The following is a 61,272-nucleotide window of genomic DNA, read 5'->3' on the forward strand; positions in this document are numbered from 1 at the left end:
TCCCTCCGGATCCGATTCCATCTGCAATCTAATCGATCTCCTGACCAACGCTTAGACTCCACGGCAGTGGCTAGTATGATAGGAATGATGCAGCAAACCTACCCATCGTTTACAGAGAGACCATGACTGCTGCGGTAATAGGTGTGTCTCCAGGAGACACACCACATGAGGAGAGTAGCGTTGTAAGAAAGAGAACGCCAGATTGCGCTTAAGCAGATATCCCAATCTCTGGACATTCCACACCAGCATTTTAAAACATCAGAAAAGTGCATATCTGCAGGAGAGAGGGCCATAATCAGGGAGTTGGATCCGAGGGGCGCCATCCCCACAACCCATACCCACACACCATGCAAATATTCAACCCACAATAAGCAAATGCCAAGTGACACATCCATATTGCTAAGAACAAGAACATCCTAAAGAAAATCGTAATTTGCGATATATCCCACAGCAGATAGTGCTGAAGTTCTGCACTTAGTTCAAATGAGGCAGCAAAAAATTAAAGGAAAAAAGAAAATAAAAGGGCACCACAGGAATCAAAGTCCCCAGTATAGCGAAAATCCCCCCTCCCCAAAGAAAAAAAGAAAAATCCCCACCTACCCTAACCCCAACTAGTAGGTTTGGATCCTGAAAAGATATAAAGTACAAGAGAGCACCGACGCAGGCTCTTACTAACTGCATATTTGGAAGCCCAGATCATGGATCTAAATAAGCAGCTTGAAATACTTAGGGACATTGCAGACATGGAGAGAGGCTTAGACCTCACTGTGCAGGTACTGACTGGGGTCAGTGAAATGGAGGTGGGAGGAGAAGGGCAAGATCAGGAATATCAGGTGAGCAGTTGGGTTAATGTAGGAAGAAGGGGTAGAGGGAAAAGTGCCAGGGAGGCTAGTCCTGAGCTGGCATGCCCTAGTAAATATGCCTGTTTGGCTGATATTAGGGATGAAAGCCCAGGGACAGCAACACAGCAGTAGGCGTTTCTCCTAGCAACCAGGAGGATGACCGCTGCAGGAAGGATGGGAAAAGGAGTACAGCATAGGTCAGGCAGATGCTGGTGGTAGGGGACTCTATTATTAGGCGGACAGACAAGGTCATCTGTCGTCGAGACCGTGAATGCCAGGGTGTTGTCTGCCGGGGGCTCGGGTTCGGCATATTGCGGATCGGATTGCTGGGTGGGGCTGGAGAAGACCCGGCGTTCATGGTACACATTGGCACCAATGACAAAGTCAGTGGGAGATGGAAAGTCCTTAAAAACAATTTTAGGGAACTAGGTGAGAAGCTCAAGTCCAGGACCTCCAAGGTAGTGTTTTCAGAATTACTACCAATGGCACAAGCGTCACAAGAGAGACACGGGAGCTTAGGGAGTTAAATAAGTGGCTCAGAAGCTGGTGCAGGAAGGAAGGGTTTGGGTTCATGGAGAACTGGGCCGACTTCTCGGTCGGTTACAGGCTCTACAGTAGGGACGGGCTGCACCTTAAGGGTCCATTCACATGTCCGTTGTTTGTTTCCTGATCTGTTCCGTTTTTTGCTGAACAGATCTGGACCCATTCATTTTCAATGGGTCCTGAAAAAAAACGGACAGCACAATGTCAGATTTTTTTTCAGGACCCATTGAAAATGAATGGGTCCAGATCTGTTCAGCAAAAAACGGAACAGATCAGGAAGGAAACAACGGACGTGTGAATGGACCCTAATGGGGAGGTTGAAACTTCCCTGGAGAAAAAATGGATAGATGGCTGGAGGAGATTTTAAACTAGGATCTGGTGGGGGGTGGACTACATACTAATAAGGGGGTAGATGGAGAGTGGGTTATAGGAGGGGACAGTGGGGATTTAGTGGGGGCTGGGGTTAGCAAGGAAAATAGGGAGAAGACTGGGCATAACTATACATTTATGAAAAATAGAACTGCTGGTAACAAGAACCTGTTACATACAAAAATTAACCAAGGTAACCTAAAAAATCTGGGATATTCACATTACAGGTAATAGTAATTTAAAATGTATTTTCACAAATGCCTGAAGTCTAGCTGTAAAAATGGGGGAGCTGGAGGCTATGGTACTAGAAGAAGACACAGATGTAGTTGGTGTGGCTGAGACATGGTTGGACTCTTCGCATGACTGGGCTGTTAATATTGAGGGTTTTACACTATTTAGGAAACATAGGGTCAATAGAAAAGGAGGTGGCGTGTGCCTGTATGTGAGGGGTGATCTGAAGACAAGTGTGAAAAAGGCAATTGTGGGTGAGGATGTGGAAACCTTATGGGTGGAAGTTCAAAGGGATATAAACACTGAAAAAATAATACTTGGTGTAATCTATAGATTACAGAAGAGATAGAAACGCAAATGTATAACCAAATAGAGCGGGTGGCACAGGCTGGTATAGTGGTCATAATGGGAGATTTTTAACTTCCCAGATATTGACTGGGGCAGTGGAGTGCCTAGGTATGGGGGGGCGGGGGACCGCCCCGGGGGCAGGCTGTCAGCTATACTTTTACATACGGAAAAGGCCACAGGGGCTGTTATGCTATTATACTGTAAGCTATTGTATACTGTGGGGTGCTGTACAGAGTGAGGTGCTATACTGCTCTACTGTATAGTGTGGGGTGCTATATATTGTGGGGTTCTATACTGCTCTACTGTATACTGTGGCAGCGCTCCAGTCTAAAAAAAATATCAAGGAGCCATTGGCTCCCAACCTAAAAATTACATTTTTAGTCGTCAAATTTAAAATGCATATAATTATGGTATAATAAAAATAAAAAAAAAGACATGTCTTGCCTAGGGTTGTCATGATACCCAAATTTTGATTACATTTCAATACCATAAAAAAGTACTGCGATACTTGATACCATGCGAAAAAAATAAAACACCAAAAAAGCCGCGTGCATTCTGCATTTTATGGAACCTCTGGACCATAATAGAACAGTGCGATCCTAATTTTTGTCGGGACAAGGTGACTAAAAAAAGCCAAATTGCACGTTTTCTTTTTCCTGTTAGGGCGTTCACTGGAAAAAAATTTAAATATTTTAATAGTTCACACTTTTTCGGGCGTGGCGATATGTAATATGTTTATTTTTTATTGTTTATATATTTTACATGCAAAATTGGGAAAGGGGGCGATTTTAAACTTTTATTATTTTGGTGTTTTTTTTTTTTTTTACTTTTTATTTACTAACTATTAGCCCCCTTAGGGGCTAGAACTTGGGATATTTTCTTTCCTTATCCTAGTCACCCTAATAGAGCTCTATTAGGGTGAACAGGACTTCACACTCTCCCTGCTGCCCTGTGCTTTGTGCACACAGCAGGGAGCTTACCATGGCAGCCAGGGCTTCAGTAGCGTCCTGGCTGCCATGGTAACCGATCGGAGCCCCAGGATTACACTGCTGGGGCTCCGATCAGAAGCTGCCACTGCCACCAATGAGGAGGAGGGAAGGGGACCCTGTGGCCACTGCCACCAATGATTAGGTTGGGGTTAATTGCGGCGGATCGTAGCGCGCAGTCATAGAGGCTGGGTGCCGGGTATGGGATATGGCCGGCACCCACAGCCTGCTTTTGTATTCAGGCATAAACTATATTCATTGGTGGCGCAGTGGCTACAGCCCCTCACCTCCTCCTCCCTGATATCAGTAAATTGGTGGCAGCAGCAGCACAGGGGGAGGGACTGTTTCCTTCTCCGCTGTGCTGTTGAGGAGAACATGGCACGCACTGACAGCAGCGCGTCCATGTCAGTTCAACTCGTGTGTTAAAAAAGCAGAGCAGCGGAGGGTCTAGGCGCAAATGGCGACAAGACTACAAAGTCTTGTCACCATTTTGCAATTCTAAGTTGCATTGGCGACCATTTTGGTCGCCACCTGGAGCCCTGTGAGGGGTGCTATACTGTATACCATGGGATGTTATATTATGTATTGCATACTGTGGGGCACTATACTTTATATTTAATACTGTGGGGTACTGTATACTATAGGGTGCTTTAATGCATACTGTGAGGTATTACACTTCTACTATACTGTAGCGTATAGTATGCTATACACTATGAGGGGCTGGGGGGTGTTATACGATAGACATCAATTCAACAAATCTGACCTAGATAAATGAAGGGTATTAGATTCTCCTAAATAAAAACTGCACCCCCCCCCCCCACGGCTGATAGCCCCCAATTTACATTTATCCTATAATCTGTAATAATAATTCCACTCTATTTCATTAAAAGTCCTCCGACCACTAAACACCGGCGAGCTATCGTAGTGTATTATTCTGTGTTCACTCTTGCACCAGGGATGTGGTTCTGTGCACTGTCACCATCTGTCCCTCTATTGCTTCCTTTTCATTGATTCATCGCATTGATTATATGGTTTAATGTCAGCACTGGTAATAGCAGTCCTCTAAAATCACTTTATACACTGCCCCCATAATGTTTGCCAGATCCCTGGTATCCTCAGGGGTAATGGGCAACGACACTAATATACCTGGCATAGTTTTCTTTAATATTTACCAGAAAAAAAATAAACATGGGGCACAACGCGAAAGAGGGGACGGTCGGGGCAAATGGACAGAGGAGGCCCAAGATGGGTAAACACCCCCCAGCCTATGATATACTTAATCCGCCCCTGCATGCGTGCTCTGATAAGCCTATCTCGCCGCCGCTCACCTTCCAGGCGGGAAAAGCTCCCATCTTTCTTGTAGCCGTTTGCTCCAGTGCTCCTGAGAAAGAAAACGGCTGTGCTGTGCGGCCTGTGCTTTCTAGTGACGTGACCACCTCACCAGTGTTGTGTGTGTCAATGTGTGTCTGCAGATACACTGCCGCCGAGCTGAGCCTGCAAAAAGCACTGTGGTGTGTGGCAGTTAGTAGTGGTGCAGACAGTCACAGTGGCACAACAGTGCAGGCAAGAGGCAGCAGACTAGACAGACTAGAGAGGTATTTTTTCAGTTAAGGGCCTTGCTGCTATTTATTTTCAATGGGGGAGGGGTGTTGAGGAGTCGCAAGGCTGCTGCCAGCCAGTGCCAGGGCAGAAATTTATAAGGAGCCCAAATATGGATGGGAAAGGACCAGGCTTATTAACCTGTAGGATTCCAGTGCCGTACTGATACGGCGCTGCAGGACGTGACTTAAGTCCCAGCGCTGTACAGGTATGGTGGGCTGATCGGGCAGGTGCAGGAGCTGTGCTGGTCCGATCAGTGGCACGGGTCCGGCTCTCAGGGCAGGGTGCACCGGCATCAGTGAAAACTCCAGCCCGCTCTATAAAAATACAACATGATCCGCCCGTCAAGTAAACCTGTATAATAAAAAAAAAAGCTGTGCAAAAACTGCAGTTTTTTCTTCACCTTCCCTCACAAAATGTGTAATACCAAGCTTACATTGTATTTTCATGGTGACATTCCCCTTAAATTTTCATTTACCAGCAATTTTCAACGTACTAGCGATAAAAAAATGTTATTTCAAACAAAATAAATATTTCAGTATATTTAAATGTAAAAATAAAGTTTCTTATGGTTTCGGCAGGGGGAAGGGGGGTGCCAGAGAAAGTACCCTCCCCGGGTGCCAAATACCCTAGGCACGCCACTGAACTGGGGTTATGGTTCTGCCTCAACCGCAAAGGGGAGAAAATTCCTAAACTTGCTGCAGGACCACTTTATGGGCCAGTTTGTAGAAGCTCCCACTAGGGGTGATGCTCTGTTGGATCTGGTAATTTCTAATGATGCGGAGCTTGTTGGTAATGTTACTGTTCGAGAAACACTGGGTAATAGTGACCACAATATAATGATATTCCCCCTAAGCTATAAGAGGCAAACTCTGTCAGGCAGAGCAAAGACACTGAATTTTAAAAAGGCACATTTCGCTGGGTTGAGGGCAGAATTTTAGGGCAAAGACTGGGAGCAGCTACTGTCACATAATAATACGGAGAATAAATGGGAGAGCTTTAAATCCACATTGAGTAATTGCACTAAAAAATTATCCCTTTAGGTAACAAGTATAAACGGCTAAAATTAAACCCCCAATGGCTTACAGCTACTGTAAAAAGGGCAATAAAAGACAGAAATAATTTAAATACAAATCTGAGGGGTCAGCTGTAGCCTATGAAGATTACAAAGGGCTTAATAAAATCTGTAAAAAGGAGATAAAATGAGCAAAAATACAAAACGAACAGCAGGTGGCAAAAGAGAGCAAAAATAAATCCCAAAAAATTTAATTATATCAATTTAAAAAACTAGGTCTGAGCAGGTAGGTCCACTAAATAATGGTAAAGAGGGGGGGGGGGTCACTGAAGATAAGGAAAAGGCACAGTTCCTAAATAGATTTTTTAACTCTATATATACAAAAGAAGAGAAAGAAGCTAATATCTGTGGTGCCGGGGCTGTTAGTACATCCAGTAATATACTCAATTGGCTAACTGTAGATATGGTCCAAGAGAAGTTAAATAGGGTAAATGTGAACAAGGCTCCAGGTCCAGATGGATTACACCCAAGAGTTCTTAAAGAGCTCAGTTCAGTCATTGCTGTGCCCCTGTTTATATTTTTTAAGAATTCTCTAGGTACTGGTACAATGCCAAGTGATTGGCGCAAGGCAAACGTTGTGCCCATATTCAAAAAAGGATCAAGGTCCTCCACAGGTAATTATAGATCAGTTAGTTTAACTTCTGTTGTGGGAAAAATGTTTGAAGGACTCTTAAGGGACTATATACAGGAGTATGTGACTGTAAATAATATTATAAGTGATAACCAGCATGGGTTTACCAAGGACAGAAGTTGTCAGACTAACCTGATTTGTTTTTATGAGGAGGTGAGTAGTAGCCTGGACAGAGGGGTGGCAGTGGGTGTAGTGTTTCTGGATTTAGCAAAGGCTTTTGATACTGTCCCTCATAGACGCTTAATAAGTAAAGTAAGGTCTATTGGCTTGGAAAGTATAGTTTGTAATTGGATTGAAAACTGGCTGAAGGACCGTGTCCAAAGAGTTGTGGTCAATGATTCCTATTCAGAATGATCCTGGGTTATAAGTGGTGTACCCCAAGGTTCAGTGCTGGGCCCTTTTATTATTTAATTTATTTATTTATTAATGATATTGAGGACGGGATTAATAGCACCATATCTATTTTTTCAGATGACACTAAGCTATGTAGAACTGTACAGTGTATAGAAGATGTCCATATACTACAAGCTGACTTGAGTGATCGGGCATCAACTTGGCAAATGAGGTTCAATGTGGACAAATATAAAGTTCTGCATCTTGGTAGTAATAATCTCTAGGTGATGTAGCACTGGGAGAGTCACTTATAGAGAAGGATTTGGGTGTGCTTGTGGATGGTAGATTAAATTACAGCATACAATGTCAATCAGTTGCTTCTAAGGCCACCAGGATATTGTCATGCATTAAACGAGGCATGGACTCGCAAGGCAGGGATGTAATATTACCACTTTACAAAGCTTTGGTGCGGCCTCATCTAGAATATGCAGTTCAGTTCTGTTTTTTTTTTTTAAAAACTAGCTTCCTAGCTGTCTTACATTTAGACCTTTTTCTGCACATGCAACAGGCGTAGAAAATGGTAAATGAGATGGGCTTCTCGGCTCGTCCCCTTCCCAGTCTACTTTTTTAGACCTGGCGTGAGCGGGGAGAAGTCGCAGCTTCAGCTTAATAAATGATCCCACATGTTTTTAGATGAAATACATCACTTCTAGTTTTTTTGCCCTAGCTGTTATTTTATTTATTTTTTTAAATATTTTTTTCAGGCTTATTTGTTGACTTAATGTTTTCATTACACTGTAACAATGTTTGCTTTGTTTCACCCTACAGAGCAGCAGAGCTGTAATATTTCTACATCCTCGCCAGTCACATGCTGGTAAATTTCTGTTTCACTCATGTCAATAGTATTATCTTACAAGCTGATAAAATTGCCATCTGGTTGGTGCAGTTACTTGGCTAGGTGTATATTTCCTGTGTGTCAGAAGCGTCCAAGAAGGGACCCTGTAAGCACCAAAATGGGAGCTGGGGAATCTGAGATGAGTGTCCATTTTTCTATTTTAATTTATGTCATTCTGAGCAAAAATTTTCTCCTGACAACCCCTTTAAATTTACAGAATGGCCAGGACCACCAGGTTGAGAGCTGTTCTTTCTTAGATGCATTTTTGGAGATCTATACTGTAAAACTTCAATTAATTTATTTGCATTGAGTTGTGTGTTACAGCGTCATCTGGTGGTCATTATCTGTAACCACATAGCAGTCTGTAACCATAGACAAATGCCTCAAACAACATCAGTAATCTCCTGTCCAATAAGCATATCACATCTGTGGAGGGTGTGCATCGTTCAGACTGGTCTGCTAGGACTTTTTTTTACACGGGTCCCTTGAAATCATAACCAAATGCTTCCAGTCTCTAGGTAAGTTTTCCAGTATCTGTATGAAATATATCACCGGAAAAAAATAGTATTTTCCTCAAATTAATAAAATTAACATTTATTACAAGTATTCTGGTGCATGTTCCAGCAGGCATAGTAGGTGAAGCAAACCTCGTTTCGCGTCATTAGCTGTAGCCACACAGCCATAAAAGAGAAACGGTAACCACAGACACAACTGCCACAATAAAAAAAAAAAACACCAACTACAAAGCAAAGCAAATCACATTTCTGTCTGATATGGTTCGCAACATATATATTAAAATATTACAAAAACAGACCCTTTCTTACCATTGTTTGAAGATCAGTTGATGTCAATGAAAGTAAACAACTTTATGACAAAAGTACGTCCGGCTCAGGGAAGTGCATCACTACATCCTCCTACGTAGCAGACTACGGTGTGCCTAATGGATGGCATGTAGCTTACCTTTGGCTATGTGATAGCAGGTTAGTCTGCTAAGGAAGACTCTTACCTTCCGACATTTCTAACCATATGGCTGAAGTATCAGGTCTCCTCTAGGTACATTCTATAGAGGCACATACTCCTTGCATGGGGTAATAAACCTACATGTGTTCCTATCTGCACTTCCAGACATTAACATCAGCCATGTTAGTGCCCACAATAAAACACTCTTTAATCAGTTTGCAATGAATCAATAGCGCCACGCACTTTACATACTATTGCTTTACCAAATTATATCTTATAAATAAAGTATCACACATTCACAGCAGTCAATTTGCCTTCTGCAGGTCAACTGTAATTCACACTTGTAATTCCTTGCGCTCTGACCTTTGTCCTGTGATAAAAAACACTCCTGGTTCATTAAAAGAAAAGGAAAAAAAAAGAAGAAGATGAAGAGTCCTTGAGAGAAGTTCAGCTTATCCAATCCTCAGCTCATTTTCTAGTCCATAGATCTTGGCTTTCAAGTTCCGCAATTCTCCTTGGATTTTGTGGGTTCGCTTGTTTCCCTGCCGTACCGCACCGAGGATAGCGAGATCCTGGTCTGGTCCGATGTTCAGAGTGACCTGAAGAGCGAGATTTTAAAGTTTGCTTCCTCAAGAGTAGCACAGAATGGATTTTTAAAGGGACCCTGCACCCCTGTAGTACGGTGGCCGTCCTCAGTGAGTACATCAACTAGCACATCCAACAACATGCAAGGTTTATTTTTTTATGATTTCCCTATTGAACTACATATAGCTGTGTTGTCCACACTGAAACCATTGGGGTGGGGGTGATTTGCCCAGTTTATCACCACTGCACATCTTGGCTCACTAATATCAAATTATGCTTCAGATTCTGGTGAGAGAATGATTAGGCAAAACTCTGCACTCATGAGAGGGATCAAAAGGGCAGGTTATCTGACCATGAGTGGTAATTGGGAGGAGCTCTTGGGTGACTAGGAAGCAGCTGATATGGATGGCAGCTGTCACCCAGCCATTTCCCTTTCCAAGAAATCAAAGGTAGATCTCTGCATACCAACAGTACCTACACACAACATTTTATTTCGACTAGCATTTAACTTACCTTAAAGAGCTGCTTCTCTACGTCCCGCAGCTTCTGTCTGAGCAGCTTGATGTCTGTCTTGAAGCCTTCTACCTCCATGTTACGCCTTTTTTCCAGAGCCTCGTATCTCTGAGTCATGAGCTGCAGCCGTTTGGCCACTTTATCTGAACGTTCCTGGAACAACAAGGTGTGATTAAAAACCTGGACGAGAACATGTATGGGGAAAGGGTCATTTTGCACCCTGCCAAAGACAAATGAGCTGCAATGTGTCTACAGTTGGACCTCATGCCCTCATTTGGGATCACATGAATGCAGGTTAATATTAGCCCATTAAACAATGGGTGCGGGAACCGTGCTATATGTCAGTGATCTATGTCAGTCGTTCAAATGGAATCCTATAAGGATGGGGAACTGAAATCGCATCCAGCTTTCAGAAGCAACAGTCACAGGTACGTATTTCTCATACAGGGAAACTGTTATACGCCTCCTGCTGGTCCTCAGATCCCGTCATGAGCCACCAACTGCTGATTCCAACACCGGGTCAAGATACCTTCATAAAGGAACAGAAAAGATTGTGCAATACCCTCGATATCTTAAAGGTAACAGGGTTTTATTGTACTCACAAACTTAAGATGGTTAGCATGCACATAGACTGTAGCTTTATGGTGAGGTTACACTTAAATTTATTTCGTAATCTCATGCATTACTGGGGCATTGTAAGTATAGTTTACATGGATAATCTCAGCAGAAATGCCTGAGTGGCTGACACTCCCTTACCAGAACTGGAAGCGTGACGAAGAATAAGTCTCATGTTTCAAGGCAGTTGTTCTGCAACTCCCTATAAATGTACCTAGGGTGAGACCTAAGCCCAATTGAAGGCATCCACACAAGCCCCAATACACCCTACAAGAGGGCACTGGCCCGGCGCCGACAGGACATGATACCCTTGAATAGAAAATGCCTAAATGTGTTAGCTAGAAATTGTCCTAATAATTTCCCCACTAAGTCTTTTTGTGCCATTTGGAGCAATAGGTCAGCAGACCCGTCATGATAACAGCCCTTAAATAATATACCACATTCTGATGACATATCTTTTGGAATTATACAAGCTTTAAAAAGGGGCTGTGTCACTTCAGTAAATTACATTTATCATATAAAGTTAATACAAGGCACTTACTAATGTATTGCGATTGTCTATATTGCCTCCTTTGCTGACTGGATTAATTTTTCCATCACATTATACACTGATCATATCCAGGAGTACAATCCAGCAGGCTGGCCAAGCTTGCACAGCTCTCTGGTGGCAGGGACTGCGAAAGTGCACATAGGTCGGTGCTAGGGCTGCAGTAAATGATTATTTTAGTAATCGCGTATTCTATTGATTATTTTTACGATTAAAGGGGTTGTCCAGGTTCAGAGCTGAACCTGGACAGCCCTCCATTTTCACCCCAGCAGCCCCCCTGACATGAGCATCGGAGCAGTTCATGCTCCGATGCTCTCCTTTGCCCTGCGCTAAATCGCGCAGGGCAAAGGCATTTTTCAGAGTTCCGGTGACGTACCGGGCTCTCCATGGGGCTGACAGGAACCCCGGTGACGTCACCGGCACTGATGGGCGGGATTTGGCTCTGCCCTAGCCAGTAAAACGGCTAGGGCAGAGCTAAAGCCCGCCCCTCAGAGCCGGTGACGTCACCGAACACACTGCTGGGCGGAAGTTACCGCCCGGCAGTGTGTTATTGAAAACACAAGAGCCTGTGCCCTGCGCGATCTAGCGCAGGGCACAGGAGCGCATCGGAGCATGAGATGCTCCGATGCCAGGCTCAGGAGGGCTGCCGGGGTGAAAATAAGGGTATGTCCGGGTTCAGCTCTGAACCTGGACAACCCCTTTAATAGAGTACTCTAATAAGAAAAATCTTTTTGAAATAACGTATTTCTTTATAAAAACAATATTTTTATTTTTCACAGTGGTATAGCACATAATTGCACACACATGAGGCTTCTTTCACAGCTGCGATATACATTCTGTCAGAAGAACAGCCAGAATGTACCATCGGGTATAGCTGGATACTGCAGCGATAGACTGTAATGGGGTCTGGCCTTGTTACAGCATGCAAGCTGGGTTTTGGCCGGACCAAAAAAATAAATAATAATAATAAAAAAAAAAAAACTTTGCTCGATACCCGTCATGTATGCCGGAACATGGCCAGATGGCCTTGGAGCACATTATAGTCAATGAGAGCATATAGCTGGTTGTATCCGGCTATACCCAATACGGTATACTCCAGCAGGCTGTTTCCCTGCCAGAATGTGTATCCAAGTCATGTTGTGAACTTCGGCAGTTTGTTCTGGTGGAAGAAATGACTGCCAAAGTTCACTGGCTGCATAGCTGGATGCCCATTAACTGTAATGGGGATTCGGACAAAAAAATGCTGCACAGTGACATAGCATTTTGATAAGACCCCCTCCCAAGTCAGTCAGCCTGCACCTCAAATCAGTCCCCCCATGCTGCAAGCCCGCAATCAGACCCTCCCTTGCTGCAAATCAGAGCCAGACCCCCATGCCATCCATTGCGATGTCCCCCACTCTCCAGAGCCATCAGATCAGCCCCTCCATGCCATGTCCCCCAGTGCCCCCATGATGGCACTGCCATCAGCCCCTCCATGCCATTCAGATTGCCAAGATGTCCCTCTTCCCCAATGCCTCCATGCCGCCCACCATGTCCCCCCACTCCCATCAGATCAGCCCCTCCGTGTCAAATCACAGGTGCCCCCTGCCGCTAACTATATACTTACCTTTCCTGGCAGTGCGGCGTGCGCTGACACATGGAGTCCGCAGGAGACCCCTCTTCATTCCAGCATGCACTGGGAGGGACCTGAAGTCACACACATCGTCAGCCAGCGCGCTGACCATGTGTGCACCCAAGGCCCTGGCCAGTGCAGCGCGGTGCCAAGTCGGGAGGCCACGGAGCGGTAAAGTGAGAAGCTTCACTTCACTCACGCTCCGTGGTCACGTAATTTAAACAAATCCTCGATGCAGGGAAACTGCATCGAGGATTTTTTTGCCTCGATTACATCGATGAATCGTTACAGCCCTAGTCGGTGCTCTTTCCTATAGTGTGCAAGCACGGCCAATGATGGACTGCAGGGCGGTTGTAACCATAGAAATGAACAGTGTATAATGTGATGGAAAAATGAATCAAGCCAGCAAAGGAGGCAATATGGATAAAAACAATACATTAGTAAAGGGGTTGTCCAGTTTCTTATAATGATGATCTATCCTCCGGATAGGTCATCAATATCAGATTAGTGGTGGTCTGACTCCCGGCACCCATTCAGCTCTTTGAAGTGAAAGCAGCGCGCCTTCTGTTCACTGTTTACCTGCTTGCCGTTGACATTGCAGCAGTGAGTAGGTGTAATTAGTATGGCGTCCCCATTCACTTCAATGTGGAGAAGCAGGTGGTGTGTAAAGGAGAAGCAATTATTACACAGTTCTGGGTCATAGGGGACAGGTCATCAATATAGGAAACTGGCAAACCTAAGTGTCTTGTAATTACTCTGTCTACATGATAAATGCCATTTGCTGAAGTGAGACAACCCCTTTAAGATGATATCCAAGCTGAAGGAAATCTGCTTTTGTGTGATATGTAAACTATAAAGGTTAGGAAAAACTCCTTAAGCAAACTCCGCTATTGTATGAATAGCTAGCGTATCAAGAAGTGAGAGAGCGCATTGTCATCTTGCACTCTCCCAGGAAATAAAGCACTAAAGGTTTAGAAGAAGTTAATGGGAACACAACAGCGTCAAGATGCTTCTTGGTTACCATCAGAGCTATACATCGTAGTGCCAGTCCGTATACAGTCCCCTGGCTGCATGACGTGCCAATCAGGCAGCCTAGATAAGGGTCCAGGCAATTTGCCTTTAACTTATAGGGACATTTCCATCAACATTTTTATTACATCATTTCTGAAGTCACTCCATGCATTTTACTTCTCGCCCTGGCTCTTTAAGGTTCTCTTTTTTGGACATCTAGCATGGCAAACAGGCACCCTTAACCGGTAGGATACCAGCGCCGTACATGTATGATCAGCATGTTCGGCAGTCACTGATAGCCTGACCCCTGCTGTATGCGCCGGCACTAACCCTTGCACTGCCACGGTCAGCCCTGACCGTGGCATGTGCGGTATCCTGCCGGGTGCGGGGTGGCCATCGGTTCCCAGCGCTGCTGTGACGGGGACCCGATGCCTTCCTTAGGCATCGTGGCTGCCTTCTGTGACAGCCTGTGAGATCCAGCCCCCTGGATCTCACAGGCAGGAAGCTGTAAGTGCATTACACAGTGTGTAATACGCTTACAGCCAGTGCATTACAATACAGAAGTATTGTAATGCATTGTAAAGGGGATCAGACCCCAAAAGTTGAAGTCCCAGAGTGGGACAAAAAAAAGGTGAAAAAAAATAAATAAATTTAAGTTTCAAGTAAAAAAAAAAAACATATAATGTCCTTTTCCCCAAATAAATAATAATATATATATATATTTTTTTAATTCGGAAAAAAAAAAGAAAAGTAGCCATATTAGTTTTCGCCGCATCTGTATCGACCAGATCTATAAAAAATATCACATGATCCACCCTGTCAGGTTAATGCCGTAAAAAAAATTAAAACAGTGTCACAAAAGCAATTTTCTGGTCACATTGCCTCACAAAAAGTGAAATACCAAGTGATCAAAAAGTTTTATGTACCCCAAAATGGTACCAGTCATCTCATCCCACAAAAAATGAGCCCCTACCTAAGACAATCGCCCCAAAAGATTAATAAATAGGGCTCTCAGAAAATAGGAACACAAAAGCAAGATTTTATTCTGTTCAAAAATGATTTCACTGTGTAAAACTTAACTAAAATTATAGACATATTGGGTATAGCCGTGTCCGTAACAACCTGCTCTATAAAAATATCACATTATGTGCCCCCTCAGGTGAATGCTGTAAAATAAATTTAAAAACCTATGCCAAAACAGCCATTTTTTTTCACCTTGACTTACAAAAAGTTTAATACGAAGTGATCAAAAAGTCTTATGTACCCTAAAATGGTACAAATCAAACTGTCACCTCATCCTGCAAAAAATGAGCCCCTACATAAGACAATCACTTAAAAAATAAAAACCAATGGCACCCATAAACCAATCCATCAAAATCTGCACTGCAAAAGCCATATGGCGCTCCCTGCCATGAGCCCCCACAACAGTTTACCACCACTTTTGGGGTGTTGCCATATTAAGGAGAAAATGGGTAAAAAATTATGGGGTGCTTTTTCTCCTGTTACCCCTTGTGGAAATGAAAAATTTGGGGCTAAAGCAACATTTTATTGGAAGAAATGAAACTTTTCATTTTTATAGCCAAGTGTTTCCAAATTCCATAAAACGCTTAGGCTTCAAAGTGCTCAGTACCTCCCTTAATATATTCTTTAACGGGTGTAGTTTCCAAAATGGGGTCACTTTTTGAGGGTTTCCACTGTAGGGGTAAGTCAGGGTCTCTTCAAATACAAAATGGTGCCCTAAAAACCATTCTAGCGAAATCTGCCTCCAAAATCCATATGGCGCTCCTTTCCTTCTGACCAGTGCCATGTATCCATAGAGCAGTTTACCGCCACATATCAGGTATTTCTGTAAACTGCAGAATCAGTGTAATATATATTGTTTATGTTGCTGTTAACCCTTGCTGTGTTGCAAGAAAAAATGTATTAACATGAAATTTCACTTCCATTTTCCTTTAATTCTTGTGGAACACCTCAAGGGTAAACAAAGTTTGTGACATAAGTTTTTAATAATTTGAGGAGTGTAGTTTCTAAAATGAGGTCATTTATGGGTGGTTTGCATTACATAAGCCCCTCAAAATCACGTTTTGGTGCTTAAAAAATGGTTTTGGAAATTTTGGCTAAAATTTTTAAAAATAACTTCTAAACTAAGCCTTCTAATGTTCTAATTTACAAAATTTTACCAACATAAGGCAAAATATATGGAGAATGTTGATTTGATAACTATTTTATGAGGTTTAGGAGGTAGCTGTTTGAGAAGGCAGCGGCGCTCCAGCAGCGCCGCAGCCTTCTCAAATAGCTGAACGGCGGGTGTCCGACCCCCGCCGGTCAGATGCTGATAATCTATCCAAGAGGATAGATCAGTTAAAACAAACTGTAGAACCCCTTTAAGGCGAAAAGTGACTCGGTACTGAAGGGGTTAAAGAAGCACTCCCACAAAATTTTTTACTCTCTGACCTGTTAGATACAGTCACAACAGTTTATGTAATGTATTTGTGAGTTATCCCCTCCCTTCTGATCCTCAGCTGTGCCCTGTGAGCAGCACTCTGACTCTCCAAATAACACAGCATCTTATATGTGGACAGGAAGCCAGTTTCTCTATGTATTCCTATGGGATCCTCAATGTCCCTCTCATAGGAATGGATAGAGAAGTAACTGACTTCCTGTCCTGTGTTAGTTAGAGATCAGAGTGTTGATCACTTGACACAGCTGAGGATCAGAGGGGAGGTTATAACTGATATATACAGTCACTGGTAAGAAGATTACCTTCCCTACAGTTTACATCATGTACCTTTCAAACGCGTTGGGGAATAAACATTTTTGTGGGAGGGCTACTTTGAAGGAAATGTAATGAAATCTGCAGGCAGAATGTTACAGAGCAGAGCACACTGATATATAGTATTATGGGTAAAGGTTCAGAGATCACTGAATATACAGAGAAGGCCATCAGCACATGTTGGCAACTGAGCTAAAAAAAAATGCTTAATCTTTTCCCATAAAACTATATATCCTCCTGCCCTATAACATGCTGCCTTCATGGCGACACGTTCTCTAACTTTTTCTGTCAGATCACCACTGCAGCCAGAGAGTGCATCCCTGTAGTCACTCAATAAGAGCATCATACATTACACTAATTGGTTGCTCAATTATACAGGCTATTTATCAAGAACAAGCGTTTTGGTGAAACATAATGCGGTCTAATAGGGCCCAAACAGCAACCTAACTCTACACCTATTATTATCGTGAGGATTATCTTTCGGATAACTTTTTCCTCTCACAGCAGCACAAGACTGACAATGGATTACCTATTTAAATAGTAGGTCTTTAGTTATAGAGAAAACAATATTTTAGAAGGAGAATCAACAAAAACTCTTAAATAAATGAACACTAAGTTTAAAAAAAAAATACCCCTGTCTAATGGAAGTGTCCCTTTAAAGGGAACCTGTCACCAGGATTTTGGGTATAGAGCTGAGGACATGGGTTGCTAGATGGCTGCTAGCACATCCGCAATATCCAGTTCCCATAGCTCCGTATGCTTTTATTGTGTAAAAAAACTGATTTGATACATATGCATATTAACCTGAGATGAGTCCTGTCCCTTATCCTCTCACATACAGGACTCATCTCAGGTTAATTTGCATATGTATCAGTTCTTTTTATTTACACAATAAAAGCACACAGAGCTATGGGGACTGGGTATTGCAGATGTGCTAGCGGCCATCTAACAACCCATGTCCTCAGCTCTATACACAAAATCCCGGTGACAGGTTCCCTTTAAAGTGAATCTGTCAGCAGGAAATTCACTGATACACCAGGCACAATGTCTTGTAAGGCTAGCTCAGCTGAATGTAATGATACTTTTCACTTACCGATCCACTGCCAAGTGTAAAGCATTCTAGAGAAAAAGTGCACCCTTACATCTCTACCTTTCTCTGCAAGCTCCTCTCCTTCTTGACTAACAGGGCCAGTCAATATGACTATGCAGGATCCTGGTCCTGTCAGTCACGAAGGAGATGGATGGGCTGAGGGGTAGCAGGAGGGGCAAGAGTGCACACAGTAGCTTGGGCCTGGTGCATTTAACTGCTCATTTGCATATGGATTAATCAATATGATCAGAATAAATCAATGGATCGTTAAGTGAAAGGTATCATCACATTCAGATGAGCTGACCCTAGAAGACATTGTGTCTGGTTTAATGGGAACCTGTCACTGTGTAATGCAGCACAATCTGCAAGCAGCATGTTATAGAGCAGGAGGAGCTGAGCAAATTGATATATAGTTTTGTGGGGAAAGAATCAATGAAACTTGTATTTTATACATTTATATCTCTGCTTTTTCTAACTTAAAGGGGTTGTCCTACGAAAAATATTCTACAATTTTCAAACCAGCACCTGGATCTAAATATTTTTGTAATTGCATGTAATTAAAAATTTAGCATTGCCACTGAGTTATTCAATAAAATGTATCTGTGTAGCGGCACCTTCTGTTTGTTCTTTTTCTTATTTCTTTCTCCTGCTCTCTGAGAAGGCCGCACATGCTCAGTTTCATCCTACAACTGCCTTCTGAGCTGTGATAGGGAGACTATAGACACGCCCCCTTAGCTGCAGCAGAAAAGACACTCCCGTTGAGCTAAGGTAGTGATATCAAATGGTCGCATACAAGAGGTAAATGTGACACGTTTCGGCTATTAGAAGCCTTTGTCAAACATGTTTGACAAAGGCTTCTAATAGCCGAAACGCGTCACATTTACCTCTTGTATGTGACCATTAAATTCATTTGATATCACTACCATAGCGAGTGCCGGTCCTTACTATACAATTATCTGTGGATCTTCTTCCCTGGACGCGCGCACCGCACCGCTGCAAGCAGAAGTGCTGCTCGTATCTTCTCTTGGACTCCCGTTGAGCTGTCAGCTTGATATAAATGTAGCAGAACAATGAATGGGGAGATCTCTGGATCCATGTGAGGTACAGGGCTGGTTCTAGCTTTGTTAGAAGGAGGGTGGCATGTAATATATGATGTACGATTTAATTTTTTACATTAGTCATGGGATAACCTCTTTAAGGCCACCCCTGACAATGACACAAAGCTGTGTATATACAATTATATAGAGAATGCCATCAATCATTCCCTGTGTACTGAGAGCTGTTCATGGAGATGGTCTGTTAGAAAAAGTTTTTTGACTCTCCCCACATAACTATGCATCAATTCATTCAGACGGGGACAGTGGTATAGGCAGCAATTTTTATTAATGGGTAAATATGGGAAAGGGTGGCACAACGGACACAGAAATAATGGTTGGTGCTCTGATCGATATGACACCTCCAATCACGTGCAGAAAAACGAGATTTTTGTGAAACTCACCTGTAAAATCTCTTTCTCGCGTGGTTCATTGGGGGACACAGGACCGTGGGTATAGCTTGCTGCTGCCACTAGGAGGCGACACTAGGCTGAAAAGTGATAACTCCTCCCCTGCAGGCTATACCCCCTCCAGCCTGGAGAGAGCATATCAGTTTGTGCCCAAGCAATAGGAGTAGGAGAAAATAACCATACGGTAAACAACCAACAACTGACCAATGCCAGTCGGATCAAACCAGAACTGGGGCCATAGTGGCTCCACAACCGCCAACAATCACGGCAAACAGAAATCACTGGGTGGGAGCTGTGTCCCCCAATGAACCACGCGAGAAAGAGATTTTACAGGTGAGTTTCACAAAAATCTCGTTTTCTCGCTGGTATCATTGGGGGACACAGGACCGTGGGACGTCCTAAAGCAGTCCACGGGGAGGGAAAAAAATCACATGCCCCTGGAGAAAAAACGTCCTTGAGGATGCGTAACTCACTGTCGCCTGCAAGAATTTGCTGCCTGGAACAGTATCCGCCGGTGCCTAGGAAGGCACCCGGTAAGACTTGACGAACGTGTGCCCGGAAGACCAAGACACTGCCTTCCACTCTGGAAGCTACTGCACGAGGAGATGGACCCGAGAATCGCCGACCGCTGGTCGGGTGGGCCAAGACTCAGCTGGGCGTTGCCCACCCGAGGGCGGAATGCCCGAGCAACTGTTGAACGGATCTATCCGGAAAACATCCTTTGGAGGCCGTCAGCCTTGACAAGGACCCCAGGATAAGAATTGGTAGAAGTCCTTAGGGCTGTAGGCGCCAGACAAGGACAAGCAAACCCAGAGGCCAAATCACATGGCTGATTGAGAGCTCGGTCCGTGTACTACGAGGGAGAAAGAAGAGAAACCCATGTCCGTGAGGCGTGGAAAGGCGACCACCTTCTGCGAAAAAAGAGGACCTTGGACGGAACACCGCCCTATGTTCATACTTAAAGAAAAAAAGTACGTACAAGAAGGCGTAACAATTCAGAGAAAAAAATAATAAACAATGCCACCAAACAGCTGGCTCCTGGCCGCAGCTGTGGAAGCAGAACTAAAAAGCCAAGTCCTTAGGATTCACCTCTGGTCCAGAGAACAGCCCCTAGGGAGCGGAATATTGGTAGACCAACGCCCTCATAGCCAGAGAGGCTGGTGGTGAGATCTCTAGTAAGAGAAGCTGCCTGAGAATCACTAGGAAACAAACGCCTGAGCCAGGCGTGCCCCACTGCCGGCCAAAGTATCAATACCACATGGGAAAAGTAAGTAAAATAAAAGCCAATGTGAGCACCGCCAGTGATGGGAGCCCCGTCACTGACCATATTTCAACAAAACAGTAACGCTGCCTGGAAGGGCAGACGAGTGGAACAAAGATGAGAGAAATACTCTTGCCGGGTGAAGTTCGACCACAACGTCCAACGCCTTCACCATACCCGAGGAACCCTGGGCCCGAAAAAAAAAATAAAATAAATAGGGATGGGCTCCCAGAGTCGTACAACCCATGGCTACTGGTCAGCTAGACAGGAGGATAAGGAGATCAGTTATCCACCACGAGGGGAGACCGGAAAGGAAACGTGTGATCCGTACCAGGAACGAAACTCCTACTAACAGGGGACGTCGTAACATACACCCGCTCAACCCGTCTTGGGAAGACTCTCAGTCCACCCCCGGAATGAGCAGTGAAAGAACAACCACCATTGACTTGAGGTGATATCACTGACATCTGAAGAGAGGTAGCACCACTGGCGACACAGTATGACTACTAGATCCAGGTCCCGCTTAGAACGGCAATCTAGAGCAGACGAGTGCCGTAGGGACTGATCTACCCAGTAGAACGCACTCAAAAGGTAGGTGCCGATCAGCCATTGTAATTACACCATCGCCACACCCGAGCCTACGACAGAAGGACAATAGCCAACAATAATGAAGAAAGACCGGCACTCACTATAGCCTTCAACAAAAGATGATGTCTTTTTTGGTCACATACAATACTCTGACGCGTTACGGCTCACATCAAGAGCCTTTCTCAAACATATGGATATGGATTGGATGTGGCAGAAGGACAACAGTTGTCAGAGCCACGTACCCTTATTGGTAGAAAACCAGAAAGAGGCCAGAACTAAAGCCCATTCCCATGTGAGACGGGGGCTCCACAGCGTCTAGTGGAGATGCGACACACCGCCAGAAGGGGAGGCCCTACCAGGGAAGCCCCAAGAGTAATGCACACGCCATACTCCAGCCGAGGAGTAGACCACACCGTAGAGGTCACTGATTCTCATGGTAGAGGAATCCGCTGCCTGACGAAAGAACTGTGCAGAAGGAGCCTTCGCATGTAGCGGAGACTCAAACACCCCTCGTGCGGTAGGGGCTACCGTATGCTCCGCCAGCGTGGACATGAGGGGACGGCCTGAGAACATCCAGGAGAAGTTCTGGTATCAAGCTGGCCCAGTCAGTAGAGCCAACCCTAACCCCTCCACCTGACAAGGGCGCTGAACAGGAGCAACTGCCGAATTAGTACCAGGGTAGAACCCCTACCTGAGGGGGGGCTGTCTCGCTACAGCGATTAGGAGCATCTGGCCCTAGCGTGAAGACTACCCTGCGAAGGAGAAGCCGTTGTAGTAGCCACTGCAGATTGCCAGCATAACGCCCTCATCTAGATAAGGATGAGTGGTGGACTCAGCATCCGGAGTCGGTGGAATACTCTGCTTGCTGGATCTTGATCACAGTACTCTGTGCAGTGTGACTGACCTGAACGGTGGAGGCTCATGGGGATGGGGAGTCTCTAGGACACATAAGAGTGGGTGACTCCCCTGAGAGCACAAAGGCCACATTCTTGTGTCTCCAAAGGGTGCATGAAGAAAAGAGGGATACAAAATGGGGGTATCCATAGTCTCCAGTGGCAGTATCCATATGCCACTAGATGGAGAATATCAGGCACCAGCGGTACCGACTGTTGCCACGGACCACCTGTGAAGGGAACCAAGGCATCTAGAGTCGTGGCGTAGCTGAAATACAGCATGCAAAGATGCATAGCGATTCCCCCGTTACTGGATCGTTTGTAGAGGGAACTGCCATAGGAAGTATGTGATGGCAAATGGGAGGTGGAATAGCAACCAACGGAAGCGCAAACCCCCGGTAGGGAAGGGGGTAGCGATAGTCAGAACCGCAAGCTACGGAAGTGTAAGTACCCACTCAATGGAGGGGGAAAAACCGACGGCAAACACTGCACCCAGTGGCAGTGCAAACGCTTTACCTACGATCGGGAGTAACATATCCAGTAAGTACTGTACCCCGAGGTCGTGCAATACATCACCCATCGAAGGGGGTAACGCACCTAGCAGGAACTTGCATATTAACGAGTTCTGTACTCTGTGGGAGGTGTCATCATCCCCCCCCCAGAAGGGTGTAATGCGTACGTAAACACTGCGACAGCAGTGAGAATGCCATCATGCCACCTAACAGACGGTTAATGTATGCTGACAATACTGAGCCCAGTGGAACTTCAATTCCGCCACTCACAGAAAGAGGGACACCTTGCCGGCATTGAGGCCAATGCTAGTGAGGTCAGTCCACCTCAGGAAGGAGGTAAAACCCAAATTAAGCACTGTATCTAGTAGAAGTGTAAATAGTGCCTAAGGAAGGGGTTAATGCATACACCAGAACCGGTTAACACGGACGTAATCTAGGGACCGAATAACTGTCCTGCCTCGGCCCGCTCGTGCGCAGTTCCACCTCTCAGCCTCTAGCCATGGCTGTTGCAGGTTGCGGCGGTGTTGAAATAAGAACCAAACTACCCGGAGGTGGAATGGAACTAAAGGTCTGCTTACCGATTGCACAGACGGTGCTGTAGTAACCAAACGACCCAGGAGGGTGGATTGGGAACTTCCAGAGGTCCCCCGCTGAGTTGCGCAGGGTAGAAACTCAAACAGACGCCCCCGGAGGGTGGATGGGAAGTTTCAGTTGTCCACAACTGGATTTGCGCAGTCGGATATTTGCGCAGTAGTAGCACCATTAACCAACCGGTCTCAGAGGGCGGATCGGGATCCTCCAGATGTACCCCACTGGATTTATGCAGTTGGAGCATCATCAACCAAACGGCCCGGAGGGCGGATTGGGGACCCTTCGGATGTACCCACTGGATTTACGAAGTTGGAGCATTATCAACCAAACGGCCCCAGAGAGCGGATTGGGATCCTCCAGATGTACCCCACTGGATCTATGCAGTTGGAGCATAATCAACCAAACGGCCTCAGAGGGCGGATTGGGATCCTCCAGATGTACCCCACTGGATCTATGCAGTTGGAGCATTATCAACCAAACGGCCCGGAGGGCGGAATGGGAATCTCTCAGATGTACTCCACTGGATATGCGCAGTTGGAGCATAATCAACCAAACGGCCTCAGAGGGCGGATTGGGATCCTCCAGATGTACTCCACTGGATTTTTGCAGTTGGAGTATTATCAACCAAACGGCCCGGAGGGCGGAATGGGAATCTCTCAGATGTACTCCACTGGATATGCGCAGTTGGAGCATAATCAACCAAACGGCCTCAGGTGGCGGATTGGGATCCCTCATACGTACTCCATTGGAACTTGTGGGCTGAGGAGAGCAGGATCTGCATGCGCACAATTTTAAAAAAAAATTTTTTTTTTTTTTACTAATTTTTTATGAGGACCTAGCCCGATATGGAGAAGGGCTGTATACTGCAATATAAAGGCACATTGTGCCTGCAGACAGAATCTATAGAAAGCAGGGGCCTGAAATGAGGGAGGAAGTTCCGGCCTAGAAGGCCGCAAAGCCGGGGACTAAATTATCACGCCGGCCGACCGGGACTCACCGCTAGTCAGTACATAGCGAACCTGGATCGATGTCCGGAATGCGGTCACCTGAGTCCGCTGACCACGTAAGCCCATCGGAGGAGTAAATATGCGTGGCCGAAGAAATCAGAAAGAAATAAAACGGTAGGCCCAAATAAAGCCGGGGCATAAATTTTGCGGCGTCCGGCCGAGTAGGGAATCCGTTCTGCCTGCTCTCCCGGGACGGCTTAGTGGACTCCTGAAAAGGGAGCCGCCGAGAAGGTGCGTCGCTTGGCCGACCGGGAAGCCCACCCGGTCGGTCGGAGAGCGGGGTCACCGGAATAGGGCGCAGAAGGCGCCTGTTTGTAGTCGGGAAGGTGAAAGTAACATGCCGCGGCCGTGGAAAGGGATTAACCCTTTCTACTGAGGTGAGCTGGGCGATGGGTGGAGGATTCCTCACCCCCTCAAGAAGGGGCCATGTGAGGGGGACAGGGAGGGACAGTAAAACTCACCAGACTTCATCTGTGTTCTTCACCCATAGTCTTGTACCAGCAGGGCCACCCCACGACCGCTGGCACCAGGCATCAGGGGTCCATGTAGAGAAGGGCTGGGGAGGAGGTGGCCCTCTTGCTGGCGGGAAGCAGGGGAGCTAGGCTGCCCTGGTCCACTTTGTCTTCTTGGGGGAGGCAGGGCGGTGGAAAGGCAACACCGGCCAGCCTCCCAGGGAGACAGAGACGCATGCGAATCTGTGCCCCTTAACCTAAAAATAAAATAAAATAAAAACAAAAATCGTAAAAGAGCCACCCTGCTAAGCAGGGAGGTCTGCCTCCTACGACACTAAGCTAAAAACTGATATGCTCTCTCCAGGCTGGAGGGGGTATAGCCTGCAGGGGAGGAGTTATCACTTTTCAGCCTAGTGTCGCCTCCTAGTGGCAGCAGCAAGCTATACCCACGGTCCTGTGTCCCCCAATGATACCAGCGAGAAATTAAAGTAGAAAAAAAAAAAAAAATAATAAAAATCGATCGGCACTCAATACCTGTTTCATGCCGATTGCATTTAAATAAAATAATGATCGTACAATATATTTGCGCTAAAAAGAATGAATAATGGATCCGTACTAACGTTTGCACAGGTCTGCTGCTGGAAGTGCGGCCTGGCCCCATTCACTATAATGGGGACAAGACGGAGATGCGGCTGCAGCATGCCAAACGGCGGCCGAAACAGCCTGCCGGACAATCCTATTGCCAGTGTGAAAGAAGCCTAATAAAAATTGCTGTAGAAAAAAATCGATTGGCACTTAATATCTGTTTCACGCTGATAGCATTTTAATAAAATAATGATCGTACAATATATATTTGCGCTAAAAACAATGAATAACACAATACTTGATTAAAATCCGGAATGAAATAAAAATGTAGATAATTGCACATGTGCGCATAAGTTGCCCTAATGTATTTAGTCCATCTGTGCAAATAACCGCTGCAAGATAAACTCAACAAAGTCACACATGGAACTTTTTCAATGCCAGTATGGATGATCTATAATAATCGCTTCAAGTTGGTTGCAATGTTCAGCCGATTATTTTATTGCGATTTTTTTTATTTTTATTTTTTTATTGTCCCAATGTATGTGTTGAACTTATATGGTTTTCTTCTTTGTTGAAATCACTTTAAAATTGATAGTAAGATTATCTATGCCGGCATGATATGATCGATCTTTCTTTGAATGATGAGGGAGCTGATGAAGGAGCAGATATAATATAGCTCCGAAACACATCTGGTTGCCATAGAAAATACCTCATCATTCAAAGAAAGATCGATCATATCATGCCGGCATAGATAATCTTACTATCAATTTTAAAGTGATTTCAACAAAGAAGAAAACCATTAAGGATATTCCACTGTGCATCCAATGGTGGAAAAACACAGAGAACTCCACATGATGACGTTGTCAAGTCTTCAATTGAGCTACACACTTGCGGTAATCTCATGAGACATTATTGGGATCATGGAGGTAAGCGTACACCGGCTGTTTTACATGTGGGACGCCACACAGCATGGACTAACATCCGGAGAAACCCATTTATCAGTGAGTACCATATATATTCGTGAAGGCTCAAAGTAACAAAAATGAGTCGAATTTTGTATAGATCCTGAGAACGAATATGTTGGGAGAATTTATGGAAAAAAAAAAAAAAAAAAAAAAAAAAAAAAATCGCACGAACTAACAAAAAAATCCAACTATCGCCAGTCGAATTTTATAACAAAATTAGATGCGATTTTTATCTATGATCCTTATGTGGAACTTTTGTTCAACGATTTCTATATAAGTTCAACACACGCATGTTGCAGTTATACATTGGGACAATTCACAAAAATCACAATAAAATAATCGGATGAACATTGCAACCAACTTGAAGCGATTATTATAGATCATCCATACTGGCTAGGGCTGCACGATATGGGAATTTTGTGCGATTGCGATTAGGGCCCTAAAAATTGCGATAACTATATGCGATGCGATATTTTAAAGGAATTGTGCTAGAGGTCTATTTGCTTGGATTTTCCCATATGAGCCGCGGACGCCGTGTTGTGGGGGGGGATCTGTGGAGGACGCCGTGTTGTGGGGGGGGATCTGTGGAGGACGCCGTGTTGTGGGGGGGGATCTGTGGAGGACGCCGTGTTGTGGGGGGGGATCTGTGGAGGACGCCGTGTTGTGGGGGGGGGATCTGTGGAGGACGCCGTGTTGTGGGGGGGGGGGATCTGTGGAGGACGCCGTGTTGTGGGGGGGGGGGGATCTGTGGAGGACGCCGTGTTGTGGGGGGGGGGGGATCTGTGGAGGACGCCGTGTTGTGGGGGGGGGGATCTGTGGAGGACGCCGTGTTGTGGGGGGGGATCTGTGGAGGACGCCGTGTTGTGGGGGGGGGATCTGTGGAGGACGCCGTGTTGTGGGGGGGGGGATCTGTGGAGGACGCCGTGTTGTGGGGGGGGGGGGAATCTGTGGAGGACGCCGTGTGTGGGGGGGGGGGGGGGAGGGGGGATCTGTGGAGGACGCCGTGTTGTGGGGGGGGGGGGGATCTGTGGAGGACGCCGTGTTGTGGTGGGGGGGGGGAATCTGTGGAGGACGCCGTGTTGTGGGGGGATCTGTGGAGGACGCTGTTATAGGGGATGTGTGGAGGACACAGAGGGCCATGAGGGGGGCCAGCTTAAGACATATAGCATCTTATGCTGGTCCTCCTCATGTGTCCTAAACTGGGCACATAACTGCCTTTTGCGTGTAAAGTGTTTTACTAGTGTGGGTGAAACAATCTCTCTCCTAACAGGTCCGGCCTCTGTACTCACTAGGAATGCAATGCACTGCAGCAAGCGGCAGCGAGGTGGACGGGCCGGCGCGTGACTGACGTCACTTAGTAACGCTCCTGCTTCCTGAAGTGACGTCAGTCACGCGCCGGCCGGCCACCTCGCTGCCGCTTGCTGCAGTGCATTGCATTCCTAGTGAGTACAGAGGCCGGACCTGTTAGGAGAGAGATTGTTTCACCCACACCCACACTAGTAAAACACTTTACACGCAAAAGGCAGTTATCTGCGCAGGGCCCCTTATATATAATCAAGGCATTTTCGGGTCGGCCAAATCGCCATATCGCATTTGGCGATTATCGCGATTCGATTATTTTTTTCGATTTATCGTGCAGCCCTAATACTGGCATTGAAAAAAAGTTCCATGTGTGACTTTGTTGAGTTTATCTTGCAGCGGTTATTTGCACAGATGGACTAAATACATTAGGGCAACTTATGCGCACAAGTGCAATTATCTACATTTTTATTTCATTCCGGATTTTAATCAAGTATTGTGTTATTCATTGTTTTTAGCGCAAATATATTGTACGATCATTATTTTATTAAAATGCTATCAGCGTGAAACAGATATTAAGTGCCAATCGATTTTTTTCTACAGCAATTTTTATTAGGCTTCTTTCACACTGGCAATAGGATTGTCCGGCAGGCTGTTTCGGCCGCCGTTTGGCATGCTGCAGCTGCATCTCCGTCTTGTCCCATTATAGTGAATGGGGCCAGGCCGCACTTCCGGCAGCAGACCTGTGCAAACGTTAGTACGGATCCGACAGGCTGTTCCCCTGCCAGACAATCCTAACACCAGTGAGTAAGAAGCCTTACCCCTATTTTAAGCTTGTATACTTTAGGGTTAGCGAAGAAGTAAAGCCCAAGTGCTGAATGAAAAACAACAGTTTACTTTGAAGGTAAATATTAGTTTTTGGGTTGAGTTGTTCTATACATTAGATTCTTATCTGCTTCATGGAAACCTTTCCCTCAAAGTGTTCACTCAGCTGTCCTAGGCTCATGAATGGCAGATATTTACACATAAAAGGAAGGTTTCCCATTCAAGATTCTTGGTAAGAGATGTATTGGTGGAGATATTGGAGTAGTTTCTACTGCTCACTGGTCTCACCTTAAAGATTTCTCGCCCCACATCTCCTTCCTCCCGAATCTTTCCAAGCTCGTCCTCCAGGGCCACACACTGTTCGCGGTACATGTCAGACAGACGGTGAGCTTGTGCAAGTTGTTCTGTTAAATTCTACACAGAGGATCAGACAAAATGTCACAAGAATTTACAGTATGCATGACAGAAAGAAGACTACTTAAAGGGAACCTGTCACCTGGATTTTGGGTATAGAGCTGAGGACATGGGCTGCTAGCCCATCCGCAATACCCTGTCCCCATAGCTCTCTGTGCTTTTATTGTGTCAAAAAAAAAAGATTTTATAGATATGAAAATGAACCTTAGACGAGTCCTGTCTCCTCCGTGCTGGGCTTCTTCACAGTGGTCGTGGCTGGGCTCCGGAAACGTTAGTAACAGCTCCTTGGGCTTCTTACTTGAGATTATATATATATATATATATATATATATATATATATATATATATATACACACATACACACACACATATACACACACAAAAGCACAGAGAGCTATGGGGACTGGGTATTGCGGATGTGCTAGCGGCGATCTAGCAGCCCATGTCCACAGCTCTATACCCAAAATCCAGGTGACAGGTTCCCTTTAAAATTAAAACATAGAGGGTAAACTGTATTTAAAGTCTAATCACCTTCACTTCCTCACTGCGTGACGTGCGCGCCACTCTCTCAGCTTGTGACAGTCTCAGTATCGCAATCTCTTGCTCTCTCTCCTGCTCTGGGTCACGACACTTTGCCAGTTGCTCTCGACACCGGTCAAGCTCCTGTAGCAACCGATCCTTCTCAGCCATCCAAGACTTCTCATTGGCTCGACCCTCAAACTTCAGCTGCAGGAAATCTCTTGTGCTCTCATAGAGGAGTTTCTGAGTCTTGTTTAGCCTAAAGGAAAAAAAAGGTATGGCCAGTTATTCTCTTAGATCCAGAACAAAGGTAGCACATTTTATAATAGGGAATGTAAGTCTTTTTAGCCAAGTCATTTTTTTTGTTCTTATATTAACACACTATAATACTGTAAAAGAATATAATTACTATAATACTGCCCCTATTTACAAGAATATAACTACTATAATACTTCCTCCTATGTATAAGAATATAATGACCGTAATACTGGCCCCATGTAAAAGAATATTACTAATATAATACTGCCTCCTATGTACAAATATATAACTACTATAATACTGCCCTATATGTACAAGAATAAAACTACTATAAAACTGCCTCCTATGTACAAGAATATAACTACTATAGTACTGCCTCCTATGAGCTTGTACTGCCTCCTATGTACAGGAATATAACTACTATAATACTGCCTCCTATGTACAAGAATATAACTACTATAGTACTGCCTCCTATGAGCTTGTACTGCCTCCTATGTACAGGAATATAACTACTATAATACTGCCTCCTATGTACAAAAATATAGCTACTATAGTCCTGCCCCCTCTGTACAAGAATGGATATACTATTATACTGCTGCCTATTGCTGAAACTCACTTGTCAGTCATCTCTTTGATTTTGGCTTGGTCTCGTTGATGCTGCACCTGAGCCTCCTCCATGCGTATCTTTCTATCATCCAAAAGTGCCTCTACTTGTTCTTTGGAGAGACGGGTTTGTTCCTCCAGTTGGGCTTGCAATGCCTCCACCTAAAGTGTGAAGCGAATGGTCGAGAATGAGATTAGTACTGTAATTAGAGTCTGAACTGGCAGTGACAGAGGCTGTGTCCCCTCTACCAGGTCATTATTTATTAAAAGTAATAAAAAAAAAAAAAAAGTATCATGATTCCACTTTTAAAAATGACTGTGGCCTGACCTGGAGCAAAAGCGTTTGGTCATCAGGCTTTCCTTGTGCGAGGGTTCTGTCACTCTTCCCAGATGGTTTGAGTTGAAGTCGTTTTCCAGCTACAGAGAGAATTGAGTCTTAATCATTGGACATGCAATCATTTTGGGTTAAAGAGGACCTGTCGCTGCAAAATGCAGTACAATCTGAAAGCACCATGTTATAGAGCAGGAGGAGCTGAGCAGATTGATATCGTTTTATGGGAAGAGATTTAGTAAAACTTGTATTTTATACATGTATATCTTTGCTTTGTCCACCTCCTGTGAACAGCTATCAGTACAGGGAGGAGGCAATCGCTGTATGCACACAATGCTATAAACCACCTCCCTCCTGTACTGATAGCTGTCCACAGGAAGCAGAAAAAAGCAAAAAATATGAATGTAAAAATTACAGGTTTTACTGACTCTTTTCAAACAAAGCTATATATCAATCTGCTCAGATACTCCTGCTATAACATGGTCATTTCAGATTGCATTGCATTTTGGGATGACGGGTCCTCTTTAAGATGGGGACATGAAGATGATACTTTATGGGATTTTAACTGCTACTTAAAAATGCCCCATCCCAATCTGAAAATTAGGGGAGGAGTAGTACTGCCTGTTGTGGCTCACAAGAGCTCTCTATTCACTGAAAATTCATACTGCAGTGCTCCCCCCGCCCTTCAATTTGCTATTTAATCAACTTGCGATTGATCACATTGAAACAGCGTTTATTTTATTTTATTTTACCTGTTCCTGACCGGCATGGACGGTGTTCTATCCTTTCATGTGGATCTCCTGTCTGAATGGAACGCTGGGGTACAGTGACCTACAGGAGGGAAATAAGTAAAAAGTAAGCAAAATACAAGCACTAAAGCGCACAGACTGTAATGACACCTACAGTCCATAGTCCGGTATTGCAGAATATAAGAAGGAGGAAAAGACAAGCCAGTGATGATGTGGTCTGTTGCTGGAATTGGTCATATTATAAAAAGACTGGAGAACTACAAGATGAACAATCCCCTTAGGGGTTGTGTCACAAACAGCGTTTTGCTATTTTTTTCCGCCAAAAATACATCAGAACGCAGTGCATTTTTCATAGTATTTTTCGCACTTCTGTTTCTTTTTTCTCATATGGCATTTTTTTCAAAAGGCAGAATACTCTAGTTATAGAATTTTTTGCAGGCATTCCCCCCAGACTTCTCTACAGGAAAAAAAAAGCCTGGAGGAAAAAAAAAAAAAAAAAAAGCATGTAAAAAAATAAATAAATGCGGGACCAAAAAAATGCACAAATTTCATAATGATTTTTGCAAGCCCCAAAAAAAAAAAAAAGGGTACGAAGGAAGCCCGAAGGTGGCCATACACATTAGTCTAAAGTTGCTCAAAACTGATAATTTCAACCAAATGGAATGTTTGTTTTAGCCAACCAATGACATAGTATTATCGTTTAAAAATGTAATATTTTCGTATGATATTCCGATGAAAGAATGTCCCCAGAAAGCTCTTTTGTTCATTGCGAGGCTTCATTGATCGTGTATGGGCCCAAGATCAAGAACCGCAGGGTTCGAAACACTTAGAAAAGACATGGTGTTGTGCTACATGGTGTCATTTTATCTGTTCAATAAAACCTGTAAGTTTTATCAAGGAGCTAGAGTGCTTGATCGCTTTATTGTGTCCTATTCTTGTCCATTTTGCAGACGGCAAAACGGATACAGTCGTATGAATGGGGCCTAACAGGCACCATGTACTAAAACATGTATGGCCATATCTGTGCAATGAACATTGACCAGATGATTGTTTGGGCTCATTCAGACAACCGTATGCATTTTGTGATCTGCAAATTGCGGGTCCGCAAAACACATACCTACTGTGTCCGAATTTTACTGAATGCACATGGCAAGCCAATGATAGAAATGCCTATTCTTGTCTGCAATTGCTGACAAGGAGTCATGCTCTAGCTTTTTTGTGGGATGGGTGAATGGAAGAACGGATATAGACAGCACATAGTGTGCTGTCCGCCTCTTTTGTGGCCCCATTGAAATGAACGGGTCCGCATCTGTTCTGCAAAGTTGCGGAACAGATGCAGACACATAAATACGGTCGTCTGAATGAGCCCTTTAACTGCTGTTCACCCGTCAACTAACTTCTCTTTAATGTGTATGGCCAGCTTAATACTTCTACCTAAAATCCTGTCTGGAAAACTATGGAAGGATTGCTGAATCATCGATCCTCACCTTGTTTGGTGGCTCCTTGTGAAAATAAGTGATTTCTCCACTGCCGGTACCAACCAAGGCAAGAAGTTGCTGGATTTTTTTCCTGTCCTCCAGTTCTCTACAGTAAAATACAAGAATATGAAAGGTCCTATAATGCTACATGGAATTTTATGCATCAACCAATAAATCTGTAAATGGGCCACCCCAAAATGTCAGACATTTAGGGAGATGGGAAGTTGTGCGCTACATATTCTATTGATCGTACAAGCTCTCACTGGTGCTCACATTTATTCTTACAGACATATCATTAATGTACACCACTGCAACCAATTACAGTATATTGCTTCAATACATCCAAAAATGGGACAACTTAGAAAATGGTCTTAAAGGGGTTGTCTCACTTAGAACATTAGTTTATATGCTAAATAGAACGCTATGATAAAGAACTTACTAATATACTTCTTCATACTATATCGTCTCCTCCTCTAGTAAAGTGTCATTTACAAAATGCTTGTTGTCATGGGTTACGGCCACAGCTGCAATCCAACAGCGGTGGCCGCGTCTGCTCAGTTGGTTGTAAAGCTACGTCTTCAGTGGTGGCTGGGATCACAGAAGCGAGCGCACATAGCCGCTCATGCGCAGTAGCTCCCTACCATCCCGGCCACCTCATGTACTGTGAGCTGCTCCCGGCAATGGTAGAAACCTAGGAGCAGTTCAAGAGAACAAAAGAGGGCGACAAGCAAGTGAAGCCACCGGGAGGCTGCGGTTTTACTCGGCAGACTGAAGGTGCTTTTGACTCATTATCATCCTTGGGAGTGCGCACACCCAGACAAGGGGCGGGGATACTGCTTCCAAGCGCCGCCAGTCACACTAACAGGCCCCACCCCCTAGAGAGCCGAAAGTCCTGCACTGAAGAGGTGAGACAACCCCTTTAACAAATCTGTTTTGTTTATACAGGTCATATTCAGACCTAGGTACTTTCATGGTTACAAACTACAAACAAACCCTACCTGTTCTGATCCTGTAGTCATGGGCTCTGTCCCCCTCCTCTGTCAGCAGGTTATCAAGAAGAGGGAGCGGAGTAACATGACTGCAGGATCAGGCTACAAAGGGTTTATCCGACACTCCCGCTGACCACGTGCATGAAGGGAAGGCGTGCACAGTGCGTAGACAGCGCCATAGGCAGCGAGCAGGAAGAGAGAAGGGAGACCACACTCTGCGCACCTTCCCTTCATACAGCTGATTGGCGGGGGTGTCAGGTGTTGGACCTCTGCCAATCTGATATTGATGACCTATCCTTTCCATACATAACACTAGTCTAAAGGTGGATTTACAGAGGGAGATATTGGGCAGATTATCGTGAACAAACGTTTCAGCGAATGCTCATTACCGACAATCTGCCCATGTACAGGTACAGCTGATGATCCAATGAACGTACAAGAAACGTATTCATCAGGTGAATCGTTTCTGGGCAGCAGATCGTGGTGTCTAAACAGGGATCTGCTGCACAGAAACAATGCAGCTGTAATATTGTCATACCATGGAGGAGAGGAACCTCTCCACTGAACACTTCCTTCCTGACAATTGGCTAAATCCACCTTAACAGGAGAGAGGAGGAGAAGCAGCTTGGCAACAGTCCCACAATGCCACTCTTTATCAAAGCCTGAGTAATTAATCATGTTTAGAAAAATAAAAATAAAAAAATTGATTAAATAAATAAAAAAATCTAATTTATAGAAATCATCAGTTACATCGCTGTCAGAGACCCCTGACCTGATCTTTAGCCTGTCATTTTCGGAGTACAGCCGCAACACATGCTCACGTTCCTGGAAGAGGTAAACCTGCATATCGCTCAGCGCCCTTTGAAGCTCTGCAATCTCCTCTTCGCGTTGGCGCATCTCCCACTGAAGCTTGTGCTGTCAATGAGAAGCAACAGTAACTGTTCAGTTGACATATTCTGTATTACGTCACCCATGAGACTGCGTAATTGACAGAGAATCAGGTTGTCCTGTCTGCAGATAAAAAAAACTGGAGAACAAATTTGTATAAATGGCAAGGACTGGGCTCCCCCGCTCACAATGAGCTAGAGCAGGGGTGGCCAACCTGCGGCTCTCCAGCTGTTGTAAAACTACAACTCCCAGCATGCCCTGCTGTAGGCTGATAGCTGTAGGCAGACTGGGCATACTGGGAGTTGTAGTTTTGCAACAGCTGGAGTGCCGCAGGTTGTCCATCCCTGAGCTAGAGCAAAGAACGCTCTGACAGGCTCAATGCGACCATGAATTACATTTGAATACTGTATTTTCTTGGCAGCATTTATCACCATGGAGGACATTTTGATATTCTAAAGCAGTGATCCCCAACCAGTAGTTCACAACGCTTGCTCAGATTATGTAAGTGTAGGAGAGAGGCCTGCTGCTGTTGTATGTCTAACGACTGGACATGGGAGCCAATAGCTCACTACACACGGTTTATTCTCATAGGCCACTGGGGGGGTAGATAATGTAAGTACTGAGGTACCATACGTACTAGGGGGATTAAATCTACCGAGGCCACTTCAGAGGGGCATTAAACCTGCTGGGGGTGCTTCAAAGGTCATTAAACTTGCTGGGGGTCTACTTGGGGACTACAAAGGGCATTATAACTGCTCTGGGCACTTTAGGGGACCATTATAACTACTGGGGTCACTACGGGGGCATTATACCTACTGGGGTTAATACAGGGTCGATTATAACTGCTAAGGACACTATAGGTGGCATTATAGCTCCTAGGAGCTCTATAGGGGGCATTATAACTACTGGGGCCACTACAGAGGGAATCTAAATTTTCAGCCATGAAAATACTGAAGTCTAAATATAGAACCCACTTGACAGCATGCATATGGTTGTCACTAACCATAAGGGCTCATGCACACGACCGTATGTATTTTGCGGTCCGCAAAAAACTGATCTGCAAAAAATACGGATGACGTCTGTGTGCATTCCGTATTTTGCAGAACGGAACAGTTGACCTCTAATAGAACTTTACTATTCTTGTCCAATAATAAGACATGTTCTATTTTTTTTGCGGAACGGAAAATACGGAAAAAAAAACCCAGGACAGACACGGAAAGAAAATACGTTTGTGTGCATGAGCCCTAATCCAGATTTTGAAAGACCAGCAGAAGACATTAAGCACTGGGTCTCTCTGAACTGTTCACTGTTATTTTTAAAAGTTCCAGATGTTTCCTGTTGGTTCATGGCTTCTACAATCTCTTAGTGTTAAAGGGGTTATCCAATTTCAAGAACCCCCCCCACCACACACACACACACATGTGCCGGGCCCCTCACCGGTAATATACTTAACCTGCTCTCCTCATCGCCGCTGCTGCTTCTCCCTGCACACGGATGAAAACATCCAGTGTTGGCTGGAGCAGCCAATCGCAGGCGGGGACGAGCCTCCCTATCATCACCCGCGATGCTAGGGAGGCTTGCCCCCCAACAACCGCCCCCCCCCCCCCCCCAACACCGGATGTTTAGGAGCAGTGTAGGTATATTACTGGTGAGGGGCCCAGCACATGTGGGGGGTGGGTTTCTTGAAACTGGATAACCCTTTAAAAGGGATTCTGTCACCTCTCATAACACAAATTCAGATTTTAAACCAGTCATGCTCCACAGATTACCTTGAATCGGCTTTGCTGTTCTATACTGTAATCCGTCCAGTATTTTTGCTGAAAAATGACTTTTATAATTATGCTAATTAATCCTGAAGGTGCCCAGAGGGGCGTTATGTTCCACTTTGTGTGCCCAGTAACGCCCCCCTGCAGTGCCCAAAACGCCTTCCTCCTGAATCCCTGCACTGCCCACAGCGTCTCATCCCTCTCCTCCCCCTCCCTGACGGCCGAGCGAAGTCTCGCGCAGACGCAGTACCCACTGAGGGCTGCGCCAGTGCGATTTGCTGGAGACTGAGGGCAGGAGCTTCATCGTCGTCACTGGGCATGCGCCGAGCCCAGTGACGTCCGATGCTCGCTCTTCCCTCAGTCTCCAGCAAATCGCACTGGCGCAGCCCTCAGTTGGTACTGCGTCTGCGCGAGACTTCGCTCGGCCGTCAGGGAGGGGGAGGAGAGGGATGAGACGCTGTGGGCAGTTAGGGATTCAGGAGGAAGGCGTTTTGGGTACTGCAGGGGGGGCGTTACTGGGTACACAAAGTGGAACATAACGCCCCTCTGGGCACCTTCAGGATTAATTAGCATAATTATAAAAGTCATTTTTCAGCAAAAATACTGGACGGATTACAGTATAGAACAGCAAAGCCGATTCAAGGTAATCTGTGGAGCATGACTGGTTTAAAATCTGAATTTGTGTTATGAGAGGTGACAGAATCCCTTTAAGGGTCCATTCACACGTCCTGTTTTTTTTCATCCTGAAAAACGGTCCGTTTTTTGCGGATCCGTTGTTCCTGAAAATGTTTCCGTATGTCATCCGTTTTTTGCGGATCCGCAAAAAACGGGAACATGTATACATTTCAATAATCAAATAAAGTTGTTTGGATTTCTTTGAAAAAAAATTGAAAAAAAAATAAAAAATAAAAAATTGTTATGTGTTTCCAGGAACGGAATCCGCAAAAAACGGATGACATACGGAATGACATCCGAATGTCATCCGTTTTTTGCGGATCCATTGACTTTGTATTGTACCAGGATCCGATTTTTCAGGACAAGAATAGGACATGTTTTATATTTAAACGGACATGCGGAACGGAACAACGGAAACGGACAGCACACATTGTGCTGTCCGATTTTTTCCAGGACCCATTGAAAATGAATGGGTCCAGATCTGGTCCTGATCTGTTCCTGAAAAAACGGAACAGATCAGGAAAGAAAAAACGGACGTGTGAATGGACCCTTAGTGTTGCTTGCAACCATCCCTCTGTTTTGAATTGGAAATACACCTAAGGTGGGAACACCCCATTAATGACACTGTATACATCAAGAATGGCTGACATGAGCTCATCACATCCCATCCTCATTCACCTGTTCTTCATAAGTAGCTTTGTACTGTTCCAGCCTCTTCACTAGATCTTCATGCTCCTCATCAAATTCTGCAATCTTCCTGCGGTAATACTCCAGCAGCTCGCGGGACGGTCGCAGGTATGCCAGGCGCTCATTAATTGGCGGCAGAGGGGTGGAGTCAACTCGCTGAGGGGTAAAGCTGTAGGATACAGAGGAGTCTGGAGTGTGGGGGGCTTTGTACCTGAGAAGAAGAGGAGAAGTGAAACCAGAGAGGCCTCCTCTAAGAGTCAATTTGTGGTGCCCTATCATCCACCATGGTTTTAGCTGCTGCCAACATCCCATTTTTGAAGGCAAGCGACGTCACTGTCACATTAAGTGGATTACTCTTTAGAAATGAAATGCACCCCAGTGATGATGACCTGAACATGGTTTGGTGGAACCACTGCCGGTGTAATGCTTGCTGTAGCACACTGACAGAGAGTTGACCATAGTGGACAGCCCTGCACCCTGTCCCCTCATCTCTACTTATATCAGGCACCATCCCTACTTACCTGCACTACATAGGACAATTAGACCCCTTTAAAGGTGTGCCAAAAAGAAATGGGGTAGCAAAGAAATATTATATCACATTATGGCATACAGCCAAAGAACTGTGTTGCATCCCTGTGGCTCACCTGCTTTCTCGGTGGTCTCTGGATGGTGACAGTGCCATGTTTGCAATATGCACAAATGAAATGGATCTGGGAAAGAAAAAGAAAACACCACCATTAATAAACCATTATATGACATTTTAATAGCATCATATGATGTGGATTAAGGCCTTGTTCACATTTCTGATTTTCACTGACATGCGCTGTTCGCATTTTCCATGTGCACATACCTATTATCCTTAATGTATTTGTTCACACATGAATATATATAGATATTTTTTTTTTTTTTACTAAAACTTTGGTCTATGATGCAGGCCAAACACGTCCACTGAAGTCTATGGGTCCATGAAAAGCCACCGACATGTCAAGGATGGCATCTGTGTTCTTCAATGTTTCACGTATGAAAGTACTTCTCAGCTGAGCAGTGTCCGTGGAATACAGATGACACACAGAGGACAAAAAACAGACACATGGACCGAACGTGGATATCTTCATAGACGAAACACGAATGGACTTATCCATGAATCTCAAACAAACACAAAGTTTTTTTTTTTAAGGGATTTTCCATGACAAATCGGTTGTAACATTTATCCCCTATCCCCAGGAGAGGGGCAGGGTTGCCACCTGTCCAGTCCTTAAAAATAGGAAACTTTTTTCCTGTGTCCGTGAAAAAAAAAAAAAGGAAGGTGTCAGTGATTTTTTTGAGGGTTGATTAGAATATTTCGGTGGTAATTATAAAAATTTTACAGCTCATAGTAAATGCTGGTAATGAGTTAATATCAGTATACTCTGCTATAGACTTAGATTACTTATAATTTTTATAGTTCATTATGGTTTTCCAATATGTCCGTAAGAAATATTAGCTGTCCGTGATTTTGGGATAAGTTGTCCAGAAAAAAGAATAATTCTGGTTGGCAACCCTGGAGAGAGGATAAGTAGAGGATAAGTATTTGACTGTTGGCGGTCTAACCACTGGGACCTCCAGGGATCATGAGTAGTGATGAGCGAAGCGAGCTCCGGATGTTACATCTGAAGTCGCTTAGTTCAAAACTTCGGTATAATACTGTACGGAGATCTGTCTCCGTACAGTGTTAAAATGTACAGGCTCCCATGAGCCGAAGTCAGTTAATCGCAAATTTGTGCGTCGTCGAATAACTTTGGTAGTTGATTTTAAAGTGGAAAACCACTTAAAACTTGGCTTCGGTTCTGACTGGTACCTCAGAACTGAAGCAAAGTTAGGTTTCAAGTTTTAGAGTGGTTTTCCCACTTTAACAATCAACTACCGAAGTTATACAACAAAATCACGCGCGACTTTGCGAATAACTTACTTTAGCTCATCGGAGCCCGTACATTTTAATGCTGTACAGAGACAGATCTCCGTAGCAGGGGTGCACAACCTGCGGCCCTCAATACCATTTTGTGCGGCCCTCAACCATCTGGTAACAGACATGTATGTTTATGTCTTACGGCTGCTCACATGTATCTTTCATGTATTCTCCCATTAATTGGGAGAACTAGAAGTGTAACTAGACATTTATGATACATACTATACGTTCAATATGTCACAAATATATTATTTCAGTTGGTAATACCTATTTAAGTTTTATTTTCGGCCCTTGGAATTGGTTTAGGCTGACAATGTGGCCCCCAACCAGAAAAGGTTGTGCACCCATCCCGTAAAGTATTATTCCGAAGTTTTGACCGACACTGAACTGCCCATGTGAATGGTGCATACTAGGGCTGCACGATATGGGAATTTTGTGCGATTGCGATTAGGGCCCTAAAAATTGCGATAACGATATGCGATGCAATATTTTAAGGGAATTGTGCTAGAGGTCTATTTGCTTGGATTTTCCCATATGAGCCGCTGACGCGGCTGGGTATGACATAGTTGTTGGCGATCTGTGGAGGGCGCTGTGCTGTGGGCGATCTGTGGAGGGCGCTGTGCTGTGGGCGATCTGTGGAGGGCGCTGTGCTGTGGGCGATCTGTGGAGGGCGCTGTGCTGTGGGCGATCTGTGGAGGGCGCTGTTATGGGGGAGATCTGTGGAGGGCGCTGTTATGGGGGAGATCTGTGGAGGGCGCTGTTAGGGGGAGATCTGTGGAGGGCGCTGTTATGGGGGAGATCTGTGGAGGGCGCTGTTATGGGGGAGATCTGTGGAGGGCGCTGTTATGGGGGAGATCTGTGGAGGACGCTGTTATGGGGGGATCTGTGGAGGACGCTGTTATGGGGGAGATCTGTGGAGGACGCTGTTATGGGGGAGATCTGTGGAGGACGCTGTTATGGGGAGATCTGTGGAGGACGCTGTTATGGGGAGATCTGTGGAGGACGCTGTTATGGGGGAGATCTGTGGAGGACGCTGTTATGGGGAGATCTGTGGAGGACGCTGTTATGGGGGAGATCTGTGGAGGACGCTGTTATGGGGGAGATCTGTGGAGGACGCTGTTATGGGGAGATCTGTGGAGGACGCTGTTATGGGGAGATCTGTGGAGGACGCTGTTATGGGGAGATCTGTGGAGGACGCTGTTATGGGGAGATCTGTGGAGGACGCTGTTATGGGGGAGATCTGTGGAGGACGCTGTTATGGGGGAGATCTGTGGAGGACGCTGTTATGGGGGAGATCTGTGGAGGACGCTGTTATGGGGAGATCTGTGGAGGACGCTGTTATGGGGGAGATCTGTGGAGGACGCTGTTATGGGGGAGATCTGTGGAGGACGCTGTTATGGGGGAGATCTGTGGAGGACGCTGTTATGGGGGGAGATCTGTGGAGGACGCTGTTATGGGGAGATCTCTGTGGAGGATCGTGTGAGGACGCTGTTATGGGGGAGATCTGTGGAGGACGCTGTTATGGGGGAGATCTGGGAGGACGCTGTTATGGGGGAGATCTGTGGAGGACGCTGTTATGGGGAGATCTGTGGAGGACGCTGTTATGGGGGAGATCTGTGGAGGACGCTGTTATGGGGGAGATCTGTGGAGGGACGCTGTTATGGGGGAGATCTGTGGAGGACGCTGTTATGGGGGAGATCTGTGGAGGACGCTGTTATGGGGGAGATCTGTGGAGGACGCTGTATGGGGGAGATCTGTGGAGGACGCTGTTATGGGGGAGATCTGTGGAGGACGCTGTTTATGGGGGAGATCTGTGGAGGACGTGTTATGGGGGAGATCTGTGGAGGACGCTGTTATGGGGAGATCTGTGGAGGACGCTGTTATGGGGGAGATCTGTGGAGGACGCTGTTATGTGGGGAGATCTGTGGAGGACGCTGTTATGGGGGAGATCTGTGGAGGACGCTGTTATGGGGGAGATCTGTGGAGGACGCTGTTATGGGGGGAGATCTGTGGAGGACGCTGTTATGGGGGAGATCTGTGGAGGACGCTGTTATGGGGGAGATCTGTGGAGGACGCTGTTATGGGGAGATCTGTGGAGGACGCTGTTATGGGGGGAGATCTGTGGAGGACGCTGTTATGGGGGAGATCTGTGGAGGACGCTGTTATGGGGGAGATCTGTGGAGGACCGCTGTTATGGGGGAGATCTGTGGAGGACGCTGTTATGGGGAGAATCTGTGGAGGACGCTGTTATGGGGGAGATCTGTGGAGGACGCTGTTATGGGGGAGATCTGTGGAGGACGCTGTTATGGGGGAGATCTGTGGAGGACGCTGTTAGGGGGAGATCTGTGGAGGACGCTGTTATGGGGGAGATCTGTGGAGGACGCTGTTATGGGGGAGATCTGTGGAGGACGCTGTTATGGGGAGATCTGTGGAGGACGCTGTTATGGGGGAGATCTGTGGAGGACGCTGTTATGGGGGAGATCTGTGGAGGACGCTGTTATGGGGGAGATCTGTGGAGGACGCTGTTATGGGGGAGATCTGTGGAGGACGCTGTTATGGGGGAGATCTGTGGAGGAACGCTGTTATGGGGGAGATCTGTGGAGGACGCTGTTATGGGGGAGAGCTGTGGAGGACGCTGTATGGGGGAGATCTGTGGAGGACGCTGTTATGGGGGGAGATCTGTGGAGGACGCTGTTATGGGGGAGATCTGTGGAGGACGCTGTTATGGGGGAGATCTGTGGAGGACGCTGTTATGGGGGAGATCTGTGGAGGACGCTGTTATGGGGGAGATCTGTGGAGGACGCTGGTTATGGGGGGAGATCTGTGGAGGACGCTGTTATGGGGGAGATCTGTGGAGGACGCTGTTATGGGGGAGATCTGTGGAGGACGCTGTTATGGGGGAGATCTGTGGAGGACGCTGTTATGGGGGGAGATCTGTGGAGGACGCTGTTATGGGGGAGATCTGTGGAGGACGCTGTTATGGGGGAGATCTGTGGAGGACGCTGTTATGGGGGAGATCTGTGGAGGACGCTGTTATGGGGAGATCTGTGGAGGACGCTGTTATGGGGAGATCTGTGGAGGACGCTGTTATGGGGGAGATCTGTGGAGGACGCTGTTATGGGGGAGATCTGTGGAGGACGCTGTTATGGGGGAGATCTGTGGAGGACGCTGTTATGGGGGAGATCTGTGGAGGACGCTGTTATGGGGGAGATCTGTGGAGGACGCTGTTATGGGGGAGATCTGTGGAGGACGCTGTTATGGGGGAGATCTGTGGAGGACGCTGTTGGATTATGGAGGGAGATCTGTGGAGGACGCTGTTATGGGGGAGATCTGTGGAGGACGCTGTTATGGGGGAGATCTGTGGAGGACGCTGTTATGGGGAGATCTGTGGAGGACGCTGTTATGGGGGAGATCTGTGGAGGACGCTGTTATGGGGGAGATCTGTGGAGGACGCTGTTATGGGGGAGATCTGTGGAGGACGCTGTTATGGGGGAGATCTGTGGAGGACGCTGTTATGGGGGAGATCTGTGGAGGACGCTGTTATGGGGGAGATCTGTGGAGGACGCTGTTATGGGGGAGATCTGTGGAGGACGCTGTTATGGGGGAGATCTGTGGAGGACGCTGTTATGGGGGAGATCTGTGGAGGACGCTGTTATGGGGGAGATCTGTGGAGGACGCTGTTATGGGGGAGATCTGTGGAGGACGCTGTTATGGGGGAGATCTGTGGAGGACGCTGTTATGGGGGAGATCTGTGGAGGACGCTGTTATGGGGGAGATCTGTGGAGGACGCTGTTATGGGGGAGATCTGTGGAGGACGCTGTTATGGGGGAGATCTGTGGAGGACGCTGTTATGGGGGAGATCTGTGGAGGACGCTGTTATGGGGGAGATCTGTGGAGGACGCTGTTATGGGGGAGATCTGTGGAGGACGCTGTTATGGGGGAGATCTGTGGAGGACGCTGTTATGGGGGAGATCTGTGGAGGACGCTGTTATGGGGGAGATCTGTGGAGGACGCTGTTATGGGGGAGATCTGTGGAGGGACGCTGTTATGGGGGAGATCTGTGGAGGACGCTGTTATGGGGGAGATCTGTGGAGGACGCTGTTATGGGGGAGATCTGTGGAGGACGCTGTTATGGGGGAGATCTGTGGAGGGACGCTGTTATGGGGGAGATCTGTGGAGGACGCTGTTATGGGGGAGATCTGTGGAGGACGCTGTTATGGGGGAGATCTGTGGAGGACGCTGTTTATGGGGGAGATCTGTGGAGGACGCTGTTATGGGGGAGATCTGTGGAGGACGCTGTTATGGGGGAGATCTGTGGAGGACGCTGTTATGGGGGAGATCTGTGGAGGACGCTGTTATGGGGGAGATCTGTGGAGGACGCTGTTATGGGGGAGATCTGTGGAGGACGCTGTTATGGGGGAGATCTGTGGAGGACGCTGTTATGGGGGAGATCTGTGGAGGACGCTGTTATGGGGGAGATCTGTGGAGGACGCTGTTATGGGGAGATCTGTGGAGGACGCTGTTATGGGGGAGATCTGTGGAGGACGCTGTTATGGGGGAGATCTGTGGAGGACGCTGTTATGGGGGAGATCTGTGGAGGACGCTGTTATGGGGGAGATCTGTGGAGGACGCTGTTATGGGGGAGATCTGTGGAGGACGCTGTTATGGGGGAGATCTGTGGAGGACGCTGTTATGGGGGAGATCTGTGGAGGACGCTGTTATGGGGGAGATCTGTGGAGGACGCTGTTATGGGGGAGATCTGTGGAGGACGCTGTTATGGGGGAGATCTGTGGAGGACGCTGTTATGGGGGAGATCTGTGGAGGACGCTGTTATGGGGGAGATCTGTGGAGGACGCTGTTATGGGGGAGATCTGTGGAGGACGCTGTTATGGGGGAGATCTGTGGAGGACGCTGTTATGGGGGAGATCTGTGGAGGACGCTGTTATGGGGGAGATCTGTGGAGGACGCTGTTATGGGGAGATCTGTGGAGGACGCTGTTATGGGGGAGATCTGTGGAGGACGCTGTTATGGGGGAGATCTGTGGAGGACGCTGTTATGGGGGAGATCTGTGGAGGACGCTGTTATGGGGGAGATCTGTGGAGGACGCTGTTATGGGGGAGATCTGTGGAGGACGCTGTTATGGGGGAGATCTGTGGAGGACGCTGTTATGGGGGAGATCTGTGGAGGACGCTGTTATGGGGGAGATCTGTGGAGGACGCTGTTATGGGGGAGATCTGTGGAGGACGCTGTTATGGGGGAGATCTGTGGAGGACGCTGTTATGGGGGAGATCTGTGGAGGACGCTGTTATGGGGGAGATCTGTGGAGGACGCTGTTATGGGGGAGATCTGTGGAGGACGCTGTTATGGGGAGATCTGTGGAGGACGCTGTATGGGGGAGATCTGTGGAGGACGCTGTTATGGGGGAGATCTGTGGAGGACGCTGTTATGGGGAGATCTGTGGGGAGATCTGTGGAGGACGCTGTTATGGGGGAGATCTGTGGAGGACGCTGTTATGGGGGAGATCTGTGGAGGACGCTGTTATGGGGGAGATCTGTGGAGGACGCTGTTATGGGGGGATCTGTGGAGGACGCTGTTATGGGGGAGATCTGTGGAGGACGCTGTTATGGGGGAGATCTGTGGAGGACGCTGTTATGGGGGAGATCTGTGGAGGACGCTGTTATGGGGGAGATCTGTGGAGGACGCTGTTATGGGGGAGATCTGTGGAGGACGCTGTTATGGGGGAGATCTGTGGAGGACGCTGTTATGGGGGAGATCTGTGGAGGACGCTGTTATGGGGGAGATCTGTGGAGGACGCTGTTATGGGGGAGATCTGTGGAGGCCGCTGTTATGGGGGAGATCTGTGGAGGACGCTGTTATGGGGGAGATCTGTGGAGGACGCTGTTATGGGGGAGATCTGTGGAGGACGCTGTTATGGGGGAGATCTGTGGAGGACGCTGTTATGGGGGAGATCTGTGGAGGACGCTGTTATGGGGGAGATCTGTGGAGGACGCTGTTATGGGGGAGATCTGTGGAGGACGCTGTTATGGGGGAGATCTGTGGAGGACGCTGTTATGGGGGAGATCTGTGGAGGACGCTGTTATGGGGGAGATCTGTGGAGGACGCTGTTATGGGGGAGATCTGTGGAGGACGCTGTTATGGGGGAGATCTGTGGAGGACGCTGTTATGGGGGAGATCTGTGGAGGACGCTGTTATGGGGGGATCTGTGGAGGACGCTGTTATGGGGAGATCTGTGGAGGACGCTGTTATGGGGGAGATCTGTGGAGGACGCTGTTATGGGGGAGATCTGTGGAGGACGCTGTTATGGGGGAGATCTGTGGAGGACGCTGTTATGGGGGAGATCTGTGGAGGACGCTGTTATGGGGGAGATCTGTGGAGGACGCTGTTATGGGGGAGATCTGTGGAGGACGCTGTTATGGGGGAGATCTGTGGAGGACGCTGTTATGGGGGAGATCTGTGGAGGACGCTGTTATGGGGGAGATCTGTGGAGGACGCTGTTATGGGGGAGATCTGTGGAGGACGCTGTTATGGGGGAGATCTGTGGAGGACGCTGTTATGGGGGAGATCTGTGGAGGACGCTGTTATGGGGGAGATCTGTGGAGGACGCTGTTATGGGGGAGATCTGTGGAGGACGCTGTTATGGGGGAGATCTGTGGAGGACGCTGTTATGGGGGAGATCTGTGGAGGACGCTGTTATGGGGGAGATCTGTGGAGGACGCTGTTATGGGGGAGATCTGTGGAGGACGCTGTTATGGGGGAGATCTGTGGAGGACGCTGTTATGGGGGAGATCTGTGGAGGACGCTGTTATGGGGGAGATCTGTGGAGGACGCTGTTATGGGGGAGATCTGTGGAGGACGCTGTTATGGGGGAGATCTGTGGAGGACGCTGTTATGGGGGAGATCTGTGGAGGACGCTGTTATGGGGGAGATCTGTGGAGGACGCTGTTATGGGGGAGATCTGTGGAGGACGCTGTTATGGGGGAGATCTGTGGAGGACGCTGTTATGGGGGAGATCTGTGGAGGACGCTGTTATGGGGGAGATCTGTGGAGGACGCTGTTATGGGGGAGATCTGTGGAGGACGCTGTTATGGGGGAGATCTGTGGAGGACGCTGTTATGGGGGAGATCTGTGGAGGACGCTGTTTATGGGGGAGATCTGTGGAGGACGCTGTTATGGGGGAGATCTGTGGAGGACGCTGTTATGGGGGAGATCTGTGGAGGACGCTGTTATGGGGGAGATCTGTGGAGGACGCTGTTATGGGGGAGATCTGTGGAGGACGCTGGTATGGGGGAGATCTGTGGAGACGCTGTTAGGGGGAGATCTGTGGAGGACGCTGTTATGGGGGAGATCTGTGGAGGACGCTGTTATGGGGGAGATCTGTGGAGGACGCTGTTATGGGGGAGATCTGTGGAGGACGCTGTTATGGGGGAGGTCTGTGGAGGACGCTGTTATGGGGGGGGTCTGTGGAGGACGCTGTTATGGGGGGGGTCTGTGGAGGACGCTGTTATGGGGGGGGTCTGTGGAGGACGCTGTTATGGGGGATGTGTGCTATGACACATAGGGCCATGAGGGGGGCCAGCATAAGACATATAGCATCTTATGCTGGTCCCCCTCATGGCCCCATGTGTCCCCTCATGTGTCCTAAACTGCGCACATAACTGGCTTTGCGTGTAAAGTATTTTACTAGTGTGTGTGTGTGTGAAACAATCTCTCTCCTATTTATAACAGGTCCGGCCTCTGTACTCACTGTCACTATGAATGCACTGCAGCGAGCTGGCCGGCCGGCGCGTGACTGAGGTCACTTAGTAACGCTCCTCCCACTTCAGGAAGCAGGAGCGTTACTAAGTGACGTCAGTCACGCGCCGGCCGGCCACCTCGCTGCCGCTCGCTGCAGTGCATTGCATTCCTAGTGAGTACAGAGGCCGGACCTGTTATCAATAGGAGAGAGATTGTTTCACACACTAGTAAAATACTTTACACGCAAAGGCAGTTATGTGCGCAGGGCCCTTTAATATATAATCGCGGCATTTTCGGGTCGGCCAAATCGGCATATCACATTTGCCGATTATCGCGATTCGATTATTTTTTTGATTTATCGTGCAGCCCTAGTGCATACGTGTGTCCATTGCTCCTTTCACTTCTATATAACCGCTGCACACCACCGCTCCATTCTCATAGGGCAGTTTAGCGGCCTTTGCAGACCACTGGCACAATATCTTTAATGATCGCCTATCCTCATGATAGGCCATCAATGTCAGATTTGCTGGGAGTCTGACATCCTCATGAATCAAATGTTATTGGCAGACACAATGTAGCTTTCTACACCGGCGTACTGTAGCCCAGGATCCATTCACTTGAAGGAAAGCCCAGCTGCAGTACCTGGAACGGCCACTACATGGTAGATGGAACTTTGCACTTCAGGCTCCATCCACTGTATAGTTTCTGAAGCCGGCATTAATCAGCTGATTGGTAGGGGTGGCAGACCTGATGTCCACAGGTCCTGGAAAATCCCTTTTAATCCCCCCACACCCATAAAAAAATAAGCAATCTGAGAACTTTAAAGGGCTTCTGTCACCCCCCAAAAGTCATTTTTTTTTTTTTTTTTTTTAGGCTAATTAAAATCCTTATACTGCGATTTTTCAATATATAGGGCTCTTACCCTTTTCTGTTTGCTAGTTTCTTTAAAAACGGCAATTTTATAATATGTAAATTACCTCTCTACCAGCAAGTAGGCCCTCAGTGCGCCTGCACCGATGACGTCACCTTTAAACGCGAAAGAGAAGACGTCATCGGTGCAGGCGCACTGTGGAAGTGCTGAGGGAGCGATCGTCCTTCTCTCAGAGCGCCTGCGCCGAATGAGGTGCAGGGGCGGGATTTGAATTGCAGACAGGGCCAGTCGGAGGAGGAGAGCGCTCCCTGGCCCTGTGAATCAGCAAGAGGAGGGGGCGTTTTTTTTAAAGGAGGATGCGGCGGCCAGTGTTCCCTCTAAGCCTTGGCAGCTGCTGAGCGGGGTCGGCTCAGAGCTGGGCACAGCGCCATCAAAGGTGGGCGATAGGAAAACCTAAGATAATTGTCACTTCAAAGAGCATACAAACCTTAGCGCCATCCCGTACAATATACAGTATAATCCCTGCACCATCCCGTACAATATACAGTATAATCCCTGCACCATCCCGTACAATATACAGTATAACCCCTGCACCATCCCGTACAATATACAGTATAACCCCCTGCACCATCCCGTACAATATACAGTATAACCCCTGCACCATCCCGTACAATATACAGTATAACCCCCTGCACCATCCCGTACAATATACAGTATAACCCCTGCACCATCCCGTACAATATACAGTATAGTCCTCTCTGTGATCACTGGACATTGGTCTCCGTATAAAAACCATACAGGGAAAAAAAATCTTTGATCCAGAGAACTTACATAGAAAAACTAATAACCAAGAGGCTAAACAAAACCCAGTTTCTGACCCTTATGTTAAAACATAATTTTCATTTTATTGCTCTAAGGCCTCGTTCACACTTCAGTGTTTGGTCAGTGATTTCCATCAGTGATTTGTGAGCCAAAACCAGGTGCAGCTCTAAACATAGAACAGGAGCAGATTTTTCCCTTCTACCTCATGTCTATGGAGGCTCCACTTCTGGTTTTGGCTCACAAATCACTGATGGAAATCACTGACCAAACACTGAACTGTGAACTAGGCCTAATACCTAAACACCTAAAGGAAAAAAATAATTTAAAAAAGCTGCTGTTTCTCTAGATGACCTTATGTTGAGACACAACTTGAGAGTAGTGGTAATAGAGTCTCAAGGGTCTATAAAAGCATCTACACTATTTTTACAAATCATTGAGACTCTATTAACACTACTATCAACATAAGGTCATCTAGAGCAGCGTTTCCCAACCAGTGTGCCTCCAGCTGTTGCAAAACTACAACTCCCAGCATGCCCGCACAGCCAAAGGCTGTCCAGGCATGCTGGGAGTTGTAGTTTTGCAACAGCTGGAGGCACACTGGTTGGGAAACACTGATCTAGAGAAACAGCAGCTTTTATTTTTTTCCTTTCTCTTTAGGTGTTAAAATAGAACTTTAATTAGATTGCTGTAACACCTAAACACCTAAAGGGGGAAAAAAGAAAGACTGTGCTGGGCTGGCGGCGCTGCTGTTGCTGTGGGCTGTGGCAGGGCCGGGGTGAAAAGGGGAGAAAAATACGTTATAAAAAAGTCTGATAAATACCAGTGTGAATGAAGGACTGTTAAAAGGGGTTAATAACTACTGAAGGCCCTTCACAGTAGTTATTAACCACTTCAGCAGTCCCCCATTCACAGTAGTTATTAACCACTTCAGCAGTCCCCCATTCACAGTATTTATTAACCACTTCAGCAGTCCCCCATTCACAGTATTTATTAACCACTTCAGCAGTCCCCCCTTCACTGAAGAGGGGACTAGTGAAAGGGGTTAATAAATACTTTGAATGGGGGACTGCTGAAGTGGTTAATAAATACTGTGAATGGGGGACTGCTGAAGTGGTTAATAACTACTGTGAAGGGCCTTCTGTAGTTATTAACCCCTTTTAACAGTCCTTCATTCACACTGGTATTTATCAGACTTTTTATAACGTATTTTTCTCCCCTTTTCACGCTGGCCCGGCTACAGCCCACAGCAACAGCAGCGCCGCCAGCCCAGCACAGTCTATCAATTTCTTTCAGACCAGACACGGCCACTACCTCAGCAAACTCTGTGCCCGCGCTCCTCAGAGTTCCCTTCCTTCTCCCACGAATCCTGCAGCGCCAATAAGTGCGCGAACAGCGGTGTGTGTGTGACGTCTGACGTTATGTAGGCGGCGCCCCGCTGTGCTGAGCCGCATAAGACTACGAGGAGGACGTCGGCGCCGTCACGCACAAGTCTGACGAGTGACGACAAGAGCTGGCATTTTGCCAGCAGTGTTAGCGAACTAGGCATGAGCGAGTGAGCGGGCATTATAAAATTGTGAGCGGGGCCACAATAATTGCTGCGCGGCCGCCCACCCGCGCAGCTTAGAGGGAACACTGGCGGCGGCTACCAGCAAGTAGACGCCCTACTTGCTGGTAGAGAGGTAATTTACATATTATAAAAGTGCCGTTTTTAAAGAAACTAGCCAACAAAAAAGGGTAAGAGCACTATATATTGAAAAATCGAAGTATAAGGATTTTAATTAACCTAAAAAAAAAATATGACTTTTGGGGGGTGACAGAAGTCCTTTAATACTTTCATGAAAGGACGAAATCCCTGTGCACTACCTCCCTCCTTTTCCACTGTGGATCTGACATGGATTTTACCCAATACATTGCAAAGGGTGAAATCCGCAAAAACAATTGACATCCTGCAGATTCAAAATCTGTGCTGTGCGTCTGTCAATGTTCCCTGGGATTTTCCTTCTTAGGCTAGACACACACGAGAGATGAACATGTCCTATTATTGTCCGCATTACGGCCAGGGATAGGACTGTTCTATTAGGGGCCAGCTGTTCTGTTCCGCAAAATACGGAATGCACATGGACGTCATTCGCACTTTTTGTGGACCACAAAATACATACGGTCGTGTACACAAGAACTAAATTCAGTTTTTTTACGCGGACCCACTGAAGTGAATAAATCCGCACATGGGCCTCAAAAAGACACGGAAATGGGGGGAAAAAATAAAATAAAAAATCAGTTGGTGTGATTGAGCCCTTATACTGATTAAAGCCGTGTGTCGGCCGGGTCCACATTACATCCTGCAAATAGTGGACCCGGAATATACGGGCACCGGCCGTGTGCGCACCATATCACGGAGGTCTGCAGTCCAGAAGATATGGAGTGGAGGCACGGAGCAGAACTCCATGGAAGCACTACGGAACGCATCAGTGGTATTTCGGTCCTTCCCCCCCCCCCCGCGAAAAAAATAGAACACGCTCTATTTTTTGCGGTGCGGACAGATCGCGGACCCATTCAAATTGAATGGTTGTGCATCTATCAGCACAGGTCACACGGATGGTGCCCGTGCATTGAAGACTGCAATTTGTGGTCCGCAATGAATGGCACAAGCGGAACACATTCGTGTGCATGAGCCGTTATAAGGCCCCTTTCAGATGAGCGAGTTCCACGCATCGGACTAGGCTGCAGCTCCTGTCATGATGTGGGTCGCATAGCATTATATTGATTTATGATGCTATGTAACCCTTACAGTTCAGGAATGTATCGGATAATACTGACACATTGAACTTGTTTATCAGGGTCTCGCCTTAGCGTGTGCGGATGACATTTTTTTTTTTAATATCACATTCACTTTGCAGCTACTGTAATAATTGTGGATTTTCCGCACACAAATCCAGACAGGAAATCTGCCACATACATGTGAAAATGTCCGACCTGGAACATTTCCCATGGATCCAGCTTCCTGTTATACAGAACGGGGGGCACAGGACTCGTGAACTCAGCCCCCGGACCCTCCCCACAGATCTGACATGTCACCTGTCCTATGAATACAGAATAAATGTTCCAGATCGGAGGGGCCCTTTAATAAACCGCAGCCACCAATCCCAGCAGATATCTACCTATATTTTGCCATACCTTTGGCGGTGGAGTATTTTTTTTCCACACCACATGAATGGAATGAGGTTATTTTTTTTCAGGGGGTGAAATGACATTAAGAAGAAGGGGGTTCAGAAGAAACATTATACCATTTACCCTATCATTACTATGTAAAAGGTCCCCATAGCAACCTGTCAAGTCTTGAACTACATATTGCACAGGCAGCAACAGTCAGCTGGGTTTATAGGCCCTCTCCAATAGGTTAACAAGCTGCAGACCATTACTGCATAGTATACGCACCGGACTGGATCAGAACCGCAGCTCCCTGCACACTCCGCGGGTCCACAGCCGCCTCTGTCACACTGTACAACTGAAAACCAAACAAGCCGCTGTGCCAGCAACAGCCAATAGCAGAGCCGGTTCGTCCGGAGCCAATCTGAAGCAGTTTCATTGCTTACAAGCGCCCGGTGGTCGATGGGAAATGTAGTTCGGGTGTTAGGGACGGCGAACTGTACATGGCAGCTGCGCATTTATACATCATAACATAAAACAGTGGAAGGTAGCGAAAAAAAGAGCGCAGTTTAAACGGGAGTGAACCTATCCTATTTGGGTTGTGACTAAATCCCATGACTGGGAGGGACCTGGTCCTCCCCAGTCATGGGATTTAGCCGGCTCTGCAGCAGCTGTCTATGTCCCATGACTGGTAAGGACCTTTTGGCCCCCTAGTGGTGAGGTCCTCCCCAGTCATGGGATTAAGCCGGCTCTGCAGCAGCTGTCTATTTCCCATGACTGGTAAGGACCTTTTGGTCCCCTAGTGGTGAGGTCCTCCCCAGTCATGGGATTTAGCCGGCTCTGCAGCAGCTGTCTATGTCCCATGACTGGTAAGGACCTTTTGGCCCCCTAGTGGTGAGGTCCTCCCCAGTCATGGGATTTAGCCGGCTCTGCAGCAGCTGTCTATTTCCCATGACTGGTAAGGACCTTTTGGCCCCCTAGTGGTGAGGTCCTCCCCAGTCATGGGATTTAGCCGGCTCTGCAGCAGCTGTCTATGTCCCATGACTGGTAAGGACCTTTTGGCCCCCTAGTGGTGAGGTCCTCCCCAGTCATGGGATTTAGCCGGCTCTGCAGCAGCTGTCTATTTCCCATGACTGGTAAGGACCTTTTGGCCCCCTAGTGGTGAGGTCCTCCCCAGTCATGGGATTTAGCCGGCTCTGCAGCAGCTGTCTATGTCCCATGACTGGTAAGGACCTTTTGGCCCCCTAGTGGTGAGGTCCTCCCCAGTCATGGGATTTAGCCGGCTCTGCAGCAACTGTCTATTTCCCATGACTGGTAAGGACCTTTTGGCCCCCTAATGGTGAGGTCCTCCCCAGTCATGGGATTTAGCCGACTCTGCAGCAGCTGTCTATGTCCCATGACTGGTAAGGACCTTTTGGCCCCCTAGTGGTGAGGTCCTCCCCAGTCATGGGATTTAGCCGTCTCTGCAGCAGCTATCTATTTCCCATAACTGGTAAGGACCTTTTTGCCCCCTGGTGGTGAGGTCCTGCATAGATACAGTATTTAGCCATGTCACAGTGAATTGGCTATTTCCCATGACTCAGAAGGACCTGGTCCTCACTAATGGCCAGCTCTATAGCAGCCGTCTATTTCCTATAATCTTCAGGGACCATTTATTCTCCTATTGTCCTGGACCTGATCTATCATAGTATTTAGCTTCACAGTGAATTAGCTAAATCCCATTCTCTCCACAAGAACCATTCTGGATAAGCTTCGGTGACATTATTATTTGTATTTTTTTTCACTTTGTAGCATTGACTAAAGTAACACAGGTGAACGGTGGATAATAAAGTCTTTATAGTTATTTCCTATTTCCCAGACTCCAGGAGGACCTTTTCTATCTATTACATACTGAGAAGGTGTCATGTAGGAGAGGTCCCTCTGAGTCATGGGATTTAGCCAGCTCCTATAGAAATTACAATTTCCCAGACTCCAGAAGGACCTTTTCTATCTATTACATACTGAGAAGGTGACATGTAGGAGAGGTCCCTCGGAGTCATGGGATTTAGCCAGCTCCTATAGAAATGACTATTTCCCAGACTCCAGGAGGACCTTTTCTATCTATTACATACTGAGAAGGTGTCATGTAGGAGAGGTCCCTCTGAGTGATGGGATTTAGCCAGTAGTGTTGAGCGCGAATATTCGAATTGCGAATATTTTTCTCGAATATCGCGATTTCGAGATTTCGCGAATATTTAGAATATAGTGCTATATATTCGCGAAATCGAATATTCTTTTTTTTTTTTTTTTTTTTTTTTATGCTCCATTCAGTGCCCGTTGCCGTGCTCATGGAGCGTCCCCATCACCATGGGGACGCTCCATATACTAGAATGTACTGTCGGATTAGAGAATTACGTTGAAATCACCATGCGATTATTTCGTGTAATATTAATCGCATCGCAATTTCAGCTTCGCACTGCTATATTCCATATATGTGTATTTTACAAAATTTCGTACTATTGCTCTAACTTCGTCTTTTAGAATATTACGAATATTCTAAAAGACGAAGTTAGAGCAATATTACGAAATTTCGTAAAATACACATATATATTGTAATTTTGCTAATATAGTGCTATAATCATTTTTTTTTCTTTCATTTTTTTTCCCTCTTCTGAACTTAAGCTTTGTAAAATATGTACACTGTTAAAAAAAAGTTAATATAGCAGTATATTAGCTAAATTACAATATATATGTGTATTTTACGAAATTTCGTAATATTGCTCTAACTTCGTCTTTTAGAATATTCGTAATATTCTAAAAGACGAAGTTAGAGCAATAGTAGGAAATTTCGTAAAATACACATATATGGAATTTAGCAGTTCGAAGCTGAAATTGCGATGCGATTAATATAGCACGAAATAATCGCATGGTGATTTCTACTTATTACTGCTATAGTCCATCAGTTGAAATCGCCATGCGATGAATATAACTCGAAGTATAGTACTGCTATATTCCATATTCGCCGAATATGGACTATAGCAGTACTAAGTAGAAATCACCATGCGATTATTTCGTGTTATATTAATCGCATCGCAATTTCAGCTTCGAACTGCTATATTCCATATATGTGTATTTTACGAAATTTCCTACTATTGCTCTAACTTCGTCTTTTAGAATATTACGAATATTCTAAAAGACGAAGTTAGAGCAATATTACGAAATTTCGTAAAATACACATATATATTGTAATTTAGCTAATTGACCCGCCTGCACCTATGCTACCTTGGCCTGTAGTCAGTCACTGCTCCTGACCCGCCTGCACTTATGCTACCTTGGCCTGTAGTCAGTCACTGCTCCTGACCCGCCTGCACCTATGCTACCTTGGCCTGTAGTCAGTCACTGCTCCTGACCCGCCTGCACCTATGCTACCTTGGCCTGTAGTCAGTCACTGCTCCTGACCCGCCTGCACCTTTGCTACCTTGGCCTGTAGTCAGTCCCAGCTCCTGCCCGACCCTTTGAGACGTGTTTTATAGACTCTATTCTGCCTGCTCAGCCGTCACCTCCTCCATGTTAGGTGATACAACCCGCAGTATGTTAGTTTAGGCAGTTCATTACAATTTACCTAGTTGTCATCAGGGCTGTGGAGTCGGAGTCGAGGAGTCGGAGTCGGAGTCAATTTTGGGTACCTGGAGTCGGAGTCGGAGTCGGCAAAAAATGAACCGACTCCGACTCCGACTCCTACTAAATTTAAATTGGAATAAAAAAATAAAAAAGCAAGTTTAAATGTCCGAATTCATAAACAGTTATAATTAATGACTTCTCTACTGTAAGAATAAAGGCCAATGCATGCAGTGCCTCACGTAACCGCAAAACAAACGCGTTCAGTGATGTGAAGAAGCATGCTTTTCATATGCTTCACTATATGGTACGCAATGCACAATTAGGAGTGGCAATACATATACTTTGCATTGTGTTGTGTTCTGATGTTACAGGGAACACAATGCCCATGGTTAACATAGCCTCTCACTGATAAGGGATTAAGTAAATATGTGTTTTGCAGGACTAGAGACACTTGTATAAGTGAAGGGAATGGAGGGTCAATAGTTCAAGACTGAAGCTGTAAACCATGGATGTCAAACTCATGGCCCTCCAGATGTTGCAAAACTACAACTCCTATCATTCCCTGATAGCTGTAGTTTGCCCAGGCATGATGGGAGTTGTAGTTTTGCAACAGCTGGAGGGCCACGAGTTTGACATCCCTGCTGTAAACCATTGGAAAAACTGCTGTCATTCAGCTAAGCCTATAAAACGTGTAAACTCAGAATGTTATCTTAAACTTTAAACATGACTATGGGATTCTTCTAGGGAAATCATGTTTTAAAATAAATGTCCCTTCTTGGATCCTCCCACTGCCCTGTCTTCAGCAGAAGATCAGCACACAAAGGAGAAGGCAGCAGCTTCTGCCCAACTACCTCTCTGTGCTAGAAGAGCTTAGAAGAACTTCTTTCTTTCCTTCAAGGAATGTATAAAATACATTTGCATATTAAATACAGAGGAGTCGGAGTCGGGGAGTCGGAGTCGGAGTCGGAAGTACAAAAAACTGAGGAGTCGGAGTCGGAGTCGGAGCATTTATCTACCGACTCCACAGCCCTGGTTGTCATACTAAATTTCCATTGAATACCATTGATGCCACATATGGCCATGCTCTTACCAGTCCCACGTGTAAGTGCTGCCCTCATTACTCACAATTTGCACTGACACGTGGGATGTGAACATGTTGCAGAAGTGCTGCAGATTTTCACATGCTAACAGACTTGCTTAGGGAACAGCAATAATCTGCTGCTTTTCTGAAACGTGTGTTCGCAGCCGTAGACTATCCTCTCCTATAACGACACACAGTCCTCTGCCATCATCACTGGAACTGGAGGTCATTATGCACTGGTTAGTTTCTTTAAGCACAACCACAATATGATGGCATGCAAAAGTGTGCCAGCATATAGTTACTGTCAGAGGTCGCACTACATTTATTCTAGAAGAGTAGAAATACTCCTCTGACCATTTTTGAGGAGTATTTTTTACCTAAGGAGTACTAAATTTGCAGTAATTCGAATACATAATATATCGGCCTACACTCGCTCACATCTGCGTTTGGAGCCTCTGTTGCAGATTCTGTCTAAAGACTAAGGATTGACCGATTTTTTAGGGCCGATACTGACAATTTGTGAACTTTCAGGCCAATAGCCAATAATTCATACCGATATTCTGTGAATTTTCATTTTTGAGAAAAAAAATTCCTACACAAATCTGCTGAAAATGAATGTTTATTGTTAATTAACGTGAATTTAATTTTTTTCATTCATACTTAATATTTTGGTGTTTTTTTTACTAACTATTAGCCCCCTTAGGGACTATAACCATTGTCCTATTCACCCTGATAGAGCTCTACAGGATAGGAGCTCACACTGTCCCTGTGCACAGCAGCATGGAGCTTACCATGGCAGCCAGGGCTTCAATAGCGTCCTGGCTGCCATGGTAACCGATCGGAGACCCAGACTTACACTGCTGGGGCTCCGATCGGAGGAGGAGGGGACCCTGTGGCCACGACCACCTATGATTAATACCGGGGGGCTTGGGTGGGGGGGGGGCGCACTGCGCCACCAATGAAGATAAATCTCTCATTTATTCATATACAGGAGGCGGGAGCTGCAGGATCACATAGCCGGCTCCCGACCTCTATGAGCTGTAGCTGCGATCCGCGGCACCTGAGGTATTAACTACTGCGGATCGCAGCTACCGCTCATAGAGGTCGGGAGCCGGCTATGTGATCCTGCAGCTCCCGCCTCCTGTATATGAATAAATGAGAGATTAAGCTTCATTGGCGGCGGCAGCAGCACAGGGGGGAGGGAGACAATGCTTCCTTCTCCCCCTGTGCTGCTGAGGGAACACGGAGAGCAGCGCGATCTGTGTTCCCCATACGTTATCGGAATATCGGCAAAATAGATGCCGATATAACAGTCAAAATCCTGAATATCGGTAAAACCGATAATCGGTCAATTCCTACTAAAGACTAGACAAAAAAGCCTTGTATGCAGCCCTTTTTTGGTCTGGTAAAAAGACAGGCTCGTGGAAGGAATCTGAACGGATCCATCATAGTAAGCGGGGTCTGTTCAGCTTCTTCCCTGTCAGTTAGCCCTGGTTCACATAAAACTTTCACCATATATTTAGCGTACACACAAAAACTGTATATACATTAACAGACGCCTCACACAGACTCCATACTGTGGCATTTGTCACCATTTTTTTTTTGTAAAAAAATTCAATAAGTTAGCCTACATGTTTTTTGTTGGACTTTGCAGGATGGAAAAAACTATACTACACTTTCCCATCCTGCAGAGTCCTGATCATATGACAAAAACCCTTACATGCCCGATCCAGCGCTTCCGTTATTTTCGTTGTTCTGCTCCATTAGATGAGCCGTGATGTGAACGGGGCCTAAGAGCTGGGGATTTATGCAGGGGACTAGAGCTGGGGATTTATGCAGGGGACTAGAGCTGGGGATTTATGCAGGGGACTAGAGCTGGGGATTTATGCAGGGGACTAGAGCCGGGGATTTATGCAGGGGACTAGAGCCGGGGATTTATGCAGGGGACTAGAGCCGTGATGTGAACGGGGCCTAAGAGCTGGGGATTTATGCAGGGGACTAGAGCTGAGCGAATTTCATATTTTGAAATTTGTTTGGTGGTAAAAGCAGAATTGTCTCATGGATTCTGTTACCACGGACCATAACGCAATTCTATGACGCAATTGTTTTAGAGGCATTCCGTTATTCATTCTGTAAGAATAGAAGTCTATGGGCTGCATAACGGATCCGTCCAGTCTCAGTTATGCAGGAGAGGACTCCCCTGCATAACGGAACGGATCCGTTATGCAGCCCATAGACTTCTATTATGACGGAATGTCTCTAGAGACATTCAGTCATAGAATTGCGTTATGGTCCGTGGTAACAGAATCCATAAGGCAATTCTGCTTTTACCACCAAACGAAGCGCAAATTAATTTCATAACATGAAATTCGCTCACCCCTACACGGATCATTACTGGTCTAAAAAACATCAAGCTATTATAGCAAAGTTATAAAGTCCAGTCCAATATGGCGGATCTTCCCTGTACTTTACCACTCGGCTATAATAGCCCGTCTGCATTTACTACATACATGCGCGTGATGTATGTAGTACAGCGTGTGATGTATGTAGTACAGCGTGTGATGTATGTAGTACAGCGTGTGATGTATGTAGTACAGCGTGTGATGCATGTAGTACAGCGTGTGATGCATGTAGTACAGCGTGTGATGTGTATGTGATGATCACACACTGCACTACATACATCACACACATCGTTACGTTACACACTGCTGTCACCTTGTTCTGTGTCCTTCACGTCCGGGCCCAGTCTTTAGCTCCACCGCCACCAGGGTCCTTGTGCAGCGCGCCCGGCACTCCATAGTCAGACATCCCCCGGGAGCCAGCCCCTCCTCCTTCCAGCGCCCGCCGGCTTCCCCTGATGCAGGACCTGTATCGCTCCTGCGCCTGCCCATACTAACCAATAGCAAAGCTTTTTGCTGTCTTGAGCTTTGCTATTGGTTACTGCAGGCAGTATCGCTGCGCTGTCTGTGCCGTTCATAGCGCCCCACGCTGATGAAAAGCAGGGAAAAGTCTAAGGTGTATTGGTACGTCAGACTTTTTCCAGGTAGTAAAATGGCCTGAACAAGCGACGCTTGTACAGGTGTTATTGCGACCTCTGGTTATTGTAAACTAAATCTAAAAGTCCCTATGTGCTATTTTTTTTTAAATAAATTAACTTTTTTTTTAATCAATAAAAATACACCATTTTTTTTTTAAATAAATAATTTAATTACATAAAATATATCTAACATGTAATAACATTTGGTAACCCTCTGCGCAGACAGGCTCTTCATCCGTCCCTCCCGTCACGGTGACATCCGCTTTAGAGCACGGCTGTTGCCTGTTTAAAATAAAACAAGTGGTTTTGAGTAAAAGATCCGAGGCCATCAGGTCGCCCCTCGTCACCAGAGTCCATTACCAGAAACTGCATTCTGCCCGCTCTCAGACTGAAGACCATCACTGTGGACCAGGGACAAGTATATAAGGAGCGGTCAGAAAAGTGCACTGACACCATCAGATTATGTCACCAATTTCTGTCCAATTAGACCAATAATTCCTGTGTAACATAAGATGTGTGATAACGGCCATTTGAACAATAATTGGTTATAAAATCCGTCAGATAATCTGTTGGTGTCAATGTACTCTCAGGGCTGAATTAAAAGGAGGGATTATCGGGCAACAAGTGTTTATATGAATGCTGGTCACCGCTAATCGGGCCGTGTCAGAGGCCCTTCAATCAATTGACGAACAGTTGCTGGTTGTGCATGTGCTGTAGGCACTGACCGTGCGCTGTAACATCTGGACCCTGCAGACTTCTCTATAGTGTCGGCAGTGGGTTGTACCGTGTAACCAGGACGGCACGCTGCCAACAGTATAGAGAAGTATGCAGGGGGCAGGATCGCTCAGTAGATAGTGATCGTTTGCATCCACCTGTGTAAAAGGCCAATGCAAACGAGCACTGATCAAAGGGCAGAATCGTTGGTCAGTATTTAAAGGGGTTCTGTACTTTGTTTAAACTGATGATCTATCCTCTGGAGGTCAAATATTGGGGGGGGGGGGGGGGTCCTAGAAGTCTTACAGTGGTCTGATATGGGTCTCTTGAGGTCTGGTATGGGGGGGGGGGGGGCTAATCAGAGTGTGGTCTGAGGTCTGGCGGTCTAATGGGGTCTAGTCTGAAATCTGATATGGCGGTCTGTAGGTCTAATGGGGGCCCAGAGGTGTAATGAGGTTGATATGGAGGTCTAATGGGGGTTGTCTGATATAAGGGGGTCTTGAGATTGGGTCTGAGAGGTATGGTCTGAGGTCTAATACATGGAGGGTTTTCTGACATGCAGGCCTAAAGGGGGTCTCAGCTGAGGTCTGATATATGGGGGGAGGGGGGGGTCTGAACTTAACCACTTCAGCCCCGCTAGCTAAAACCCCCTTAATGACCAGGCCACTTTTTACACTTCGGCACTACACTACTTTCACCGTTTATCGCTCGGTCATGCAACTTACCACCCAAATGAATTTTACCTCCTTTTCGTCTCACTAATGGAGCTTTCATTTGGTGGTATTTCATTGCTGCTGACATTTTTACTTTTTTGTTATTAATCGAAATTTAACGATTTTTTTGCAAAAAAATGACATTTTTCACTTTCAGCTGTAAAATTTTGCAAAAAAACGACATCCATAT

The 61,272-nt window shown here is 46.3% G+C and overlaps 1 protein-coding gene across 1 annotated transcript; it reads right to left on the reverse strand.

The window, feature by feature from the left end:
• Positions 1-8,450: 8,450 nt before the first annotated feature.
• Positions 8,451-52,516, reverse strand: CCDC77 (coiled-coil domain containing 77). Its single transcript, XM_044281391.1, has 12 exons — positions 52,226-52,516; positions 38,042-38,107; positions 37,389-37,608; positions 34,154-34,296; positions 32,402-32,498; positions 30,918-30,996; positions 30,163-30,251; positions 29,848-29,996; positions 28,986-29,232; positions 28,329-28,454; positions 9,911-10,063; positions 8,451-9,411 (listed from the first exon to the last, which is right to left on the reverse strand). The coding sequence occupies exons 1-12, from the start codon at positions 52,453-52,455 to the stop codon at positions 9,265-9,267; spliced, it is 1,746 nt and encodes a 581-aa protein (XP_044137326.1). The 5' UTR covers positions 52,456-52,516; the 3' UTR covers positions 8,451-9,264.
• Positions 52,517-61,272: the final 8,756 nt, after the last annotated feature.

The sequence above is a fragment of the Bufo gargarizans genome, chromosome 2 (genome assembly GCF_014858855.1).
Source record: "Bufo gargarizans isolate SCDJY-AF-19 chromosome 2, ASM1485885v1, whole genome shotgun sequence".
NCBI classification, from domain to species: Eukaryota; Metazoa; Chordata; class Amphibia; order Anura; family Bufonidae; genus Bufo; species Bufo gargarizans.

What these genes read in the sequence shown, in the direction of transcription:
- CCDC77 (XM_044281391.1), bottom strand. Translation starts at nt 52,455, where the DNA reads ATGCGCAGCTGCCATGTACAGTTCGCCGTCCCTAACACCCGAACTACA. An exon ending in TGCGGTTCTGATCCAGTCCG is followed by an intron (nt 38,108 to 52,225) that starts GTGCGTATACTA and finishes TTTCTTTCCCAG; the next exon opens with ATCCATTTCATTTGTGCATA. An exon ending in AGAGACCACCGAGAAAGCAG is followed by an intron (nt 37,609 to 38,041) that starts GTGAGCCACAGG and finishes TCTTCTTCTCAG; the next exon opens with GTACAAAGCCCCCCACACTC.